This window comes from Olea europaea, chromosome 1 (genome assembly GCF_002742605.1).
Source record: "Olea europaea var. sylvestris chromosome 1, O_europaea_v1, whole genome shotgun sequence".
NCBI classification, from domain to species: Eukaryota; Viridiplantae; Streptophyta; class Magnoliopsida; order Lamiales; family Oleaceae; genus Olea; species Olea europaea.
This window is the reverse complement of record NC_036237.1, coordinates 6519694-6579194: the sequence shown is the minus strand read 5'-3', so window position 1 is coordinate 6579194 and position 59501 is coordinate 6519694. Positions and strand designations below refer to the sequence as shown.

The 59501-nt window shown below is 33.0% G+C and overlaps 4 protein-coding genes across 16 annotated transcripts; 1 reads left to right on the top strand and 3 right to left on the bottom strand.

Annotated features, from left to right (window-relative positions):
• Positions 1-13879: 13879 nt before the first annotated feature.
• On the bottom strand, positions 13880-16643 carry LOC111390058 (pentatricopeptide repeat-containing protein At2g27610-like). Its single transcript, XM_023015070.1, has 2 exons — positions 14117-16643; positions 13880-14076 (listed from the first exon to the last, which is right to left on the bottom strand). The coding sequence occupies exon 1, from the start codon at positions 16154-16156 to the stop codon at positions 14381-14383; it is 1776 nt and encodes a 591-aa protein (XP_022870838.1). The 5' UTR covers positions 16157-16643; the 3' UTR covers positions 13880-14076; positions 14117-14380.
• Positions 16644-17556: 913 nt separating this feature from the next.
• Positions 17557-43579, bottom strand: LOC111389362 (polycomb group protein EMBRYONIC FLOWER 2). Of its 13 annotated transcripts, none has more exons than XM_023014532.1 (23): positions 43437-43579; positions 42688-42824; positions 42048-42083; positions 41742-41910; positions 41325-41380; positions 40325-40439; positions 40072-40231; positions 39938-39979; positions 36649-36788; positions 35368-35430; positions 35145-35266; positions 30931-30995; positions 27888-27940; positions 27758-27811; positions 27621-27680; positions 27034-27080; positions 26841-26959; positions 25987-26155; positions 25378-25426; positions 22302-22385; positions 19290-19369; positions 18708-18797; positions 17557-17925 (listed from the first exon to the last, which is right to left on the bottom strand). In XM_023014532.1, the coding sequence occupies exons 2-23, from the start codon at positions 42720-42722 to the stop codon at positions 17811-17813; spliced, it is 1923 nt and encodes a 640-aa protein (XP_022870300.1). In that variant the 5' UTR covers positions 42723-42824; positions 43437-43579; the 3' UTR covers positions 17557-17810. The 13 variants fall into 13 exon arrangements, 12 of the variants coding, with proteins under 12 accessions (XP_022870300.1, XP_022870243.1, XP_022870199.1 ...); XM_023014475.1 differs by having other exon boundaries at positions 43396-43577; XM_023014431.1 differs by having other exon boundaries at positions 43410-43577.
• A 5232-nt stretch (positions 43580-48811) lies between these two features.
• On the bottom strand, positions 48812-53441 carry LOC111389286 (ras-related protein RABD2a). Its single transcript, XM_023014224.1, has 8 exons — positions 53224-53441; positions 52137-52209; positions 51141-51188; positions 50821-50868; positions 49942-50013; positions 49703-49858; positions 49513-49616; positions 48812-49315 (listed from the first exon to the last, which is right to left on the bottom strand). Exons 1-8 carry the CDS (start codon positions 53235-53237, stop codon positions 49219-49221), a joined length of 612 nt encoding a protein of 203 aa, XP_022869992.1. The 5' UTR covers positions 53238-53441; the 3' UTR covers positions 48812-49218.
• A 534-nt stretch (positions 53442-53975) lies between these two features.
• LOC111403678 (ALA-interacting subunit 5-like) lies at positions 53976-58585 on the top strand. Its single transcript, XM_023032269.1, has 9 exons — positions 53976-54063; positions 54179-54226; positions 54607-54665; positions 54761-54835; positions 55935-56066; positions 56170-56240; positions 56474-56774; positions 57370-57659; positions 58226-58585. The coding sequence occupies exons 1-9, from the start codon at positions 53976-53978 to the stop codon at positions 58278-58280; spliced, it is 1119 nt and encodes a 372-aa protein (XP_022888037.1). The 3' UTR covers positions 58281-58585.
• Positions 58586-59501: the final 916 nt, after the last annotated feature.

Sequence of the window (59501 nt, the reverse complement as noted above, 5' to 3'; positions counted from 1 at the left end):
CTCACGTTGTTATAGGTTCGGGTTGAATTGGGGTGTCATAGTAAATGAGTGCAAAAGATGACTCAATTTAAAAAAAAAAAAAAGTACGAAAAATCATAAGTTCAGATCAAATTGATAAGTAAATCGATGTAAGATTATTCAATAATGATAATGATGATCTAATTTGAAATAAGTCGTGTTTGGATTCGACCCTCTCGTAACATCAAGCCACGCTTTGCCTGAAGTATATCGAGCTAAAAGTAAGAAGGGTCATGTTAGATCATTAAGATGTAACGGGTTAGCAATGTCTAATTTACATCTTTAGGGTTTGAGTTGCTTGTTTAGCTCCTGAGCATCAAGCTCCACAAAATTTGGAGTCGCACTTGATTCGTAGATGGGCTACTAGAACAATCGAGTTCATTTTCCATTTGAAAACGCAGTTTAGATGAGAACTATAGAGTTCATCTTTAAAAGTTTCAAGTTTTTAAATGAGATGGTTACATGATATTCAAGACAAATCAAAGATCTGATTTCAAGTCTCACTATAGATATAAAAAATGATATGTGTTAAACATTTAAACAGAATTCAGTCGTATGAGTGCACGTCTTGAAAATAATATTTAAATAAATAAATTCAATCTACCTTAAACTTTTAAATGAGAATTTTAATAATCTCACAAACGTGCAAGTTCGGTAGTCTAAAATTGATTGGAAAAAAAGGTCTACAGTCTAATTACACATCCACTTGAATAATTGTATCATTAAACTTGCATTATTTAAGCAAGAATTTTTCCAATACACATCTGCTTGAATTATTGTATTATTAAACGTGCATTGCTTAAGAAAGAATTTTCCAACAAAGAATATTAAGATATTTTGAAACATGACATACAAATACAATTACGTAAATTGCATTGAAATCTCAAAATAAACATAGTTGCGTGTACACGAAATCCCAGCCTTTATTATGATCTTGCATGTCCGTCATTATCAACTATTAATAAGTCAAACGTGATAAAATAAAATAGAAGACTATTAATAAAATTTTATTTTATTTAGTCCCGACTTCTATTAAATTAAATTTTATTTTTCCCTCTTTTATTTTCAATCACACAATCTTTCTTAAAATAATATTACACATAAATCGATTTTTTTTTCAATTACTCATTTTTCAAAATAAAAATACTATTTCAACCTTTCTAATTTGAAAAAATGAGGACCAAACGGAAACTTACGTAGACGAACATATAAAATTTATTTTATATGTAAATACGGTGTATCTGGGAATAGTATTATAATAATTATTTAGCTATAGTGATGGCACGTGAGAAGACCGATGGAGCTCAAGCTTGACTTTTGTGTCTAAAACGACTAGTTTTCAAGGATTTGCTGTCAGCCTGTCAATAAGTTACGTAACAACTTGACTTGACCGGTCAATTTCATCCCTAACAGACGCCCCTCCAATAGAGAGATGGTGGCGCTCCTGCCCTGACCCCCTGTCCCTAAGCCAGAACAGGGAGCAGGGTTGACTCAGGATTGGCCCATATTTCTGTTGATGGGCCCAGCCAATCCATCATTTAGTCGGGTCGGGGGATTAATCCGAACCATTTTAGAAAAAGTTTAATACTAATGTCAGCTTAGTAGATATATTATCGATTATTTGACTATAATTATCAAATAAAGGTGCATGCTATCAAGTAAAATTTAGCCGACATCAAAGATATTTTGTAATTAAATTCTCATTTTATAGCTTAATAAAAGATTAGAACTATTTGAAATTGCTTTTGTGCAAAAATAATTTATTAGTTGGTAAAGAAATTTGGTAATTAATTCTTAATTCGACATATCCAAATATCCATCCATTCTACAAAAATCATTATATAAGGTTGAAAGACACTACCAAAAATTATGATTAGAACGACATATTTCTTCATCTTTGAATGCGTGATACCCTTTAATTGAAAATAATTTCACTGACGGATATTAGCAAATGATAATCCCTAGCAGATAGTTTTTATTGAAAGGTACCAATTAAGAATTTGTCGATACAACCATTGAAAATACTTGAACAACAGTACTGATAAAATGCAGATAAAGTTTCAGTAATAGAAATTTTACCATTGACGGCCAATATGAAAATAGTCAATATGGAAATGATCAAATTGTATGCATGATAAGTTTATATTGACTTACGTGGAATTGTATAAATATTATTATACACATAAAACTTTTAATTTTCTATATAGGAATTCCTTAATAATTGAATAAAAATAATTATAATATACATTGAATCCATATCTCTTTTCCTTCATCGCAACTGTTTATTTATGCAATTATTTGAATGACACAAATTGTAAGATGGCTGCTGTAGAGCTAAAAACATCATAATTGTTTTTTTTTTAATATTTGGAAAGATAATTGATCTAATAAATAATATATATTAAAAATAAAAAACCGGTTAATGGCATATAGTTTGTTTCAAGTAGTTTTTAACTTTTGAAATCTAAAAGGAACTATTTCCAAATTGTTTGATTTGATTTGATAGGTTAGTGGTTTTTTGTCCATCCTATATAAGAAGTTAATCGATTGAGAGTTGTCGTTGCTTGTTATTATTTTAAATTTTTAGATTATAGGGTGCAACAATTATATATATTACAACTAAAATGAAACTTTATTATTCCGAAAGTCATTTGAAATACAATACTATTCGATACTTGCATATTAGTCCCTTCCATGTTCTACAATAGGCCCTATATTTTGGCCTCTGTAGATACCGAAGTAGAATCGCGTGATTTGGTGGAGCCTTCTATGATATTAGTCACGAGTGTTAAAATTTGGGATTTCAAGAGGAATAATCCAAATTCTTGTAAATTGATTTATGTTTTCATCTTTGTTTGATGTGGGATTATATCTTTTAACAATGAGGTCATCATCAAAATCATGTCCCACTTTGACATGGTGATTCTTGAAATGGCTAATGACTCCTTGCTTAAGGGATACATTATCGCATTTGCCGTTACCTGGTACTCTGTTCATTCCAACCACCACTTTGGAAAAATGGCAATTTCTGCAGCCTGGGAACTAGCCACAATACTATTCAACGCCTACATATTAGTCACTTCCAATTTTTGCACATCGACCCTGTATTTTTGCCTTTCTGCAGATTTTCCCTGTATTTTTGGAGATATTCACTTCAGACTCTGAATTTGCTAGACTGTGCAATTGCTCCCTATGCTGTTCTGGCGTCTACAATTTGCCCATTGGCCTTCTAGTTGTGCCGAATCATTCCCTAAATTTTCTCCAAAAAGTTCCAAAAAAATTCAAATCGATCCCCAATTTCTTTTGAAGTTTGCAATCAGAGCCCCTTTTAAGGGTATAAAGGGTTCGAATCAAGTATATCATCTAATTGTGCAACCTCATGACTCTCCTTAAAAAATGCCAAGTCAACCACTAGGTTTCGTTTATCATTCTAATCTTAAAAGTAAAGAGTTCGAATCAAGTATATCATCTAAGTGTGCAATCTCATGACTCTCCTTAAAAAATGCCAAATCAACCACTAGGTTTAGTATATCATTCTAATCTTAAAAGTTTAACACGAATTTCAGTTTGAAATGAAAGAATTATATTGTTAAATTTTTTATTTTAATTATAAACACAAGATTGTCTTTAGTGTTAGACAATTAATCAAATGTCCCATCTAATCTAAACATATAGAATAAAGCCCACTGTCTCGGTTTAGGGACAGGGTTGAAGACAGAGACAGGGGCGTCTCTATTGAATGAGCGTCGACCAGGGGCAGACGCCCCTATCCCCAAGCCGGGACAGGGAGGAGGGTTGAAATATATAATGGGAAATCAATTGAGAGAGCCAACTGCATTATCTTGTGTCAATAATTATTATATGTAGGGACCCTAAATCATTGTCATTACTTAATACAATGTCTTCTATTATGCCTACGAGGAAAACTATAGTATTGAGATTTTGTCGGGAAATAATTAATTTTTAATGCCAGAATCTAAGAGTATTCTTAAACAATTATCTTTCCGTCCTAATTATATAGACTTGTTCCGTTTTTTACACGGATTAAGAAATATTCTTTAATATCATTGGAAAATTAATTTTTGCCAAGATTTTTCTTAACTTGCCCCTATTTAATTTTCAATATGTAGTAGTAAATTATTGTTGGAATTAGTAAAGAATTTGGATGATTTAATTTGAAGAAGAAAAATGAGAGTTGTTCCATGTTTCTAAGAAGTGAGAAATGTGTGTATTTGGATGATTTTAAGAAATTGACATATTAAGTGGGAAAATTTGAATAAAAGTATATTGGTAAAGAAACAAAACAAAATATTCTAAATTAGGAAACATACGTATATATTTGAGACAAGAGAAAAAAGAAACTCTACCTATATAATTGGGACGGAGGACCATAGGCCACCGACCTGTTGTTTCAATGTAATGTTGGTCCTCAACTTGAAAAAGGATAATTTTGATCCCTAATCTATCATTATAATTGTACAATTTATTGTTAACAATGGAAACTAAATCATTTTGTAACCCTTACATTCTAATTTTTGTGAAGCTAAGTTTCCTATTTTTAACTTAAATATATTTACTTGAGAATTATGTTAGATGAAAGTGAATTGTCCAAACGATCATTGAATTTTGCAAAAGCTTTTTAAGAGATCAGGGAACTTTAAAAATCACTTAAACTAAATGGTCACTGAATTTTGTAAAATATTTTCTAGGAGTCATTGAATCTCGTGGAAACTTTTTGTAAAATTCAGTGATCATTTAGGTATTTTTAAAGTTCAGCGACCCCATAGAAACGTTTTGCAAAGTTCAGCGACTATTTAGTTTAAGTGATTTTTAAAGTTCGCTGACCTATTGAGAACTTTTTGCAAAGTTCAATGACTATTTGGGCAATTCACTCAAGTAACTCTTTGACGTTAATTTAATTTCGAGCATGTTCGTGTATGATTTAAATTAAGAAAACTTTAAACTTACTTGAGGAAAAATAAATTCTGTTAGAAAAGTAATTACTGAAAGCTATGTTTAATAAAGTACATAATAAAAGTCGTTTGTCACTGTTAATTTACATGGAATTTTATGAATACAACACTGTGATTCCGTTGAACTCAAATCCTTAATAATTGATTTTTCAAGGAATATTAAACAGTTTCATAAATTAAATTCACTATTCTAGCTTGACTTGACTTATCACGTATTTTTTTTTGCTTCTGGAAGATAATCAATAACTCTGGGCGTGAATTGCATGGCTAAGTTCAAAGAATTTATTTCACTTGAAAATTAAAAGTATATAAATTTGATTTTGTCAAAATAAAAAGTATATAACCCATATCTGATCGTTCTTATAATTTTTATTTATTTATTTTTTAACTCTCTAAATTATAGATATTTCTCATTGATAAAATTGACCTCAACCTCAAACTCTTGATCTTGTCAATTTTGTTAAGGTTTGGAGTTTCATCTTAACAGGTCAACCTTATTAAGAGAAGTAGTCCAAAACCTTTTTAAGTTTGTCAATATTTCAGTGTTTAACCGATGTGAGATTTTTATCTTTTAACATACCCCCACAAGATGGTGGCTCGTTTGAACAGATTAATTTTGAAATTTGTATACTCAGTTATTGAGTCTTAATCGGATCCAATTGCTTGTTGGAGTTTAATGAGTTCTGATACCATGTTAAGATTTGAAATTTCATCGTAAAAGGTCAACCTTATTAAAAGGAGTAGCCCAAAAATTTTTTAAGTTAGTCAATATTTCAGTATTTAACCAATATGAAATTTTTATCCCTTAACAAATTTATTACCATATTCATTTTCGATACTGAAACATACGTGACATTTTTGAATCGATTTAATATATTATATGAATGAACTCACTTGCATATAGCGAATGAATCTTATCTTGTCACGGAAAATTGCTCAAAATTTTTTAAGTTTATGTGGATGAACTTTTAACCTACGCAGATAAACAAGAAATTTACACCTATAATACTTATTCTATAATAAAAATGCACCTATAAAACTTATTCGACAATCAAAATGTATTTAGGTAGTTATTCAGTTTTCCATGGTATTTGTGTTTATAATCCTAAAAAGTTAATTATAAGTAAATAAGTTTAAAATGTAATTTAATACTTCAAAGGATTTAGAAGATCTTATATGCATAAATGTGAGTTATTTGAAAAATTATAAGTTACTAAAATTATATAAAAATGAGGGATGGACAAATGATAGTAATTGTGAATTTTACTTAAGTCCCTGTTTGTCGACCATTAAAGTATGAAAATTAATTTTAAGATATTGATTTTTCTGAAAAAAAATGTGGGATTAAAATTTATGAAAAAAATTTAGACTTATATGCAAAATATTTTATTGTGAGATTGTGTGATTGAAAATGAATTTGAAAAAAAAAAATGATTTTTGAAATAGTGATAGAGAAATAAAGGGCAAAGCATACTAAAAATTTAAAATTACTTAAAAGTAAAAGATTTTTTTTTTTTTTTGTCCTTTTTGTTTTCATAAAATGTTACTCAAATGCTCACAACAATCAGGTCACAAGTACAAAAAAAATGTAATAGAACTTGCACTGACGTTAATGTGGCAACATGTAAGTGGATTGTTTTCTTCTTTTCTTCATCTTCCAATGATGTTGCGCCATATGTCATATGTAAGATTTTTGTCGAAAAAGTTTGTACTTATAGCCCTTGTTTGAACCCAATTTTGGGAGAAAAATGAATTTTTAAATAGTGCATTGATGAGAAATATATAATTAAAAAATAAGAAAATTTTTGAATTTACGTATAATATTATTTTATTAAAAAATGTGTGGTTAAAATAATGTTAAAATATTATTAAAAAATACATTTTTTTCGAAAGAATGTGCCTCAATCAAGTGGATAGCATGATTTAGCTCACAAACATAGTCAAGTCAAATGATGCAATTTTCCGTTGGGTGTTCGTTTTAAAATTGACTGACTCTCATAAATTGCGGCGTGGAGTTGTTGACTGGTAAATGGTTCGGACCGTAACCTATGCACCCATTGACTAAATGAATGCATGTATTGACATCCAGTCAAACTTACGACCATCGTTAGCAACTAACTTTTCAAAATTTTGAACGTGGAAAATGTTGTGATCGTCGATTGTCTACACTTTTATCATTTCATTTTTGATATTATGTGGTTCAAATAATGAATTGGGACGACCGATAGAGAGAGGATGACCCTCACTATGTCGAGCAACACCTGTCATGATATGGTGACTGTCGTTGTGCCAGCTCGATCGATGCTATATTTGCTTGCTCATAAGGTACAGACATATTTGACATGTCAGGTGACGCTCGTCATATCAGAGTACTAATTGCTATGCTAGTTTGACTCCCGCCGTGAGTGGACCAACCGCCGTTATCCGGATTACCCGAACGACATTGGAGCCGGTCGATAACCATTCCAACGGTTATCATCAAACCCACTGCTCGGGTAACCGCTGAACAAATAAAAGATCGTCTGAGGAGCAGGCAGATCTCATGAGGACACGTGGATGACAATTGTCCTGCGATTATGTGATGCAAGACTGATGAGGACACATGGATGACAATTGACCAGCGGTTACATGATGTCAGACGCCTATAAATATCCCATAGACGTGTCAGGTAAGGGGGATCTTTGATTTTAAAAAAATATTTTCCTCTGTCACTGTTGCAACTCTTTGAAATCTTTTATACAAAATCAATTACTGATTCTCAAGTCGGATGTAAAATGGGAGAGAAAGTCCCAACCTCTTTTTTGCAAGATTAGAGGAGGACGAGACAATTTTTTCTTTCAAAAAGACAAGGAGTTACATCAGAACGATCAAATTTTATTAATGGTTAGTAAAAGACGCATGAGAGTTGGCATCTTGGACGAGAATTAATCAATTTGTACAAGTCATAATTGATAATGTTTGAATTGTTAAAAAAAAAAAAAAAATTATTAGATGAAAAAAAAAGTTATTTTTCAAACTGTTCAATGACAGTTTGCCACGTGACATGTTGTCAACAATGTTATCATCATTGATTGTACACCAAGCATGATTCCTTAAACAATAGATATTTCATTCCTTCTAAAAAGATTAGAATATTTGAAGATTAATCTTTCAATAATTTGAAATCTTGATATTTTTTATTTGTACGCCGTAGAAGATGCAGCAGTGCAATTTAATGTAGCTAAAATTAAATTGTACTATAAAATGAGTTTAAAACTATATCAAACTATTCCTTTAATAAAAACGTGCTTGTTTTTATTTTTCACATATATTAAGAAAATGTAATTATTTTAGTTTAAAATATAAGATTTTCTTATATTTTCCTTAATATACCTCTACATTAAATAATTATTTAAATATGATTAATTTATATCTATTGATAACAAAGTACATTAAAAAAGGGCTTATTAGAAAATGAAAAAAAATCTATACTTTCAATAGGAAAATTGACTTATAATTTGGGACAAATTAGAAAAGAAACCAAATTTATCTTTATAGGATGAATGTAGTAAAAAATGGTAGATGGGGATTGTCATGTAGAGCTACGCATTGCCCTAACTGTAAGTTGCCCCTGAGGTGGTCGAGTTAGTGGAGTAGATGAATGCGGAGGTCTTTGGTCACGAGTTCGATTCCCCCAACCAATACTTTCTCAGTCGAGCCCGTCGCATCGGGTTTGCCTAGTGCTGTTTATCTGATTTGTGTGATTTGCAAACTATTACGTCCCGAGAGTTTATCTAGTGCGCACTTGAAAGGTAGCGACTGCGGATTCTTCCACCATAAAATATATATATATATATATATATATTTTATCCAAAAATAATAATATAATTAAAAGATCCAATTTTAAATTGAAAAAGTTATAAACGTATGCGTGAAAGCTACAATAATGGTCAGATAAAGACAAAATAGGACGTTGGAATTTTAAATTGACTATAATATTTGTATTCCAAGAAGACGAAAAAGGAAAAGGAGATGAATAATAGAGGTCCGTTTAATTGAAAATGTTGAATTGAATTAAATTGAAAACGAATTTTAGGAAATTGAATTACCTATAAATTATTTTTCTGAAAATTGTAAATTATTGTATTTGATTAGTATAATTTTTCAAGTGAAAAATGTTGAAATAAAAGTATTTTTGGTGTTCATTTGACTTTGTTTTACATGAAAATTATCAATTAAATGGATAGATTTTACTGATATTGGGAATAAATTTTTTTCCATTGCCAACCAAATAAAAAATATTTAAGAAAATCATCTATCTTTTAGTGTTCGTTTGATTTTGTTTTACATGAAAATTGCCAATTAAAAGAAAATTTTTGTTTACAATAATTTTTAGAATTTGTTTCCATTGCAAAAAATAAATAATAATAATAAAATAAACAAAAAAAATTGCTACAGTAATCCGAGAAATTCATTTTCCTCAAAAAGAAGGAAAATATCTATGTGGCATCAAAATGTGGAAAATGAATTCCATGAAAATTTTTGCCAATCAAAAGCTAAAAAAATGAAAAGATGGAATTGGTGTGCAATCAAACACTACCTAATTAATATTAGGGTGTGTTTGATTGGAGGTGGAATTCCATGGAAAGTTGGAATTGGAATTCCACCTTCCAATTTAAGCTTGTCCGATACTCATTTTTTTTCTAGAAATGAAATTCCATCTTTGGCGCCACATAAGCCAGTTTCCATGAATTCAAGAAATTGCAATTCTCACCAATGGTGAGAATTGTAATTCTTGGTTACTGTAACATTTTTTTTTCCAAATTTTATTATTATTATTATTATTATTATTATTATTATTATTTGACAATGAAAATAAATTCTAAGAATTATTGTAAAAAAATATTTTCCTTTAATTGACAATTTTAATGTAAAATAAGGTCAAACGAACACCAAAAGATAAATGATTTTTTTGATTTTTTTTTTGAGAATAGGAACAAATCTAATTCTCAATATTAGTAAATTTTATCCCTTTAATTGACAATTTTCATATAAAATAAAGCCAAACGAACACCAAAAATAATTTTATTTCAACATTTTCCTCGTGAAAAATTATACAAATCAAACACAATAATTTACAATTCCCAGAAAAATAATTTCTAGACAATTCAATTATCTAGAATTCATTTTCTAGGCAATTCAATTCCATCTTTGCAATCAAACGGACCCTTAGTGTTGTCACATTGATGAGAGGCGATATTTAGTCACAGTTTTATATTGCTTTAAAAATAAAATTTTAGTAAATTTGATAAATTGATGAAATTTAAAAAGTTGATAAACTTGTTGGTCCCATTAAATATGTAGTAAAAATTAAATATTGATTTTTATTTAAAATTTTCACATTTAGAAAGGGTGGACAATTAGTTAGAATAACAGGCGCTGTTACAAAACTGATTGCAAAAGAGGAGGAATCGATCATAGCCATATTACTTTCTGGATTGGTCTGTTTTCACTTTTTTAACTAAATCAAACAGGTTAAGTTGCAATATTATTTATGCTTAGGCATGCTCAGTGTAATATGAATTAGAATTTAGATTGGTAAAGTAAATTTAGGGTCCGTTTGATTGTTAAAGTAGAAAAGACAAGTTGATTTCATGTAAGTTGAAAAAGAAAAAAAATATATCAAGACCATCGGAATTCGATTTCCACTCAGGTGGCTAAAAACTTGCTTTAAGTGTTTGTACTTTGAAATTCAAACTTAATTTTTACTTTCGTATCAAATAGTTAAAGTAGAAAACGAATTTTTCGAATGTGACATTTTTTCATGAAATTTAATGTTATCAAACGGACCCCTAATAAAATGAAGGTCTTACAAATGTAAAAGTTCATCATATTTAAAATATCACAGTCTATTTTGATTTAGATAACTGTGTTAGAATCTATTGATAATCGAAAGGTGAGAGAAAACTCCCATTTGTTTGCACACCAACTATTAAGTTGACATAAAAATATAAAAACAGTAAATATGTTTTTTATTTTCCAACCTCTTTTTGAAAGGAATGATGCTTGTATAAAATGCCTTTATTCGTTGACGTGTTCTCCATTCTATCGTGTATGGATAGAAATGTACGCATATGTATATATATCCTCGAAGGGAAATATAAGAACTAATAGATTCCAAGAGAACCAAATAGGACATAATCGGTTAGATAAAGTACTAATGCTTGAATGTCATCTCCTTCGAAATCGCTTAACTCGTATCAAAATATTTAAGTCATGTTGAATCGATGCTTCCCTTTATGATGACGAAGGAGAATAGTCAAGGAGATCGATCCTTTAAGCCAGACTACGTAAGTACTTATTGTAACATGGATTAACTTTCATTTTCTATTACGTCTGCAATATTTTTAGAATTTTAGTTTAACCGTCAACCTCTCAAGATCCTTGTACGAACTCAATTTATTATTTTGATATAAATACGTCAAGCAGTCAGATTATAAAATTAATTCTTAACTTCCAACAAAAACCCTCGTTATAAGGATGTTTTATTTAAAGGAGAAATCTCGATAATTAAGTAAAACTGATTATTTCTTAGTCATGACGTCTTTCCCTTCTACTAGAAACAGAAATCTTGTATCACAATTTGGTGGAAATAATTGGACAATTCGACTTCTTTTATATTGTTCTTGTTTATGATTGTTTCGCTATTCTTCGTATTCCGATTTTTATATTACTAGTCATTCCTCCCAATTTACGTATTTGTAAAAATTATAAAAATAAATAGCATTTTTCAAAGACTTGGAAATTTATCCAAAGAAAGTGGCAACACCTGGAGAGGTGTACCTTGTTAATGTCTACATGAAAATGACCTCCATAATAATATAATACAAAATTGTTTCGCCACGTCAATTGACAAATACTACAAAAATTGATTTTTTTTTTTTTACGCCGACAGACCGTAATAACATCTCAAACACGCAATTATCTACAATTTTATAATATGGGAATCAAACTGTTAGACTAAGACATAAATACTATGCCGTTTAAAATTTAAATCAAAATTAAATATAAGTCGAGCTTAAAAGTCTTGTGACAAAAAAAATTTAGAAAAAATTACAGTCAAGGTATCGAACCTTTTGGTTATCAATAGACTTGATCCAAAACCTTCGTTATGCCATCAGAAGTACCAAATCTTTAAAAAACTTATATCTAAAGTCCAAAATGACCGTTACCGTCTACTTGAACACAATCAATTGACCCCAGAAATGAAAAATCTAACAATTTTCCCCAAATAAGACAAGGACAATTGGTATTACCCATTTTTCCTTCAAAAGAAAAAGAAAAAGAAAAACACTCTTCTCCACTCACACCCTATCTGCCCCAAAACTAAAAACCCACCAAAATCATCTTCTCCACTTCAGTTCAGAAGCCGAAATTATGTCTCATCGAAAAGAGGAACAAGAAAACTCTACGATCAAGCAAGTATTCCTCACAGTACTCGTCATTGACGACCCAACCCTACTTGTTGACTTGTTGTCACCTTTTACATGTGGACCCTAGGTGGCCGTGGCTTGTACTCTTCTCTCGTTCCTCAACTAGTTCTTCTAGTATTGTTACGAGTCGCTCTCGATCACCGCAATCTCCACCCAGGTTTGCAGTGATACCCCTAGGTTACATCATGGCGGCGATGATTATGCGAAGAGTGTTTTTCAAGGGGCGGTATTGGGAATTTAGTTTGAATCCGTGCTCTTTTAATATAAAGAGCACGTATTGTCGGTATTGATCACCATTTTTGCGAATTCAGGGAGCGGTTACCCTTACATAGGGACGGATCAAGACACTTCGAATTGTGGGGTCAAAAAAGAAATTTTTTTTCGAACAACGTATCATGAACAAAAAGAAAAAATCGGTTGTTTACTGTTCATGTTTGGTGTTTGCACTTTGAGAAGAAATCGGTGGATTATATAATATATCTATGGACGAAATAATGGATATGACCCATGTGATATGAATATAGATTTAGAATTTGGACTTTTTGAGGCAGAAAATTAAGTTTTCAGCAAAAATAAAAAAATAATAAAAATAAATTTCGAAAAAATTGTGAGGTCATTTGACCCCACATGACTTCATGTGGGTCCACCTCTGCCCTTACATTATTCATAGAGTTAGTGTTGTGATATTTTTTAATAAGGTTTGAGCTTTTGGGTGGTGGTGGTGGTGGTGGTAGCATGCAGTGACATTTTGGTGGTTGTAGGCATTTTGGTGGCTGTAGGCATTTTGTTTTCGTACGCAATGACGATAGGTAATGGTGGTGGTAGCTGGTGACGGTGTTTTGGTGGTTTTTGATTTTGAAGTGGGTGGAGAAGATGCGGCTTTTTATTTTTATTTTTATTTTTATTTTTTGATTTAATACTATTATTTTTAGTGTTTTTTTTTTTTATGAAAAATGTATAATTACCCTTTTGGCCTTTAAAATTTGGTCAACATTTGGCCAAATTTTTTTACTGTTGGTCAACTAATAGAGAAACTAATTGTTTTTATTAATTTGGACTCCAAATGCGAATCTTTTTAACGGTTTGGTACCTTCAATAGCACAAATGAAAGGTTTGGATCAAGTCTGCTAATAAACAAAATGTTTAGTACCTTGATTGCAATTAAATTTATTTGACTAACAAACATTTCTCATTACAAGAAAACAAAAGAATAATTATGCACATGTATGCATGTGCATAAAGACAAAATCAATGTGTTCAACTCCAATTAAAGCTCACAGGCCATTTTTATTTTTATTTTTTTGTGGAAGTTTTCGAAGTGAATTTTGTAATTAAGTTTTTGTCACCTAATTAAGTTTTCGTATTAGTTGTGAGTTTAAGAAATGTATTGATAAAAAGTATATTTGACTACCTAACAAACATTTGTTATTGATGTGAACTTGTACCAAGTTTACAATGAAACATAATTTCTACATTACAAGACTATTTCAGAAAATTAGTAATCTGAGATACAAGTAAATAAATAAAACAATCGTATGACTATACCTTGTTCATTCATAAGTTGGGAAGAGTCGATAATTCAATTGGGATCGTAGGGGGCAGTGTTTGAGGTACTGTTGATATTCTCTGTTTATGGGATGTAATTGAGCAGACCTGTTGATATTCTCTGTTTATGGGATGTAATTGAGCAGGCAATCACTCAACTTTGGAGTGATTATTCTGCAGAAATCTGTCTTCGGAGTTATTTCTTGTTGGCTTAGCTTGATTTTTCAACTTTAGTTGCAGCCACTGCTTCCCTACATTGAATATGACTACCCTCAATCAATACCTTTATGGTAATTCCCAAATATTCATGTTTTTCCTTGAGGTTCTAATGTTTCTTTTATGGATAAAGAAACACCAGATGGTTGACAGAAGTCACCAAAAATCGCCACAAGAGCATATACCGTCTTTAAAATGATGATAGCGATTGACATCCCTTATAGTGATTTCCCTTTGTGTAATTTTGGAAATAAACTTGATGGCAACATGGCAGTCCTCACAAACACGAAGGTTTTTCGTTATCAGAAGCTTAGCTCCAGCAGGTGTATTAATGAGTCCAAATGCAATAGCTAGCCTTTCACTGTGGCTGTACACCATTTTGGTCTTCTCATCATCCTCCACGTCAAAGAAAACTGGTGAAATATTTGGAACGTATCCAGCTTTTGCCATTAGTCCTCCCAATTCTTCCAATTCTGCATATATCTCATCAGACATAGGATGAGTTACATCTCCAGATACAAATGCATGCATCTTATTTTTAACCTCAATCCAGCTACAAGCAATGCTTTTCTTAAGTTTCCTCTCTGACAATAGCTTTCTTAGCTTCGTAACTCCTTCCCACTTTCCCGTTTGAGCATAGAGATTTGATAAAAGCACGTAATGGCCAGCCTCATCCGGTTCAAGCTCAATCAGTCTCTCTAATGCCAGTTCCCCCAACTCCACATTTCCATGGATCTTGCATGAATTAAGAAAGGCACCCCAAACACCAGAATCTGGTGTCACCTTCATCTCCATTATCAATCCATAAGCATCGTTCAAACGATTACAATGGCTAAGGAGATCAACCATGCAGGTATAATGCTGAATGGTAGGTTCTATACCATAATCTCTTATCATCATGTCAAAATACATCTTCCCTTCATTTAACAGTCCTCCTCGGTTACAAGCCGATAGAACCCCAACGAAGGTAATATGATCAGGCTGAGCTTCAGCCCGCATCCAATTAAACAAAGAGAAGGCTTCATATGCATGACCATGCATTGCATATCCAGTTATCATTGCATTCCAAGAAACAAGCCTCTTCTCTTTTAGTCCCTCGAATAATATCCTCGCGATCCCTACATTCCCACTCTTTGCATACATATCCACAAGGGCAGTCTTCACCCTGTCATTGGATTCAAACCCATGTCTGTAACTATAACAGTGTAGTTCTCTCCCTTGTACAGTTGCCACTGCATCAGCACAAGCCGATGTAGCCGTCACTAGTGTTGCTTCGGTAGGCCTAAACCCTGCTAACGCCATCTCACCACAGAGTCTCAAACACTCATCTGGATGCCCATTTTGGGAGTAAGCAGCAAGCATTGAATTCCACAACACAACGTCCCTATTGGCAATCTTGTCAAACACTTGTCGAGATTCATTTATACAACCACATTTTGCATACATATCAATAAGTCCAGCACCCACAAAAGAATCCATTTCCCACCCAGTTTTCTTCACATGCTTATGAATATTCCTTCCCACTTCAACATCGGATAGGCCCGAACACGCTTTCAGCACAAAAGGAAAGGTGAAATTATCCGGAACAAGCCCGTGATCAATCAGCTGGTAATACAAAGAGATCGCAACTTCATATGGTCCATTCCATGCATACCCTCGAATCAAAACATTCCAAAGAAACAAATTTGATTTCGGCATTTTTTCGAACAAATGGTGAGCATTTGATAAGGAGTTGCAAACACAGTAGACATTAACGAGTTTAGTGGCCAAATGGGTGTTGTGAAATAGCATGCCATTGACACAGAGTTGCGCATGGAGTTGCTTTCCGGGTTCTATAGCTTTTTCAGTAATACAAAATTGAAGTACAGAGGCATATTGGTGGGGATTTACGTATCTTCTTGTTTTAGAGAGCAGCATTTGAAGAGTAATCATGCAGCTCTCCTCGCAAAGTTCACATACAACTTATTGATCTCATAGAATTGATCTCTTGCCAAGATAAAAACTTTCCATCTAATACGGCATGAGAACCTTAATTATGGTTCTCCAAAAACATATAGCTCCTAGCTATTCAAAGTTTTTAGTCCCCAAATATGAGGTTTACGAAGGGTTGGTCTAAACTACATCACAAATGGGAGGCACTGAGGCTGATACCCCGTCCATTGAAGAAAAGAGATCAAAACTGCTCAACTATGTAATTCTTAACTTCAATTTTCCATGCAGCGTAATCACCAATCCATTTATTTTGGCGTATGCAAAGGGGTCCAATCACTGACTTTTGCTTGTCAATATTTTGTCGCTAAACTTTGTTTCACCATTAAAATCATTGCCTTCTACGAGATTGATTTGGACAACAGTATGATTATGCGGCATAACTGTAGACGAGACTTACACTAAATAGTAAATACCCAGGCACCCAGAGGTTACTCTATCGAATAGTCCGTGAAAGGAGAAGGCAGACTGGAATACCAACATATATCTATTTTTGAATTCAACCAAGCCTGTAGGCTATGGTACTTATAATGTAACTCTTAACTTCAATTTTCCATGCAGCGTAATCACCAATCCATTTATTTTGGCGTATGCAAAGGGGTCCAATCACTGACTTTTGCTTGTCAATATTTTGTCACTAAACTTTGTTTCACCATTAAAATCATTGCCTTCTACGAGATTGATTTGGACAACAGTATGATTATGCGGCATAACTGTAGACGAGACTTACACTAAATAGTAAATACCCAGGCACCCAGAGGTTACTCTATCGAATAGTCCGTGAAAGGAGAAGGCAGACTGGAATACCAACATATATCCATTTTTGAATTCAACCGAGCCTGTAGGCTATAGTACCCATTTTGCAATTACAGTTGATTTCTTTTTCACAACAAGAACGATATAAATTGTAAAGTTAAATAATTAAACACCAGATTTTACAGTTTAAAGATCATCTACGAAGATGTCTACAAGACGAAATTATAACAACCCCAAAATGCGTCCAAGAAAATAAATTTCCCCCAAGACAAAATTCATCAGAAAAGGTGGAGAGGGATGGGCTATAGTACCCATTTTGCAATTACAGTTGATTTCTTTTTCACAACAAGAACGATATAAATTGTAAAGTTAAATAATTAAACACCAGATTTTACAGTTTAAAGATCATCTACGAAGATGTCTACAAGACGAAATTATAACAACCCCAAAATGCGTCCAAGAAAATAAATTTCCCCCAAGACAAAATTCATCAGAAAAGGTGGAGAGGGATATACATACACAATACATAAAGCGGGAGGGGGGAGTGGCGGGGGGATCGGTTTATAAGTAAAAGTTCATATCTGTGGTGTAGTGAAATTAAGGAAAATGTGGATAGGATGGAATAGTTATTGAAAAGGGGGATAAAACACCAAATTGCTAGAATCCAGTTTCTAAGCACGTTCAGGCATTAAAACTTCCTTCACATGGCTACAAATATGCGAAAAGTCTGGAGCCTAAAGATTCATATAGCGAACAAATTGGAAAATTGGCTACAGCAGTGATCATCATCAGTCAATTGTTCCAAGAGTCCTAAATAAATCGCAACTGTCTCTTTAACTTCTCATTGATCCATATCTTGGCTCTGAAATTTCTCGAGAATTACGTTACAATTATTCATCGACCGTGCATCAAGAAGGCCGTGATTCCACAGTTTTATCATAAATAATCTCCAGCACCTGCCAAGAGCATATTAATATTATTTGATGATGCCCAGTGCAAGAACAAAGATGATCAGCTGTCTACTACATCAAATCACACTTAATTTGAACCTAGATAAACAATTACAGTTAGAAATCACATATTTTGATAGTACGGGGAGAGCTGTCAATATTCTAACCAGGCATGAACAAATAAGAAGTCATTCTTAAACGCCAAAAAGAGCTTATTGCATATCCAATTTGAGATATGAAATCCCACATATTAAGTAATATGTGAAGTTCAGCATTGGTACAAATTGATACGCATAGAGAAGTTCGTCGTCACTAGGGACGGACCCAGGAACATCATTCAGTGGGAGCGAGATAGAATTATGGACTAAAAATTATGGGCTACGTTGTAAATGTCAAAAATTAAGGGTCCAATCCGCCCCTGGTCATCACTACGAGAACGTTTTGACACCAATTAAATCAGCATGCAAACTCTTGATTATGAGCCAGAAATATTATGTTAGCCAAATTACATCACACGATAGATAACATATAATGTTCTTCTCCTTCCATTATCCAATACTTGTCAACAGCAACAAAAGATAACTTTGCGTGACAGATAGTACATTTAGGCTAGTCAATTAACAAAATAAAATAGAGTGCATATACAAAGGATGCCAGAAGAATCTTTCTGGCCCCATATCTCTAGAAATATTTTAAAAACATAAAATTGAATTGTATTATACAAACTTGGGATGGGCAGAGTGGATCACAAATTATTACAGAAACAAGATTAGATGATAAAAGATTACCAGAGTAATGCTGGTGTCTGAACAAGATCCTGTCCATGCAATTTAGAAAAGGCCTCACACGCCCAGGGAATATGACCATCAGCCAGCACCCTGCCATCGTGATGGACATCATACTTAACAAAAGGAAAAAAAAGTTCTAAAATTCGACCTTGATGTAGCCCATACATCAGTTAAAACTATCTTATAAAAAGCTAAACTTAAGGTGCCAAAATTGTTCTTAATTTCACAGAGAGAAGAGACCTACAGAAAGAACCCTTTGTTCTAGCTCCAATAAGCCTCGCTGACAATCAACTTTACCCAGAATGGCCAATTAAACTTTCAAGATTTATTAGATAATATTGTTCAATGCCTTTACTAGAGATCCGACCCTATTAAATACTAGAAAATATTTCTTTCTTGGGGGATCAATGACAAATGCCATCCCCACCATCAGGCAACAATATATTGCAGAAACTATGAATTGTGAAACCATTATATTGATACTACACAAAACAAATTTTTGCAGAGATCTGATCCTTTTAATATATGTATATATATATACACACACACAAAACAAAAGGAAACAATCCACAGGTCGCTCACCTTTGCTTTCTAACAAAAGAATTCCAAAGATGCATCATTTGCTTCTCATCTTTCATAACATCCACAAAATCATCCAGCATCTGCACCATATCAGAGAATCAAATGTAAAGATAGCATGATTAAATCATTAACCACAAAATAAAAAGCCTGTTACAATGGAAATACAGTACACCAAAAAACTGATGTATTCATAGAACTGATACTACTACACTAATAACATTCAAATGGCAGACAACTTAGTTTACACACATTTGCAACATATGTCCTCGTCTTGAAGAATTATGCTCATATAGTTTTGGTTATTTAGAAAAGAAAAGTGCAAAGATAACAAGAGCACATATATTTTGAGACTGTAGAAAACTTATTTTTATTGATCAACAAGACATCTATTTCTACAGTATAATGAAAACTAAAATGCAGAAAAATTTGCTATGGATTGCGCATATCAAAACAAGAAGATAAAATGATCGTAATCTAAAGAATAGCAACAAATGAAACTGATTTTCTGTTAGCAGCTTTGAGAAATATCCAGTCAACACTCCTCAAACTCTGGAGCTGCATACTCCAAGCTTTTCGCTCAAGAATTCATATCCAACCGTAGCAAGTGCCTTTGTTAGGATGTCAGCAGTTTGATTTTCTGTTTTGCAGTAGATTAGCTGTACTTCTCCTTCCTTTTGTACCTCTCTTAGAAGATAAAACTTTATCTTGAAGTGTTTTGTTTTGCCTGGAACACAGGATTATTAGCAATTGAAATCGCAGCTTGGTTGTCCACAAATATGTGTGCGCTTTCTTCTTGTTTCATATGCAAATCTGTTATGGGTTTCCTGAGCCGAAAGGCTTGACTGACAGCAGCAACAGCAGCTACATATTCTGCTTCTGCTGTGGATTGAGCTATGACTTCTTGTTTCTTTGAATACCATGAAAAAATTCCAGAACCAAAACTAAAACAGTAACCTGAAGTGCTTCTCATATCATTAGTACATCCAGCTCAATCACAGTCAGAATAGCCATGAAGATTGAAATTTTAACTTCTTGGAATCTTATTCCACAGTCAACTGTGCCCTTGACATATCTAGGGATTCTTTTTGCTGCCTAAAAGTGAATTTCACTTGCACAATGCGTGTATCTTGACAGCAAACTTAATGCATGCATAATGTCTGGCCTTGTAGCTGTTTAGGCAGCCTATTAAGCTTCTGTATAGCCCTTCATCAACTTTTCAGCTCCATCTTCTTTGCTAAGCTTCTCTTTTTATTCATTGGAGTTGCAGTTGACTTGCATTCCTCCATTTTGAATTGTCTAAGAATCTCCTTTGCATATTTTTTCTTACTTACAAATATTTCTCTTTGATTCTGCTGCACACAGCACATACATACCAAGGAAGAATGTCATTCTTTCAAGATCAGTCATTTCATTTCCGAACCTTTCATTCCTTCTTTAAACCTGTCAATGAGCTCCTCATTACTTCCCGTGACAAGTATATAATCAACATACAAGGACACCACAAGTATTTCGTCATCAACCATCTTGATATATAAAGTAAATTCACTTAGACTCTTTTCAGAGCCTAAGTTTATCAGGTGTGCATAAATTCTGCTTTACCAAGACTTGGTGACTATTTTAAACCATACTGGGCTTTGTTCAGTTGATATACCATCTCATCTTGTCCTTGAAAAGAAAATCCTTCAGAGCATCGGTAAATATCTTTATATCCGCCCTGTACCCATTAGATAGCTGATCTTGCTTTTTCTATGCAATTAACTGTCATGCAATAAGATCCATATCTCCTTATTAGCCTAAACAAAAACAATGGCCGATTGATCCCTTTCTCAGTCTTTTTTCCCCTCAAATTTCTTATCAATCAGTTCCTGGTTCTCAATTATTTAATTCTTGACCTTATTTCCAATGTTACTTCTACCAACTGATTCCTGTCCTTGCTCCCAAAGTACTATCAAACTGTTCTTGACCTTGTTCTCAAGGTTTTTTTTCTTATTGACCGATTATTGACCTCATCTCTAAGATTTTCATTTACTGACGAATTTTTACCTGTTTCTTGAGAGATTTTTTACCCACAAGTTCTAGACCTTACTGTATAGCTTCAAGTTGACTTCCAATCATAAAATAGAAACTTCACATAGGCATTTATCTTACAGCTATCTTATTGCTTCATCAAGTTTCATTCATCGGCTACTCTGTTTATACATATACAATTTTGATTCCCCTGCACCTATGAGGAGAAGTTAAAGATGTGAAAATATTTCAAGATTTACAGATACTGCAATATTTTTCAGATCTCCTGTAATTATTTTCACAATAGTTTGATAGGATAATTACCGTAAAATCTTTCATGTCATAGTTCTTTGCAACCCATATATGCAAAAGATATACACTCCTATTTATTTAAGCCTTTCTGTTTCAACATAACTCCTGCTATAATTGCCTTGTATGCTTCACTGCAGTTCCAACCCAAATGCTTTAAGCACATTATAACTAGAGTTCAATATTTAAGTAACTTCAATTAAGGTTTGTACGATTTATCAACAATGCTCGACAATTTGAACCAAAGCCTTATGTTGGGTTCCAGAAAGTTGAAAATTATACAGATGCATTGATACATTTGACAATTGGTTTGAAATTGTTATGTTCGCAAGTGCAGAGAACCGTGAAAGTTACGGTCTGATAGCAATGGATAAATCTTATTCTATTCTAAATTGCATTCGCTTTTAAGCAAAAATGAGATCATGTCAAAAATAAATAAATAAATAAATAAATAAATAATAAAAAATATTGACCCATGAAATAGAGTTAAAATTTTCAAGTACCTAGGTTAAACAATTACAAGATGTAAGTCAGAAGCAACTTTGGTTGCATCTGCTTCTGGAAGATAAGTCTGATTACCTTATGCATTCCACAAACAGCAGGCAAATGCAAATGCTTAGAGCAAGCCACGTGCACTCTAAAAGGATATTTTTAAAATGGAATATAAGATTGATAATGATCAAGAGATAAGCATACCCTCCGATCTTCAAGATCTGCAACATCATCGTCGACTTCATCCTCACTGTCACAATCTGATAAGACTTGCTCCATGGTCATGGGCTTCATTTGTTACAGAACTTCACAATCAGATTTATAAGCATATTTTTTACCAATATTCTATACAAAAATATCTGATCTCACAACTGCACAGTCACATAGCAAAGCATGCCCTATCTGTCTCACAATAAGAAATTGCTGAAAAGATGGGGAAATGTTGCAATTCAAACTCAACAAACACAGCAGCAGAATAACTTGAAAGTCGTATTTCCACAAGAGTTATTTAAAATTGAGGCGCTAAGAATCTTCCAAAGTGACCTAAAGGATTTATTTCCCATAGTAAATATTAAAAGATCCCTGTGCCATCAAAATCAAAAAGAATAGAGGAGATCACCTACTAGCATAAAGTGAATAATTTGAGCTATGGCATCTACCCAACTGTATTTCATGTGTCAATTCAAGTACAGGTTCAAATCGGAAGAGAAACACAACATAGAAAACACTCAGGATCACAAATAAGCTCTCACTCGGCTGAAAGTAAACACGAGGAGTGTTTGACCCTTTTGAAATGGGAACACCTTCGACAAATGGTTGACTTTCTAAGAAGTGAGCCAGCCACAACTAATTTAACGAGATAGTAAAAAGACACATCACATGTCATATCATATTTCAGTCACACTATATAGCATTCCTTCGAATGCAACATAATTATTTTTCCATTATCAAGGGTTTGTTTGAGACCTAATTTTTGGAGAATATATTTTGTAATAGTGATTTTTTTTATTTATTATTATTATTATTATTTTTTTGAGAATGTGTGGTTAAAAAGTAGGAAAAACTTTTGAATTTTACGTGTAAAATTATTTTATTGGGCGAATGTGTAATTGAAAATGAATTTGGGAAAAAATAAGTTCTTGAAAAATGGGGCTCAAACAAGGGCTAAGTTTATGTAAGAACATCTATGAACTAAGTTCGTTCCAATGCTCTAAAAATCGAACCAGATCAACCAATTCAACCGAAAATCGATCCGATCCATTTGGCATTAGAAATGGTTCATCTAGAACCCGATGCCAAACCGAGTCAAGCTGCTCGTTTAACCGCAAAATGCGACCCAAACATGGGTTCCCCAGGTTCGTCGATCTGAATTTTTTATGCAAAAATCTGGTCTTTTTAAATCTAAATTGGCACCTTTAGCGAAAATTACTGCTTTCATTTATGGAAAAAAAGGGTTCTGAATGATGATAAAAAATTAATATAAGTAGAATTTACCTTAAAAATGGAATGGAGATATAGGGGTTGTTTGAGCCCCATTTTTCTAGAAAAATGCATTTTGAAATAGTGTTATGATGGAGAATGTGTGGTTAAAAAATAAGAAAAGTTTTGAGTTTGCGTATAATATTATTTTTTTGAAAAAAGTGTGGCTGAAATGGTGTTAAATCACTATTGAAGAATGTATTTTGATAAAAAAATAGGGCTCAAACAAGGGCATAGCCTTGAACTTGAAAGATGATGGAATTTTTTTCCATTTCCATTTGCACTAAGGGAAGTTTGAAAATGAGGTGTGTCTTTTCACTTTCTAATAAATTATTGTATTAAATTATTAATTAGCATATTTATTTATTGTACAGTTAAATTAGTATTATTAGCTACAATATTAGGCTTTAATTTATATTTATATTTTCAAAAATTTTTATTGTATAACAATTATTGGTTGAAAAAAAGGTTTGACCATGTTGAATTTATTACCTTTGACCTTTAAACCTTTACATTTTCCTGGTCGAGTAGGCCAGCTTTCAGAACATTGTCATTTCATGAATAGCATGTTCATGTATCAATCCACCAAAGTCTTAACCTATTTTTTAACTACATTCCTGAAAGTCATAAATCTAGGGTCTTGACATGTCTAAGATAGCGATCTCACTTTAAAAACTTAATAAAAGGAAGGTCTGTACCAAAACACACATGGTCTATTGTGATTGCCAAGTATCTAGCCATGCACGGCGAGAAGGACTGCTTAAGATCTATGATACAAGGATACTCCTAATAGGGTAGCGTGTGTCGTGTCTAATATTGACAGTCCTCAAACATTCATGACATAGAACGATAAGTCACATGCCAGGTCTATTTTTTAACCTTTTTAAAGTTCTAACGCTTGAAAAATACTTTAGGATTCTTCACACGTGTTCGACATCACATGTTGGGTCCTATTCTAAAAGGCATGAAAATAAAGATATAAAATATAAATTTTAAATAATTTAAGTAGAAGTGTTCACGACCATGGTTTTGAAAAACCACATGTCGAGTTTATGTCGACGTAACTTAGTCATGATCATACTGGAGTTGCAAACGACAACTTTTATTGGGTTTCGCAACTTCGGAAAACTCGTAAATGGTTCGCAAAAACTTCTAGAAGGTTTTTCGACTCCTACGACCTTAGATAAGGGTTGCAACTTAGGCAACATCTGAGAAAAGTCGGGACTGCAGCTATTGATTCAGCGACATCTGGCGACCTACATACTGTTTGGTCTTCCTATTATTGACTACGGTTTGCAAATTGTGGCTCTAATATCATGTAGAAAATATATTTTTAGTTCATAAATTAAAAACTGAGTATGAGTGAGAATATAGTGTCCAGAGCAAACTATGCTAAGAAAGAAAACTATTTAGGAAGGAAACTATAATTAGCCTATTTAAAGCAATTACAAAGGAAATTTTCAAGTTCAACACAATGTGTGTCAGCTTGTAATATCTTGGGGTCACTGACAGTACCTGCAAGATTATGCTATAAAGAGATACAATGAGATTTTGAGCTTGGTCAATGATAAATCATGATGACTTGCAAAACATAAAATGGGAATCAATCTTTCCTTCATCCAACAACTTATCATTTTCCAGGCCTAATATTGTTGAATAACAAGACTTAAACATGAGATTACTTCTAAGTATCGAATTCGTCCAAAAAACTTTTTTACAGAAACAATAGTCAAAGCGAGTACATTCAGGTAAGGAAATTGAAATAATCTCATGAAAAACATAAATAAGAACGACCCCTTACCTGAGCTCTGTGTGAATGAAAGAACTGCCGTTTCTGCAAGAGCACACGACTGGGAAGAAAGGTTCAAAAAGGATGTCTATGTCAAACATTAACTAATATAGATAGCCTTACATCTAAAGATCGCAACAAAAAATTACATAATAGAGATTACCAAAGACTTGAAATCCGAAATACATTTTCTTCCCTAGGGTAAGAACAAACTCAAACTGATATTGTGGGTAACAAGTATAATTTCTAACCAGCTCCATCTTATCAATTCCTTATTGTCTCAATATAAGTTAAATTTATCATCTTCTCAATCAGCAATGTAAGGTCCAACCACAAATCATATAGCCTCATTTCGATGCAAGACTGACACCTAAGTGATGCTCGAATTAGTATTAACAAAGTAATATTAATATACTTGTTCCTCATATTGAAGAGTCTAGTTTGAGTTAGAATAATTTTTGGGAAGATCAATATCAGAATTTTTTTATGAGTGGATATTGTTTATAAACTTTACAAAAAGAAGGTATTAGACTCAAGTCAAATGGAATAAATAAAATTGCTGCTTAACAATTATTAAGTTTAGTAAAAGTATTCTGCTAACAATTCAGGTAGTGAACTTACCTTCTGGGGTCGGATCGTTCAACCGACAACTTCCTGGTCTTTGCAAACTGTAACAATGCAGAAGGTGGGAGGTTGTTTCCAGGTAATGACTGAAAACAATCATGTTCTGCATACGAATGGGCTGTGGCAGATGAAAACCTCGGGCTGGAGGCACCATGTTCTGCACTTTCTGCAATGCATTTGTCAAAATTAGATGCACATCCCGTTGTCATATAACATACTCCTTCCACCCCCAAAAAATACCTAAACTGCTCCCTTTGACTGGTTAAATTGAATTTCTATTGAAGTGCTTGCTTGAATTTACATAGTTTCATAATATTACGCTTCAAGAATATTAAACTGCATGAATATTACCATCATTTGACATCTTATAACATCAAAGATATTAATAAAATTAATATTATATTCTTTCAGAAACACTGACTACTGGAGAATATGGAAATAACTTGACAAGAAATGATTAACAAGTATAAAAACTATATTGCAAACAATGACCATCAGTAAGAAAAAAAGCATGTAAGAAAATATTATCATTCTTGTCATCTCTAAGCAAGTATAACAGAAATAAATTCAGTTTTCAATAGACATAATCTCACACGACATTCCTTCAAGTATAGAACAGAGATAAATACTTCGGAATTGAGACATTGGAATCGGCCAAATGCTAGCGTTCATATCATTGACCAGCTGGTTAGAGAGGAAAATCTTATTCGGGATTTATATTCTATTCAAAAAGTACAACACTTCGGGAATATAAAATATATTGTCTATCAGGAAAAAGGGACTTCCAAAAATGTAAAAAAGAAATACAATTACATTGAACGAATCAAGAAAGCTTGTACAAGAATAAATACCATCAATCTTGTCATGAAGATTAATAGATCCAGGCAATGTTGAACCTGAGACAACTGGATGCACGTGTTTTGAGATTTGAGCACGTCTCTTCAATTTTCTTCGCCTTAGTACCTTAGAACTTCCACATTTCACAAAATCAACAGTTAAATACTAACCACACAAAAGCAAAAGGAATTTTATTATGCTACCTACCAAAAGAAAAATGTTTGTTGCTTAGGATCAACACCATCTGCAACGACCTGCATCACTCATATTAGAAAAGGAAGTTCAGTTAGTACAACTTCAACCTCTCTTTCAACCTGCCCTCCAGTCCCAACATATATTGCCTTGCTTGTAGCAGGCAGTCAAGCAAACATGCTCAATTTCTACAAGACATCAAAGTCACTTTCCACATAGGGCAAGTACCTGACACCTACAACAGCTTTAAACTTTGTACACCATAGTACATAAAAAAAAAAAAAAAAAAAAAAAAAAAAAAAAAAAATTTAAGAAAAATTTAAAAAAAAAAAAAAAAAAGAGAGGATATTATCTTATCAAAAGATATTTCAATTAAGAAGAGTACTGAGTAGAATTTTTATAATTTGATTTATAACCTCCTTATAATCCTTATAATCAAAAATGTAGGAAAATTTGACATCAAATAAATTACACTTTGTTCTTATGTTTCTACTTTGTACCCCTACATCCCCGAAATACTACTACTTTAAATTAACAAATACAAATCAATGAAAATAATAATAAATCACTCTCTGTGTAACTGTTCAAAATAAAGGAGTTACCTCAGATCTCCATATGTCTGCTTTCACAGATACATTTACAGCCTGAAATTCTTCAGTTACCTACACACATGAAAGGGATAAGATTTATGATCCAAATAACAGAAAATAAAAAGTCAAAATTGCTGCATTTTACCAACCCAAAATTCATAGTTGAAGAGATCGTGAGAGGCAGATAAGTGACATGTCAAACCCTGTAAAAGTTGTTAGTAGCGAGAATAAATCCGTAGACAGCTTATCTTCACTAAAGAACCAGACTACAAAACATACCTTAAAGCTTGCACACTTCACCAAGCAGAAAGGACATGCAAAGTCCTCTGTCACTGCATGTACAGAAATTCAGATCCATCAGCACTAATAGAAAGGCAAAGCTCAAGAATTACTACTTCAGTGGAACCGTTAAGAGCAGAATCAAAATATGCTCAGATCCAATAATCATATTTGAAAAAAAAAATGCAGACACAATGCTTAATCTGGAGATAAAGACTGGATGTAACTCACGAGAAACAAAAAGTGACAAAAATGGATCAATGCGGTATCCACCAAAATAGGGGCAAAGAAAGAGATACTTTTTCTAAACAGGCCCTTTAAATTTCATGGTGTAATAAGGACCCACTTTAATTTCTTGTTTAAAAAAGGGTCAAAAGTGAATTTATTAAAAAGGAGTTGGGATCCGCTAACCAATTTTTATTGTGCAATTTGCTACCCATCCAATTGACACGTCATGTTAGAATAATATGTCCAACTTTTCTCTAATTACTCCTTATGCTAAAAAAAATTGACATTTTAATGTAAAATGATGTGTTAATAATTAATTGGTGGACAACAAAAATTGGACAGTGGATCTCAACTCATTAGAAAGGACCTTGCAGACTGCTTCATCTTCTAACTCAAGACCCTAGGAGCGCCTTGGGACCCCAGGAGGTACTGGGAAGATCCTGAACAATAGCTACTCAACTCCCAGAACTGCTCAGTACCCCAAGAGATGCAAATGATCGTATCCCATCTCTCTGATGTTATTTGCCAAAAAATCACTACATTGTTACTTTACATTTGTTATCACATCATCTTTCTCAAAGAAAATTCTTGCCTAACGATTCAATCCTTCATGGCAAGATGGGGATCTAAATCTATATTTGCAGGTATGGATGACTAAGAAGAGGGAAGGACGGGCAAAAAGAAGTGGCTAGGGTATGTTTGTTAAAGAGGTCTATTCACATAATTGTTTCTTAAATAAAGCCTTTGTTCACTTTCTCTCTCCAACTGGTTCCTCTCCAGGCAATCTTCTCAAATAACTATGACCCTAAAAATGACTATGAACTCACCCCTAAAAACGAAACCTGAAAAGCTGTAGTGCCACTTATCACAGAGTTAAAGTCGAACAGAAATGTACTATTATCAAAAGACTTGCTTCTTTTTCTTTTTCTCTAAATTGCCATCAAAAGATGAGTAGGATGACCTAACCATATACAGAGAACAAAAAAGTCCCAACAATTATTCACCATTGAGATGAATAATTGACAGAATCCATACAGCTTTCCGTTTCCAAAACAACGGATATTACAGTAACTCCCCATCAACGTCCCAACAGGCTTCTGTTGCCCTTCTCCTTGAAGATAAAATATATAACAACGGGTTGTTTCAAAACTGTCCACCTTTTCTCTTCCTTCTCTACAAACTCAACTCAATACTATGCTCGTCATTTTCAAGGGACATTTCTGATGTATATCAATGAAGAAAAATTTTGATAAAAGAAAATATTGAACTGAAGGCTTACTTACCCCTAAAGTGAGAATAGAGGCAAGTACAAATTTCTTTTTCTTTTTTTTTTTAAGCGAGATAGAGGTGTCAAACTGGACTTGGACAGCCTGGAAATAGCCCGAGAAATGGTCCGGGCCCTGAGTGGGACGGTTACATGCTGCCAGTACGGCCGAACCAGTTCTTGTCCATGGGCCTGACAGTTAACCAAGGGCCCAAGAAAATATAATATTAAAAAAACTGTAGGTTTGAACCTGCCTTGAATGGACAGGAACTAGCAAGTGCTGTCTTTTATTAAGCCCCTATTAGATTTTACTAAAAATCAGATTTTTAGTAAACTTGAAGTCGAAAAAAATGTGTGGTTGAAGACTTGATAAAAGTTGTGAATTCCGTGAAATGTGTGATTAAAATTAATTATTGATTTTGACTTAAACTTTTATGAACTTTTTAGCTAAACCAACTAGGGGCTAAATGAAAACTGGCGTCAGCCTTGGTATTTGAAAAGACAGGTGCATTTCAAGGTAGTTCTAACATTAAGGAAGAACTTTTGCTCTTACAAATCGAAAAATCAATTGGACACTTATATTTTGTTTAAAAAAAAAAATCATAACTCTGTTCCATTTTTGTCTTTAAAATAATGCAGTTCAATTCAAACCGCACGGACCAGCCTGCTACAGTAACAGGACAGCGGTCTGTTCCAGGCTCCAATGAAATTTTATCGGGTGGGCCAATCCCAGACCATGAACCAACATGGATCAGTTCTGTAGATCCATCTGGCCAAGCCGATGCATCTTCCTGGCAGGATGGGCTACCCGGCATACCCAGTTTGAAGCCTCTAAGTAAGCAAGCTAACATAACCTTAATGTGTTCAAGGGTGTGAATGAATGCGTGAAAGAGATAAAACAAAAATCCTCTATTAGGATCACAGGATGAAGCACATGGTGAGCTAGAGAGTAACAGTTTCAATTTCACATAACATGATTACAGAATATTCCATATCAACTAACTACTACTAGATCTGGAAGATCCCAATTCTTGAATACCAAACACCTCAGTCAACTTGTTGGCCGAATAGAATGTGTTTTGTCAAACACACAGTTCAAAACTTATTTTTATTGTCATTCAAAAATACAGACTCCAGCACATTTATCAACCTTACTGTTCAATCATTGAAGTTCTCCCACTTTCTTTTCTGTTTAAAATAAATAAAGAAAATAATAATACATAGTGTTGCAGCAGTGTATGTAGCAGCAGCAATGAAAGGCCAAAAAGGGATGGAAGAGTTGAAAAACAAAAGAATATATTATCCATTAGAATCTTTAAATCAGCGCAACATTCCATCTTCAAAGAATAAGAAATTAGAACTCAAAACTGTTCAATAACTCAACAGAAGTTAACAGAATTGATTTGGGAATTATATGCTTCCTTCAAAAGCAAAGTTTTAGAATGCAGATAGGATAACAAAAGAAAAGCAGCTTTGCACCTGAAGATGCAAGAACTAATAACAAGTCTAAGACTCCACTCAATTACCACTAGATATGGAAATTCAATCTACCTTCAGTCCTCTGCAACTTATTATTGTAGTATTTGTAGTTGAAAACGACATTCCCAGTCCTCAACCTAGATAGCACGACCAACAGAAAATAGTAAGTTCATCAAATGATGTAGAAGTCTTAAACACTTCAGACTTGGTCCATAATTAGTAAGGTATAAGTGAAGGAGCAATCGGTAAAAGAAACTAGATAAGATGAATGCTACTCCTAATTTCAAATCAAAGGTCATATTTGCTTTTCAAAATGTCACTACTTCAAGTCAACTTCCTAAAATTTTCCTGTTTACAATTAGCAACATGATAACGTGATTATCAAATGGGAGGGTACTCTCACAGGGCCCTTTCACATATTGGTTGAGAAAATTAGCCCCACAAATTGAACTATATTACCCACATCAATGTAATAAGCATGTTTTTCTGGAGTAAAATTCGTGCCAAGTTAAACTAAGGGATTGTCTTGGGGCAGGCATTTGTGGTGTTCAGACAAGGAAGAACATTAAGCAGCAGCAGCTCATAGCATAAATTTCATAAGAGGCACTCCAAGATGATATTTTTTAATGGATGAAGAAGCGACGGAGATCAAGATATAGATAAAGATAGACTTAGAATTATAATATGATAGTCAAGCCTCCGGCTTCTGGACTGGACCAGACAGTCTTGTCTGAGTTCAATAACAGTGCTTCTATTCATTGCCCTCCAAATTACTCAAAAATGAAAAAGGGTCTTGGATTCCATCTTTTTTTCTACATTTTATATACATCTCCAGCTCAACCAAAGTTCCTAAACAGTACAAGGAATGGTCCAGAACAATCTATCTATGCCCGTGTACTATTTTGTACACTGGCTGATTCACCCAGAAGCAGCAGTTGATTGGATGTTCCCTATCTTTTCACACAAAGAAACAGCAACTCATGAAGATGTATTCCTTCTCAGATTATACCCAGCCCACATACCATACATGATGTTGCTTCTGAGCCAAAAACAGGAACCTCTCCTGTGGGCATTTGTCTTCCGAATCTGCTTCCCAGGGAATTCTATTTTGTCTAGTCCGTAGTGAGTTCCAAGCTCCCTAATAAATCAGTAACTGGGTTACTTAACACATTCGTGTAGTCCTTGGTGAAACTGGTTAAAGGGAATATGAGATAAACTAGTTTTGGCATTGCCATGATGTTAGAAAATCTCATTACCTGTGCAAGGAGAAAAGATGCGAAAGATGTTGAATCATTTGCAGACATCTACTGATTTCCAAATGCAAACTAATATAGAATAGCTGCTCCCTTAATATTAATATGTCCAAGCACTGAAAGGAGGACAACAAATACTGAAATTCGGATTTGTTTGGTATAGCGGAAAACCAATGCAAAAGGCTGGCCTTTCAAGCGTCTCTTTCCTACTTCTTTGGTTGAGTCATACTAAAGTGAGAATCTTTTAATCAGGTGAAATTAGGATTCACAGATTTTTCCTATAATCCCATTCCTTAAGGAGTTCTCTAACGAGGATAGAGTATGAAAGAGGAAAAAACAGATTCCCAATCACTAACCCCCTCCTCCATCCCCATCCCAGCCAAAATTTCATCATTTGGAACTTCCCTAACACACTAAGCCACCCAGTCCCCAACCCAAACATAACGACCATGGACTTTCCGCCATCTTGCCCTTTCGTGCAGGAGCTACTCCGTGCATTTTTAGCTTACGTATAGTCTACTGGGGTTGGACCCTAACGTAGTGTCCCCAGTGATTCAATCATGAATTCAATCCAAGTTGGGCCCAACCCCAGTGGATGATACCAGAGCAAACGGACAAGATGATGGAAATTCCGTGGTCATTATACTTCATCTACACCCCCTTCAGCCATTAAAATCAATCCCACACCATCTCTCACTCCCAGTCAGCATCATCATTGCTGCGGACACCATTTCATATACCACAACTTAACCACCAGCAATTGCTGCACCACACCGAATTTTCTTCCTTTTTCATATGGGCCTAAACTTAATATTGATCATTTAACAAATGAAACAGCCATGTGATAAGTTTAACGAACTTATTTACATAAATTATTTATTTTCTTATGCATATTTTTATAGAATTTATCGTAACTTTTATTTGAGGTCAAGTATTTAAATATTATATAAGTTAATAAAATATATATCAATATTATACTTATTTTGTAGCTCGTATTAAATAACATAAATTGGGCTCAAGAAGAAATAATTTTGAACTATTTATATCCGAATTATCTTGATAGAAAGGAAAGTAATCTATATCCTATATTTTATTAATAATAATAAAATAATTATAAAAAAAATGGAAACTATCATTTCATTGCAGGTACGGTTACTTGGAATTTGAAAAGTAATATTATAATTTAAAAAATTAAACGTAATTAAATTCATTAATTTTGATAATATTTAATTAATTTAATCCATAAATTCTTAATTTACATCAAATACGTTTGGAATTAAATAATTAAACCGAAAAGTCATTTGATCAGCTTGGAATTACGGATATATGCGTGTGAATTATATTACATGTATATAGTTAAGTTAGAATTTTCTTTTCTACATTGATACATGCACACGCTACTGGAAATAAATCCCTTTAATATTAGTCTCAATCATATTTTCAGATTAATTTGGTATTAAGTTAAGGTAATAATATATAGTGCAAGGTGCTAAATTCTTATTTCTTGATGTTTATATAAATTTTAGCATGAAATACTATCAAGCCTCTGGGTCGATTTCTATGTTAAATCCTTTGAGATAGACCGTTAGATTAAATATGTAAATTCTACGGGATATAGGAATTCTTAAAAAATTTATTGAGCTATTGAATATTACGACCAGTTTGCTCTAAATCTAAAAATGTGGTATTTTATGTCATTTTATACTTATATCATATAAATAAGAATATGCACGTATTTTTATTGAATATTTTTAAAATATTCACTTCTACAATAATTTTACATATTAAAACGAGTTGCATGAACGTGTGACAGATTGACCAAGTGATGCTTATGGAGTCGTCAAGTAAAATTTCTAGAAATGATAATTTGCAAAAATTTTATTTGAAGAACATATTTATGTTAAATTTTATGCACGTTATTTAATTTTTTTTTAGTGTTTGAACATTTAACGTTCTGTGTTATATTTAAATTGATGATTTCAGATCGTAGTATTTCAAGATTTTTATTTAATATGAAAATTCTCACTTAAATTGTTAGTTTATCATTATCGATTTACCGATCAAATTTAAAAAAAAAGAAGATGAATTTCCGCTTAAATTAGATAAAGAAGATTCTTGGTAACACTTGAAGTCTATTTAAAAAAAAAATGGAAAAAAGAAGGAAAGAAATAGATTTCGGGGCGTTACAAATGCCATGGTGGAAAAGATCATTTTTTTTCTTCCTAGTGGAGGCAATACAACCACAAGCTCAGACTCGTCCAAGGGATGAGCCAAGTTCAAATATTTGCTCGACTCGGCCCTAAGTTCGTGGGCCTTACAAGCCCTTTTTTTAATAAAATAAATTTTTAAACAAAAAAGAGCAACTTTTTTAAAAATTAATAAAATAAATTAAAAAATGAGGCAAAAAAGGAGTCAATCTAAGAGTTGGCTTGGCTCGTGAAACAATTTTGTGCTTAACCTCATGGCTCATTTCAAAACGAGCCTGAGCCGCCTATAGGCTAAGCAAGGATGAGCTGAGCCTACGAACTCGAGAGCCGCTTGGCCTATTTGGCACCCCTATTTATTACTTATTGAGTTGTATGTTTATGGAAGGCATTTGATGTTTTAAGAAATTTTAAGTTTATATTGGTAAATTGGCGGATTTCTTTTGGTTGATGTCATATGTTGCAAACTCAAGGATATTTAATTTGGGTATTTCATGGTCCTTATGCGGTGGTCGTGTAATGGAAAGGTAATTTGTATTGGTAATTTGACGGATTTCTTTTGGGTGATGTCATACGTTGCAAACTCAAGGATATTTAATTTGGGTATTTCATGGTCCTTATGCGGTGGTCGTGTAATGGAAAGGTGATTTGTAGTGGTTATAAATTTCACATTTGATGATAACAACATTTCCAAAACAAAAGGAACGAAAATGGCCATTTCTCCACATTTTATTAGGAATGGCCTTTTCATTGAAACTTAGAATCCAAACATAGCATAAGATCAAAGTTCAAATACAGAAGTGTGGAGAGAAAAGGACCAAGAATTCACCTGATAATGTGAGGCAGCAAAGTAGCAGGAATGTCGCTATGTGTAAATGAATCGTAAGGAGTTTTCCATTTGGCTCCAAGTTCTTCTGCTGCAATGCTGACTTGCAGTTGCTGTAACAAAGGCTTCAGCATAGATAATAACAATCAGTATAAGGCAATTTGTGATCAGAGCAACCTCCAAAAGTAATTACAGAATTCCAGAGTCAAGTGCCAGAGCGAACTACCACAGCTCTGTGGTCATTGGGACTCTGAAATGAAACACATCTGTCTTCTCCCATACAGCTTGTCTGGGAAAAAGGAACAAATGTTTCTTAGAAAAATATCAGAGAGAATTATGACAAAATAAATTTATCATAACCTAAAAGTTCCCTCATATAAAACTTCCCTACCCATGACTAAATTGAATCAAGCCATCAAGGTGCATCATACCACAAATCCACAAAGCAATCAAAAGAGGGTATGTAGAAGCAGAATATGACATTAAATTCTAGATGTTTTTGCTTACTAATTCATCATACAAGATACAGAGTTAATCTGTCCTGATTAAAGAGTTATAGTTCAGTTTTATGCAAGTCTATATTCTGGTGTTAATTATGTTTGAAAACTTCAGAGTCAAGAAAGCCTGTTCGTTTTCCTAGATTAAAATATTATGAATTTAGTTGATGTTTGGAATTCTAAGAGTCATTTCAATGTCTACTGGTCATTGTTTAGTATAGAAGAGTCTGTGTACTGGAAAGAAAAGCAGAAGTTCATTTCAAGTAAAATATCAAAATTATATTACATCTCTTGCTTCTAATTTCAAGGTTTTCTTCCCAAATTTTACCTTAAAGAAATCTGGGTCCTACGTTGATTAGACTACCAAATTTTGCCTACAATTCTGTTACGTACATAGAGTATAAAAAGGCCCTCCAGGATGTAAGGCTAGGGGGGTTACAAATTCGTATCCAAACAGAACAAGCGTGTGCACTGAAAACTATAATACTACCATTGTCGGAACACTGTGTGAGGGTTGAGTAAAAAATCTATTAACAAAAGGTAAGCATATCTTTTCTACGCATGACAAAGACAGCGACCAAGATGTAAAGCATTCCAATGGCTAAGTTTTCATATAATCAAATATGTCCAGTGTCCACACAGCCAGAATGGAAACGGGATAAAAGGAGAACAGCAGTAGAAAAGAAAAGTAACATCAATGATATCAACTTGTAGGTCTATGATTAATTTTTGTCCTTCCTGGTAAGACCGTAAGGTTGTGAGTGGTTTCGTTTACAAACTACAAGTACTTTTTGGATTAATTACCAGAGTATAAAAATCTTTGAAATTGCCAACAAAACATTGTGAAGTATAAAACAAAGTTAATAGCTATATCACACAACTATCTTCCAGGTTACTCACCCACCAGAACATACACTCATACAGAATGTGTATCTGAATACGGTTCTGAAGCATTGTCAAAAAAGTAGGTAGCAGCATGTCCAATGAACAGTAGTTTCAAATTAGCATACCTTCATGAAACAGGATTGTAAGTCAACAGTTGAAAGCATCTCAGCTCTATCCCCAGTACTCAAGTTTTGAGACTTCTCCCATGACAAGTGGAGTAACTCCAATGGAATCTTACCCAGCAAACAGTGGCCACCAACATTTGCTACCACGATATAGGGAACAAAGTTAGAAGGTTCAATTCACTTTTCAATTGCAAAAATAACAGAGAAGGTCCAAAGTTCAGACAGATGGGCATGCACATAAATTTTATTTAAAGTGGAAAGGATGGAGGATATCCATGTATCCAAGACATTACAAGTTGGGAAGGAAGAGTTCTGGACAGGGAACCCTGGATACAAGGAAATACAGAAGAATTCTTACAAAACAATTTGCATCACAATTTTATGCAATAGATCCATTCAAGACCTAAATGTTGGAATAGAAGACGACACCAAATGCTATCCCATCATTAACTTTCTCTTGGATGACTCAAAACTCAAAAATAGATAAATTGGTGGATAAATTTTATTCAATACAATCAAACACATGCATACAAGATGGTTCCTATCCTAGAAAGGAAAAGTAGATCTATTATTATGTCAATCCTATCTAAATTAGACTACATTATCTATGTCTCTACATTCTCTCCCTTAAGTTCGTGTGTAAATATCATATATGTCCAACTTGGATAGTGATGTATAGAATTGTCCACCAGCAAGAGTATAGGTCATTATCTCAGCTCAGCCCAATGATCCACAATTTTAATATATGGGAGCTCTAAACTCGTAGATTCAAGGTTATTCTTGCCATAATTCCCATCAAGTTTAACGTGCTTGATACGATTATTCTTGGTTAGATCAAGCTGTATTGAGTTATTTGCTATCTCAAGTGTAGTTGTGTTATCACATAAAAGCACCATGGATTTCTTCAGACCAAAGTCAAGCTCTCTAAGAAGAATGTTCAGGTAGTAACATGAAGGGTGTGGTATTTGGCATCAACACTAGATGGTGATACCACATCTTGTTTCTTACCTAAGAAGCGCTGATACTTGTAAACTTGTTACGTATACATATTCGATATGTATCAAAGCTCTGATACCCTCCGATACATATCAGATACTTGTTTTTTAATTATTTTATATATTTTTATATTTTTTAAATTTTCGATACATATCCGATACTTATTTTTTAATTATTTTATATTTTTGTATGATTTTCGATAAGTATCTGATACTTTATGGTTCACATGCACCTTCAATCAAAACACTGCTTTGAAACTTCTTGTGTAACCTTCTTCTTCATCTAGTGCTGAAAGAAATTGAAGTACATACTCTTTTGTGTACTCTACAATAAGGAATAAAATAACTCCACAACGAGCCGAAAAATTGATTTTCATTCATAACAATTTACGTCTTCTATAAAGAAAATTAGATCTCTATTCGAAAGGAGAATCCAAAATGTGGGACATTGCCGAAAACTCATTTGATACTCTTGGAGGTGTTGGACTACTTGAGGTTCCTAATCTATCTTTAGATGAGCTAAAGTTGGAGGGAGTGTTTGATAGAAATTAAAATTAGATTTTTTAATAGATTACAATAGAAGTTTTTAAAATGTGTAATTGAAAAGTTATGGGACCCATGAAAGATGTTAATATTGATTGTTTGACTTTAACTTAAATTAAAATTAGATTTAATCCAAACCAAACAAGTTCTTAATGATAATGAAGAAATTGACATTAATAATGTTTAAGAAAATGAAATTTTGAAAATTAATGATTGATATAAAGTGCTTTAATATTTTATTTTATTTTCATTATTATGCTTCTATATTAATATTTCTTTTATATTAATGAAATTATATTGAATTTTATAACAGTTATAATTTTTTCAAAAAAGTCATATTAGCGTATCCATATTGTATCGTATCCGAATTGTGTATCTATATCCGTACTTCTTAGTTTCTTACTTTTCTAATTCACCAAATTGCCTCCAAAGAACAATACATACTTTGTTTACATACTCTCAAAAGTAGATGCACATTGCGAAATGAAGATTTTTAAGTACCCCAAGATATAGTTTTATTGCATTCATGGGCTGGTTGAATTTTATAACAGTTATAATTTTTTAAAAAAAGTCATATTAGCGTATCCATATTGTATCGTATCCGAATTGTGTATCTATATCCGTACTTCTTAGTTTCTTACTTTTCTAATTCACCAAATTGCCTCCAAAGAACAATACATACTCTCAAAAGTAGATGCACATTGCGAAATGAAGATTTTTAAGTACCCCAAGATATAGTTTTATTGCATTCATGGGCTGATCACTCGATTATGCATAAAATTGACAAACTACACTTGCTGCATAAGACAAGTCATGTCTTATACATGTTAGATAGATTAACTTCCCTACTAATCTTTGATATCTCTCGTTGTTCGTCGGAATTTTGATAGATATATAAGCCATGGTTTACCTTAATGGAAGTGTCTACACGCACTAATACCAACTTGGGGGAGTATTGAGAATCTTCATATGTGTGAAATATTTCAAGTTGTAATTATGTGCCGTGATTTATTTCCTTGTATAGTGTAAAGAGTTCTACAGCTAGAGATTGTCTAGAAATGGGTCATTCAATTATAAGATTTATTAGGATGGTCAATCCCTTTCCATTTTTCTACTTTCCTTGTTTAGTCTGGATTCTTTCCTATATGTACAGAATTCTTTTGTGAAAGCAATGAAACTTCAATCATTCCAAAAACCTATTGAGTGTCCATGCAACATAGGTTCCTAGTTTTAAGCATATGTGATGCTGGCGAAATATGACCATATGATCTTTTTTATATTTTTTTTGGGCATATGCATCTAATGGTAATATTTCTCCAACTTAAAGGATATCTCAACTCCAACATACATTTCAAATGCATCCATATTGTGTGAGTTTGATAGCACTGACTTATAATAGAATGATTCATCTACTAAGCTATTCGAACACTTCGTAGTGATCAACAAAAGCAATCGTTGAGCAATCCCTGTCGTGACAGCAGAGTTAACCTTTTTTATTGCTTTTTAGAATGAGACATGTTTTCTAACCCCTTTGCTCATTCGCTGAAATAACAAACATGTACTGCAGATAGTTGACTAGCCCGCACAACTTCAGCTCATCATTTACCAAAGCACAGAGCTGGAAATGTTGGTCTCAAACCATAATAATACATATGGGGACCAGCTTCTCTTGCAAATTAGGTCATATTTTTTATAGCATATAAAGCAAAACCATAGAACTAAAGAAGTTTTCCAACTGATGCACAACTCACCTGGAATTGATGACAAATCCATTTGGTCCTTTAACAATTCCGCTGTAAAAAAAAATATTGAAGTACTTGAAAAATTGTAATGGAAGTACACGTGGATGTTTTTGAATGTTGATAAATACAATAATGTGTCATACCAAAGCTCACAAACAAGATAAAAAAAGACCCAGACTTGACTTCAGCCGATAGCTTAATTATCTCGGGCAGAATAAATTTTGCTTGATCTTGATACATCTCTTCAACTCCTTTACAGGTTGCTAAGAAACATGCTCGGCTGAAATGATAAACTGCAGAGTTCTGCATCCAAGTGGAACCAGAGGAAGCACATAGTAGCCAAGTAAAGGAAGAACGAATAAACATCCAATGACATGAAGTGAACTCACATACTACCTCAAGAACTGCATGACTGTTAACTGGTCTTGCTAACAATATACACAGAGGAAAAAGACTTTGAACTTGGGATCCATCATTTACAGATGATGGCAGAGAGATTGACATTTGAATCCTGGGAATAGAAACGGAAGCAGTCAGAATAGTTACATTGTTATGGTAGTAGAACAAACAAGTCTTCGGACAAAGCAAAATGAGGAATTTTCCCATCAGTATCTCTGAGGTAGTACATAGTATAAACACATCTCAATAAAAGCAAAACAAGGCACTTATGTGTCTCATATGACAACATATTTTTTCCTATAACAGCATTCCCAAGTCAGAAGACCCATATATATGCCGCAAGGCAGAGACACAAAGAAAGTAAAATAAAATCAAAGGTTAATCATCGAAGATAATTCAAATGGGGGAGGGAGGGAGAGAGATCTTCTCGTGTCATCTACTATGGTCCTCAGGATACATGGGACTCTGTTCTAGCTCTGCAAATTTTTGTGCAGCTACATTTTATTGTTTTTGAACAAAACACTAAATCTTACCATGTCCATGAAGAAACACACATTATCACATCTGCTTGAGTACAAGTGGCCATAGTTGTTAAAAGCACATCTAGATGCAACAAACATAGAGGCGTACAGGTGGTGCATGCTTTTACTTCAAGGAAGTGTAAAAAGGCACTTGCTTTACTGAACCGTGAAGGCTCATTTTATTTTCACACGGCGAGTTGTGCTTCACAACATACATGTTTGTTAGTTGTTTATAATCAATTTTAAATTATAAATAGATGGAAACTGGTGGTGAATAAGTGGGTAGTGCTTGTGTAGTCCATGAAATTTGTGGATAAAAATAGATTTAACTGATTATAAACATTTTATAAGCCCAAATACCGGCATAGAATTCGATAATATTCTTATGAGTTATGTCTAATGGCTAATACAATAGCAACTTAGAAGCAAAAATACTTGCTGACTAAAAATAATGACTAGTTTTCAGAGAGTTTTACCGTTTTTTGTGCTTTGCTTGTATCTTGTACTGCAAACATCTTTGCAGAAAGGATGGCTACAGAAGAAATGCTTTCAGTTAGAAAGCCATATACAGCATAACCAGTATCTATAACTGAAATACTCAACCTTCAAAAGATGGTAAAATTACAGTACATACATGCTATTGTTCATATCAAAAGTAGACAAGCTCACAGTATAGAGCAGTAAAATAACAACTAGATTATATTTGCATTATTAAACAAACAACAGCCAGAACTTAATAAAGATGCTTACCAGATGTATAGCTGTGGCATATGCATATATTGTCAATGTAAAATAGATGGTCTAGAAATAACAAGACCATTTACCACAAGAAGCAGAACAGAAAAAAGAATGAGAAAAAATTAAAATCAGCAGAAGAGAATGAAGAATAATACATTTCTAACGGTCCGACGCTGAAGTATATTGTACAATTCTACTGGTTTGCAGTAAATTGAGAGGCTCTCCTCAGCTGCAATTTGTTCTTCTGCAGATAAATGCTCACGAGGATCTTCGCGACACATATGATATGCACTTCTAGAGTAACTGCAATTGCAAGCAGAATTCCTGTTTCACGGATTAGAATACACTGATCACTCTATTCATCCCAAATATTCTCATTTCATGGGCAAGCATGCATACATCTTCTCACTTCAAATGAGGAAACAAGATACCTAATTCATGAGTATAGAGAATAAATTTACCTCCCATTTGGCAAACTTGTGAACTGACAGAAATTTCTTGATGAATTCAATTGTTCACAGATTGCAAAATACATTGAAAATTCATACGAAAAAGTCAGTTAGCACATTTTCTTATCTCATCAAAGCACATATATTTCTTTAAATGGTACAAGCGGTGGATCTGATACATAATAGCATTGAAACTACAATAATAACTTGGGTTTCAGCCCACTGTACAGCTACCTCACCCAAAGCTTGAATAATTAAACAAAGATAGACAGGAATGCACTTGATAGGATTAAATTCACTGAATGATGCTGGAATTTTGCAATTAAGGGTATCCATTAATCTATAATCACTATCTATCGTTCACTTCAGGCTCCAAAAATGCTTTGAAGTCTCAACTCACGACAAACGAAATGCAGCTGCTCTCAGGCTACCATTTTCATTCTGCTTCCACTTCCTTTCAATCGATGGTCTCAGCCTAAGACTACAGATAGTCGGATATAATAAGATAAAATAAAAGAGAGAACGAGAATAGTGCATCCAAAGAGAAAAGATACAGACCACTCTACATGTTTGTGGGCATCATCTGGTCCGCTAGTGCAAGCTCTACAGCCAATATTACGAAAAAAGTGACATAATTTGAAAGAGAACTTACGCAGGTTTATGATCCACTAGAGGTATGCCTGGCATTCTTGTTATACAGAATCCATATAATAATCAAAGCTCCGTGAACCTTGTATATTTGCGGATTCAAACCTGGAAGAAGCACCGTACCAAATCCCACCTATTACACTGGAGAAGATAAAATTTTAAAAAAATCTCATTTACAGAAATGGGAAGAGTGAAACTAATAATAAAAACTTGATAACGCAACTTTTGTTAAGGAATTAATTGCATTTAATACACCTTTGAAATAAAAATGTTATCTTCACATTTAAAAAATAAAATAATTTAAGTACTCTTCCTTTTACAGAAGAGACTCAAAGATTAAGACTTGAGTGCATTTAATTTCTGAATTTTCTCATCAACAAAGAACATCTAAATATGCGGATTAAACTATATACAACACACATATATGATATCAATATACGTACTATGATTGACGAGAGACGCATGGATAAGTGGATACAAAAGCTAGGGGATGATAATAAAACAACAGAATCGAAGCAAAAGAAAAATTAAAAAGGCTAAAAAAAATATATACCGAGAATGATCATCGAAACCCTAATTTTCACTTGCCTAAATTAAAATTCAGAAACTTTGTTTTAGTTTCAGTAGTAGTGTATAAATTCTCCCATAAGACTTCAAATTTCAATAAGAGCGTCTCACATCTACATTTATTTATAAGACTATTAAAATTTACACAGAGAGAGGAACCGTTTATCAGTCGAAGCAGATGGTCACCAGCAGCGGCTGACGATGGTGGCGTTTGACGGCAGCCGGTATTACAAAAAAACGAAGACACGTGTAATTTTCTTGGAATCGTCAGTAAGTACGTGCCACACTGATAAGAAGCCCGCAATTTTAAATTAGGAGAAAGCTGGGTGTTTATGTACATCAGGGTATCACTGATTCACTCGCATGAGTGTGCGAGGCTACTCTCAAATGGGTCCCATGCTCTGTCAACCTCCTTATCTTTATGTATATAAAATCATGTACATCAAGCACGATTCTTTTAAATTAAATTCTTATTAGATAGGAAAATAATGAAATAACGGTAAAAAAAATTGATTTTAATTGGGTTTTAAGCTGTAGCAAATATGTTCTAATATCGCCTGAACGTTCGTGATTAGATAATTCCTTTATGCCCTTGTTTGAGCCACATTATTAGAATGAAAATGTATTTTTATAGTGTATTGATGGAAAATGTGTGATTAAAAAATAAGGAAAAATTTTAAATTTGCGTATAATATTATTTTATTGAAAAATGTGTGTTGAAATGAAGTCGAATCACTTTTGAATAATGTATTTTTTGAAAAATTGTGGCTCAAATAGGGCCTATATTAACTCCTACTTGATGGAATCAAAATAGTAAATTTTGATAAAAATTAATGAAATGTGTAATTGAAAAATTATGGATTCCATAAAAATATATGGTTAAAATTGATCGTTGACTTTGACTTAAATTAAAATCATGGCAAAACAGAGACTAATAAATTATATAATTTGATCTTTAATATCGTATTATAATATCACATAAATTGATGTTATATAACATTATTTTTCAAATATAGGTTAATTTTTTATGTATTTGTCTCACATAATCTAAATTATTAATGCCCAAATTGTACGTGATTTTCAATTTAATTGACAAGAAATATTAAACGGTTGATAATTTTGCTTTTCAATTTAAATCATCTAAAAATTATGTCGATTATCATCCACATCATCTATTCTAATTGTATAGATTCATTTTCTTTATTAATTTAGCACCTATTTGTCTACTATTATTTAAAAAAACGAAAAAAAAGGTTTCTCAAATTCATTTTCAACCTTACATTCTCACAATAAAATATTTTACACGTGAACTCAAATTTATTTTTTTTTAACCACATTTTCCAAAAAATCAATATTTCAAAACTTATTTTCCTACTTTAATTATAGACAAGCGGGGGCTGAATAGATTGGGGATGAAGTTGAAACGGCCTCATCTTATTGGAGAACAGGGACGAACGAGAACATGGTCCAAACGCAATCTCATCCCGACTATATTTATATTTAAAAAATTAAAATTATTAAGTGAATATTGAGACGTAAAAAAAAATATTTTAATCTTGTCCGTCCTACCTCCCAAAAACCTCAATGGGATACGTGTTGACCTATGGTTGACTTAATATTCAATATTTTGATCGTAACAAACAAGATTAATTTTATTTACTACAATTATATTTGAGTGGTTACAGCTATTATAACAAATTGATCAATTAAGGATGAAAAAATTGCTACTGCTATTGAAAGTTTTGCAAAAGGTGTTCAATGGAAGTCAAGCATAATCAAGCATTCAAGTCAAATAATTCAAGACTAAAGCTTGAAAGATGCCTGCAAAGAAAGATCACAATGAAAAGCGTACGAGATGATATCAAAGAAAATCGAGACAAGAAATTCAAAGGCTAAACATTGAAGAAATTTCGAAACAAGATCAAAAAATATGCATTCTAGATCATATATAAAGGTATAACACTTTGATTTTTAGTAATGAACGACAATAGCTCAAAAATCATTTTGTGCACGAAAAATTATTTTCACTACTACTTGCATAAAATGTTTTCCTTTTGACAAGAAATGTAAGGTTGATTTTTCAAAAAGTCATACTTGAACTTAAACCATGATTCTTTAATAAAAAATCTAAAAAAAAAAAAGAGTCAACGATCCGATCAATGGTCAACTGAACGTCCGGTGCACCAACGGTCAAATTTTTTACCGTTGTGACTTCTGACCAATAACGGTTAGTTTGGTTGTCCGGTAAGTAGCAGACGTCCAATAGGGTCGTCCGATTGGTCAAAAAATTTTCCGTTTTGATTTCTATAAATACCACTTCACTTTCATTCATCAAGATAACAATGAAGAGAGTTTTCTTATTAGATATATTTGTAAAAAATCTTCTCTGAGCTCGACTTTTACTTTCATTTCATTTATTTTTTTCATAACAAAAACTTTGATTGTTGAAATCAAAACTCTTGAATGAATTTATTTCATCAAAGTTTTTCATCTTTTCTCGTTCTTAACTTATTTATGTCAATTTTGAAAGAGATATATATTATTGAAGAAGTTATTTGTACTTACATTGCTTATACTTTTCTATTTTTTCATATTGAAAACTTTCATTGTTGAATCAAACTTCTTGAATCATTTCTCTCATCAAATTTGTCTTATTTCCTCGTGCTTAATTTATTTATATTTATCTTAAAAGAGAGATATATTTTTGAAGAAGTTCTTTGTGCTTAGATTACACAAACTTCTCTACTTCTTCATATTATAAAATCATCAAGGTTTCTTATTTCTCTCTCTGTGCATAACTTATTATATTTATTCATTAAAAGAGATATATTCTTTGAGAAGATATTTTTGAACTTACATAGTATTTATTTCATCTTATTCTTCTCATATAAAAACTTTGATTGATTGAATTAAACTTGTAAAATCATTATATTTATCTCATTTCTATCTTAGTACTTGATTTGTTACAATTATTCGTTAAAAGAAAGATATTTCTTGAAAAATATTATTTGAATTTACATTGCATTTATTTTTTCATAATCTTCTCATTAAAACACTTTGATTGATTGAATCTAACTTTTAATTATCATATTCATCAAGGTTTTTCATCCAACACTTGAACTATCAGTTGCTACTATTTATTGAAATGATGAATCTATTTCTTTTTTGATACTTAATCGTGTTCCTATAATTTATTAAGAGAGAAGTTATCACTTGTAATATTTCTTTCTTTTGCTTTTTATTGTGGGTCAAGTTAAGGTCCTAAAAAACTCAACGTTCTGTAAGAATTGGTGCTCCTTATTGTAAGTCACCGTATAGGTCATATTGAAGTTCCATAAAACTCAATAGTGTGGGTTGTATTGAGGTCCTGTAAAGCTCAACGTTGTAAAGGATAGATACTTCTTGTTTGTAAGTCGTCGGATGCATTATAAAAAGTTTGATTGCACCATAAGTCAATCAACATAGTGGAAAAGACCTTACTCGTGACGAAAAGTTTGGTAACAGGGGATGTAGATCGTTGTTTGGATCGAACCTTCATAATATATCGTTTGCATTCTCTCTTCCTTTTACTTATCTCTTTTATACTAGCACTTATTATTTGAATTTATCTATTCGATCTTTACTTGCTTTCTTATTTGAGCGGATTTATTTAATTGTTCCATTTGCTATCATATTGGTTTAAATCTAGAATTAATTTTTGAAAAAATTTTAAAAACCAACTCACCCTCCTCTTGGTTAGTCATTCATGAGCTTTCGACAAGGAATGGAGAGGGTCTTCCCTTTTCGATCCGTTGCCATCTTAAAGTCCAGCCCTAAATTTCAAAATATATAGATAGTAGAGTTTTGATCTAATCAGAGTATGTTTGATAAATGTTTTTAGACGATTTAAATTATAATTAGATAAAAATTAGTAATAGATAAATAGATATTACTTGTCGATCTATCGTGTGATTAGATCCTACGCCACCACAAGTTAGAAGCAAAAGAGAAAGTTTGTATGGATCATTATGAAGAAATATTCAAGAGAAGAACAAACACATTCGATCATTAGTTGACCATTTTGCGCTCTAAGGTTGAACCTTTGCATTTGGGATCTCTGGTATCTCGAATTGAATCCAACGTGGCATCCAGGTCACAAATAAATACAAGTACCAGCAGAAAAGTTTAGCATTTTACTACAAGATGATGCTTGTTAATGTTAATTTTCATTTATAAGTTAATTTAGAAATTTAATCATATGTTCAGCATATACAGTTCTAAAAAATGTGACATAATTTTCTTTTATATTCAAGTATTTCACCCATATGCTTAATTTTCTTTACACGATGGCAAAATACTAATTCAGATCTCATTTCTTGCAAATGTCATTGCGCTTTAGTGCATGTAATGAAAAGATGTTTTGGTGTATGCATAATTGTGATAGGCACACGACTGTTAAAAACTGTTAAACGATGATAGAATTAAATAAATTTTGTAACGCGTTATTCAAAAATACTATTTTTCACAAAATTTTAAGTTTTTCGATTGTAGAGTTTGCTTGTATTCTGTCATCGAAATCTTACTATACAACATGCTTTGACACGTGGACAAATAAAGAACACCAAATAATCAACAATGAAAAGTATAAACACAAGAAGATAGAAGACAAAGAAAATGTCAAGTTGGGTGAAATTTAGAACTTGTGTGTCCAGAAGTTATGAGCTTTATTTGAGGAATTTTGATTTTGAATATTTGCTTAATTTTGGTGATCAAGAATATCGCCTTCCCTAAAGTAATTATTGCTACTGTGTTGCCATCCATCCTTCACCTCTTCTTCAAAGACGATAATTCTTTTTGTATTCTGTCTTTTCTTGTAAGTTGGTCTTCTCTCGCTTCTTCAAAGTTGATCACTTGTTTACGCAGTTATTCAGTTTTTAAACTATAATAATATTAGGCTCCTATTTGTGTAAATTAAAATCAAATTTTTAGTAAATTTTGATAATAATCGATGAAATCTGTAGTGGAAAATTTGTGTAGGTCCTGTAAATTTTGTGTTTAATATTAATTGTATAATATATGCATTTGATAATATTTTCACTCAGCCCAAAGATAAAATTGGATTTTTCAGTAAATTTTAATAAAAGTTAATAAAATATGTGATTAAAAAATTATATATTTCCTAAAATGTGATTAAATTAATTGATTTTGACTTAAATTTTAATCAATTTTTTGAACTAAACCAAATAGGAGTTTAATATACCAATACATTACTAAAATAGCTCTGTAGCTAAATTTAATTTTAAACAATTTTTTTTTTTCAAATATTTACCAACACACATCATCAAAACATTTTCAAAAGACTCTCTATTTTTAAAGGACATATTTTATTATTTGAAGAGCGAAAATTAAAATTTTAAAATACTCCAACAAACTCTTTATTTTTAACACTTAATTTTACCTATATTTATTTTAACTAGTTTTTCTCTAGATTATTTTATTTTTTTCTATGTTGAAAATTGAAACACTTTGAATATATTTAATTATAAAAAATGGGTTGATTATTTAAAATAACGAACATCTCATGTTTAAAGAATCTCTTCGATATGCTTTATGGATAAAATTACTACCAGAACTTAACACTTTGGCAAACTATTTTATTACAATTTCAACTCACACAAATCACCATCTTACATAATCCTTCCCTTTGCAACACCAGTTGCCTAAACATCAGGAAGCAACTCGACTCTGAAGACCAAGTCCGACGTACCAGAGGACCAGGTATAGAACAGTAACAAAACAACAAACAAATGTTACTAATAAGTAACAGTTTTTAATTTGTACAGGCCACTTCGAATCCAATGAACTTGAAAGAATGCAACTTACATAAGATGCACATCGAGCATGGATTACTTGATCAATAGGTGATAACAAACTTCGTCTTTTGGAAGTATTGGGGAGAATTTTATCTTCACATGTCAACGGCAGGCAACTACGAAGAGCAGCAGCCACTCTTCTGGGCAACAGGTTGTCCACGAATCTGCACAGTGGATGGCCTTGCATTGCTAGATACAGGCTGACTTGCCATTCTGCAATTTCCGGAAGGGAAGTTATGTATTACAAATATCATACAAACGAGGTAACAAGATACCCATAAGATAAGAGTACGAAGTCTAAAAGGACAATAAACAAGCAGGATCAATATAAGTTTTTATGGTCTGTCTGTGCAACTTATGGTGCCAAGAGCTAAACAAAACAAGACGGCAGAATATGTTAAAAATGGTACCTATTCTTAATGTCAGCAACCATTGCCATGAATGCCTGTTCAACATTGGTAGCATTTTTGGCACTGGTCTCCATGAATGGAATGCCAATTTCATCTGCAAAAGCCTTTTTACGACAGGAAATACACGTTATGTCAGTCAAAACTAGTCTGCTCAAATACAATAATAAGCTGGCTAAACAGTGATTTGTACCTTAGCTGTTTCATAGGGCACGGCTCGGTTCTCAGCGAGATCACACTTATTTCCGACCAGAAGCTTGTTCACATTTTCACTAGCATAGCGATCAATTTCGTTCAACCATTGCTTCACATTATTGAAGCTTTCTTGGTCGGTTACATCATACACTATCTGCCAGAAGAGTCGACAACACAGGTCATGAAAACGGGGACACAAAGGTCAACGGTAAGATATAAGCGTTGAAAGAAACTTACAATGATGCCGTGTGCACCACGGTAGTAGCTACTAGTTATCGTTCTGAAACGTTCTTGTCCTGCAGTATCCCACTGCAAGCAACAGAAGAACAAAGGTGAAAATCAGCCTGCTCCATCAACAGGAAAGGAAATAAAGAATCACAATCTTGCAATACAGTGTTGGAGATACAGCATCAAAATATTCACATAACTCATCAGTTGAACAGAAAAATTATACGGAACAAGTTAGATGGACAATGTAATGGACATGCATGCAGTTGACAGGCAAGTATAAAACCCTTCTTAAGGAAGAACATTTCAGATCTTATGACCGGCCCAAAATAGTCAAATTTTCAGTTAAAAATCAAAGCCTTAGTGCAGATACAATTTACTAAAAGTTGTAATTGTAGTCATTATTTTTTATGGCAGCTATTAATAATGCTGCTTTACTTTATCAGGCGCCTCAGACTTTTCCTTTGCATCCCAGAATAAAAAAGCATAATATATTGTTAATTGAATTAGATTGAAGAACGTGAAAGGATTTATCCTCAAAAGTTGAGACAAAGAAAACGAGAGTTATCCCTTATGTACAGCTTCTCACATCTACGTAATAATAAACCAATGTATGTAACTACATAATATTTCGGTTAAGTTCAATTAATCGGGTAATAAACCATCCAAGAACCTTAACATAAGATAAGAACTTATGAATATAATATTTAAAAGTAAATTAGTAGCTCTACCAATATGTGCCGAGGACAACAAAAAATGCCACGACCCTTAATCGTAACTCAAAGGACTAAATCAAGAGATAGTTTTAACAATATTAAACTACAGTTAACAATATTAAACTACAGTCATAGTTCAGACCAAAATTTAGATTCAAGACGAGAAACTTACAATTTGCAATTTGATTGTCTTCCCATCTTGCTCCACAGTGCGTATTTTCTGCAACAATAGAAACATAATTTAGCCCCCGTTTGGCCCCCCATTAAATTCGATTTCATTTTTCTCTCTTCTAGTTTCAACCACATAATCTTCTATAAAATAATATTACATGTAAATAAAAAAAAAAAATTCCTTCTTTTTCAACCACTTATTTTTCGAAAAAGCACTACTCCACCCATTTTCATTTCAAAAAATGGGGGCCAAACGGGAGTTTAGATGTGGAAAATTATGCCAAATACAAGTAACCAAACTCACAAAGATTAAGTTCTTACAAAGTCAACACCAATTGTGCTGATGTAACTGTCCAAGTATGAATCATCCTGCATGCAGATTAAATATGATCAGCAACTAACCTAAATTCATAAAAACTACAAACGATGCCAAGATATGAAAGCAGAAATCCAAATATAATTTCCATTGCCTATTGCAGCTTTGTATTAAAATGATGAAATCCACCACCTTCTCTTATTACCTCAGAGGCTAACACGGATATTGCATGTTATTCACAAGCTTAAAAAATAGTATTCTACAGATTACTAAAGGGAGCAAAAAGAAGTTAATTAACTGCCAAGTTATTATTAGTACTGCTCTTGCTGAAACTGAGAGCACAGGCTCAGCCTTGGCAGAGTGAAAAGGAGCCCTAAAACCAACCCTAGTTAGAAAGCCTAAAGGAAATTCATATTTCAAACTTTTCCAAAATCTTATAGTCACACTAGTTCCTTTTTTCAAGAAGGGTGTATTCAGTATGACAATATTTACCATTGTTAATATAGCTTTTATTCAGTTTGTCATATTAGCTTAGTTCAATAAGAAATAAGAAAGAAAACAAATAGAAAATGGATTAGTTGAACCAAGGGTATTCTTATCCCTTGTTTGAGCCCCATTTTTTCGTCAAAATACATTTTTCAACAATGATTTGACCATACTTCAATCACACATTTTTTAATAAAATAATATTCCACGCAAATTCAAGATTTTTCTTTATTTTTTAACCACACATTTTTCCATTAATATATATATATTTTTTGGATAGGTAAATTTTCCATTAATATATTATTCAAAAATGCATTTTTTGACAAGAATGGAGCTCAAACATGGGCTTAATATTTACTTTATCATTATGAGAGATGGCGAATCTTCTCATACAAAATTGAAATGTTAATTTAAAATTCAAAAGGTGATGATAAAGGAAGAATACGAAAAAAACTCAAGAAGAATGTAAAGTCTTGCTGATGTTACATTTGAGGAAGTAACTTCAAATGACTTACAGCAAATCTCAGGAGAAGACATGACTTGCCTACACCAGAATCTCCAATTAATAGAAGTTTGAATAAGTAGTCACTGCAGAACTCAAGTCAAGTGTCGTGGTTAATATGACATTATGGAGTATTCCAAGATACACATACAGTTATAGTCAACGAGAAAATAGCATAAGTTGGATGAAATAGATCGGCAGAACACAAATATAAAACTTTTCCAAGCTTTTCAACACGATGTACAAAAATAAGTAAACTGACACAATTTTCAATCAAGTATGCAACCCAAACAGAGGGAATCGAGGATGTATTCATGCCTCTTCTATGTAAATGCTTAGGAGTTAGGACATATCCATGTGGGTTAGCTTGGCCCAACTTGGCATGCTTTAAAATTATTATTTATCAATACAATAAATAAATTTTTACAGGTTACCTTCAAAAGAACTCCTTTTTCTGATGAAAATTGGCCACTTAAACAAAAATTGTTAAGAGTGCTAGTTGTTTTGAAAATAATAGAAGCTCATCGAGGGAGTTAAAAATAAATGGCTAATTAAAATTTCTTTTCTAGTTAAGAATAACAACATCCTATTAGTTCCTGAACATAATGACCCGTAGAACTCATTTGTGTAACCAGTAATTACAAAATACTCTCTAACATGACCTTTTTACCATAAATAAACGGAACCCATTCATGTCTTCTGTCCACGTAGGAACTTTGCATCAATAGTAAAGATGCAATTTTCTTATCTAATCGATAAGTAGATCCCAACTCTTCACTAAAGTTCACACTTTTCCATATTGTAAGGACCTGGTTCAATGTGTTTACTCCAAACCGAATAAAAACGGAAAATAAAATTGTTTGTGTAAAAAACCCAAAGCACCAATCGATAAAATCTAGTAACAAGCAGAAAACCCCAACTTTACGGCAAACAACAAGTCGTGGATCTAAAATATACATCAATACATAACAATAAGCACAATTGACACTTGCCAATCAAATTTGAAGCAGATCTAAAAATAAATAAAACCAACTTCCGAGTTTTCAGGCCCTAAATGTTAATGTTTTTGACGTTCAATTGTAAAGAACAGAGAGAATTACTATTCGGGATTCATGATTGGATAGGATGAAATGAAGGAAGATGATCCAACAGTACTGAAGGCGGAATATTATCCTTCCGACGGCTGGAGATTAGCCAAAATAGAATCGTCTCCGGAGGAGTTAACACGGGTTGACGAGGCTGAATAAAAGTAAATGGATACCAAAAAGAAATTGTAGCGCTGGAAATTACTTATAGAGAACACCGACAGGATACTAACGGTGAGGAGTTCGAGGAGGAGAGGAATGATACACGAAATTATATGGAGTACCCAATTCTTTGGTTTATTATAAATGTTGCCCCTTAAGATTCATATTAGTATAAATTAACCCCTAGAGGATAAAAAAAATAACATTAATAATTTTTTATATAATTGTGGTCTCCCTCTCCATTATTCATGTGCTTTTGTTTGCAATATTTTTTGTTTCATTATTTGTAGTTTTAGGGATCGAGTATTGTAGCAACATTCTCACAACTTGTGATCGACTCCAATTTTTTTGCCCTTGTAATAGAATAATTCGGTGACTTATTGATTTTAATTGATTTTTGGCGTCGTAATTTGAGCGATTTAATTTTGTGTAGGAGAAGTTGAGAGTCTGAGAAAGATATTTTATTTTAAAATATTTTTGTACTTCTCATGTGATTGTTGATGATCTTATTAGATCACATCGATTTCACATTTTCTATGGTTCGATTTTTTTTTTTTTTTTTTTTTTTTTTTCTTTTTTTAATAAAAAATAATTAAGAAATACTCATGGTAACCATTCGAGCCGACGAAATTAGTAATATTATCCGTGAACGTATTGAACAATATAATAGAGAAGTAAAGATTGTAAATACTGGTACCGTACTTCAAGCCAGAAATCTTCTCCTTTGAACCTCATTTATATATATCTCTAGAAAAACTTTGATATATTTACATATAATTAATTGCTTATATATCCGCGATGAGCTCAGGAGATGAAGCTTCTCAAACAATTTCCAAGAAATCCAAGAAGCCTCAATGTAGATTGCTTTTCTGTGTTTCTTTCAATATAACATTATTTTTTATCATTCTCTTTTATTTCTTAACTTATGTTTATGCAGCTATTAATCATTTAACTTATAATTGATTTGATGCGTTGGATAATTTATTATTGAAAAAAAAAAATTATAATTCTTAGATGATTATAAGCATGTTTCAGAAGTGGTTATAAATGATTTTGTTTATGAACCGAAGAAATGAACGTTGAATAGATGGATAGTATTTGCAAAGAATGCGCCGATAAAAATTATTTTTTTGTGAAAATCCTTACACTTACTAATATCATTGACCACGTTATTCTTGATATTGATTGGATCAAGAAAAGATACCCTCATTGTTACAATTTTGTAATGTTTTCCAGATTCCAGATTTACTCAGCAGGAACTTCCTGCTTGCAAACCAATATTAACTCCCGGATTGGTACGGTTTTCCAATACTATACATATTCATGTCGATCCACTTGATCTTGAAGTTCAAAATTTTTTATTTAACTTTTGATTTTGCAACTAATTCAGGTCATAACAACTTTAATCTCCATTGGCATCATATTTGTTCCTATCGGCCTCGGTTCCTTGTCTGCATCAGAGCATGTAATATTGTAGCACATCTTTCTTGTGACTAAATTTAAACAATGCTCACTGAACTTTAAACTTATTACTACTTACTCACTCATCTTTCACGCGTTACTGAATACCACGTTATTGAATACTCACTCATCTTTCCATATAGTTACCCATTCACCACTCGTCTCTTCGAATAATTGGGCAAGTTTTGCGGCAACTTTCCGACAACTTCTGACCATCAAGACCGTTGGATTTTGATACCGTTGGAAAACCCACGATATCCTTTTCAATTACCATCCAAAATCTCCTGATAACTCCAAGGGATTCAACCTGAAAATTGTCGCAAAAGTCGCACAAAAAATCTGAAAATTTGGGCAGATTTTCAAATTTTTTTGGGTGATTTTGCAACAATTTTCCGACAATTTCTGACAACCAAAACTGCTGGATTTTAATACCGTTGGGAAGCCCACAATTTCCTCTTCAATTACCATCCAATATTTCCTCATAACTCCAAAGAATTCGATCGGAATAAACTCACAAAGTCAGCATCTCGAACTCTGTCCAGATTTTCGCATTTTCGGGATACTGACTTTGTAGGTTTATTCCGACCGAATCTTTTGGAGTTATGGAAATTTTTTGGGTGGTAATTGAAAACGACATTGTGAGCTTTCCAACGGTATCAAGATCCAGCAGTTTTGGTGGTCAAAAAATTGTCGCAAAAGTCGCACAAAAATTCTGAAATTTTGGGCAGATTTTCAGATTTCTTGGACGACTTTTGAGGCAATTTTTAGGTCGAATCCCTTGGAGTTATGGGGAGAGTTTGGATGATAATTGAAGAGGACATCGTGGGCTTTCCAATGATATCAAAATCCGGTGGTCTTGATGGCCGGAAGTTGTCGAAAAATTGCTGCAAAAGTCCCCCAATTATTTCAAGAGACGAGTGGTGGAGTGGTAACTATATGAAAAGATGAGCGAGTATTCAGTAATGCGTGAAAGATGAGGGAGTAAGTAGTAACAAGTTTAAAGTTCAGTGAGCATTGGTTAAATTTACTCTCTTTCTTGTTGCGGTCTCTTCTCAGCCTCAGTGGTTAGTATTAGAAAAGTTTCTCTTTTTTCTTACATTTAGGTGGTGGAAATTGTCGACCGATATGATGATGCTTGTATTCCTTCAAATGGAGACGACGAGGCAGCAAAGCGTGAGAGGCTTTCATTCATCCAGAACGCGAAAACAAATAAAACCTGTATCAGGAATTTAGTTGTCAGTTTAATCCCTTGTAACTTTTTGTATTAATACATTGAGCACTTGACTCTTCTCCTTTATTACTTTGATTTTATCATACAACTTTTGAGCATCTCTCCAGGTTCCAAAGAAGATGAAGCATCCCATTCATGTATATTATCAGCTTGACAACTTCTATCAAAACCATCGAAGGTATGTTACAATATGTGAAAGTCATTTTATTTTCCCTTTTCATGTAGCCAAACATTGCATATTCATTTACTTATGAACATGGATGTTTTGATCTTGGAGTTGATAGAAGAAAAATGAAATCGCGAAGCAAAAAATGAGAAGAAAATCATGTGTAAATTAGCAAATTTTTCTTTGATTATGCAAGTACCAGTATATCAGTACCTTTCTTGACTTGAAACTGTACCATGGTACAGATATGTAAAAAGTAGAAGTGATAGGCAATACCGGAGCCCCGGGTCCGAGGGAGATACAAAGACTTGTGCTCCTGAGTCTGAAGTCGATGATCACAGACCTATTGTTCCATGCGGCTTAATTGCTTGGAGTTTATTCAACGATACATATGGGATTTCGACCAAAGACAATCCCATACCAATTAACAAGAAAGATATTGCATGGCAAAGTGACAAGAACTCTAAATTTGGGTCTAATGTCTATCCTAAAAATTTCCAAAAGCAAGATCCTGTCGGGGGTGGAAAACTTAATGAAAGCCTGCCAGTAAGTCGACTATCCCTTTTTCTCTATATCAATTTTATTGCAGCTCAAAATCACATTTCATATTGTTCAAATTACTTACATTTGATTTTCAATTTTGGCACTCATTTTCAATGAACTTTCATAAGCTTTATCTAAATTAAAACGTTGTACATGACACCGTTAACATGACCAATTTGATTCGAGGCCCGGCACTAATAGAAGTTGCTTACTTTCCTACTGACAAAGGGAAAAGGCAGTTTTTTTTTCCTTTAACAGTGAGCATCTAAATTAAAAAGCTGTACTTAACACGTCAATCTGTTTCAAGTTCCAGCGCTAATAGAAGTTGCTCAGTTTCTTTATAGCAAAGGAAAAGGGCAGGGTTTCCTTCTTCATAGTGTGCAGGTCTACTCTGATCAATTCATGTAACTTGAAAGTTTCAAAAATTCAGAATAAATTGTTCCCATCTTTCCCCCTGGGTCTGAGATACTTGAACTGATTTAGAGCATCAATGCACAGCATTAATAGTCGTAACACGTCAGTACAGTATAAAATATATATTTCTTTATCTTCTCCTGATTCGTATTAATAGTTTTGTCCATGTGATTTCATGTAATAGTTGAGTGAACAAGAGGATCTTCTTGTTTGGATGAGAACTGCAGCATTGCCCAATTTCAGAAAGTTATATGGGAGGATAGAGACTGACTTGGAAGCCGATGAGAAGATAACAGTAGTAATACAAAACAATTATAATACATATTCTTTCGACAGCAAAAAACAGCTAGTACTTTCCACAACTACTTGGATTGGTGGGAAAAATGACTTTCTTGGCAAGGCCTATATCTCTGTTGGTGGAACTTGCTTGTTCCTTGCAATAGCTTTCATATTAACTTATGTCATCAAGCCTAGGTAAATAATTTCTCCATATTTTCTTCTACAATATTATTATTATTATTATATTTTTATTTTTATTTTATTTTTTGCAAAAAGCAAGAGCCCCTTCGAAGAAATCACCTTGTCTCATAAATACGCATGTTTTTGGAGTTATGAAAAGCAATGTTTTTTGATCATCTCTGAAAGAAGTTAACCAAGATTTGTGCCATCTTTATTTATTATTATACGAAGAAATATAAACAATTACAAACTTAGGAGGGGATAAATAAAATGATTTCGAGCTTTTGCAATTGCAAATTAGAACAATGGAACAATATGGTAAATTATGAATTAGCCTACACTTTATCCCGTGTACTCTCATCATACTTCTTGTCATCATGCGTTGAGTTAGGTACTTAGTTGGCTCCTAATGACCATGTACCAAGTTTTATTTACATGGATTTTCGTTTAAATTGTGATCACTTTTCAGTAGAATTTTATTATTATTATTATTATTATTATTATTATTATTATTATTATTATTATTATTATTATTATCATCATCATCATTTTAATTTATTTTATTTTTTTGCTTTGTGCAGGCCTTTGGGGGACCCAGCCTACTTGTCTTGGAATCTAAATTCTGCAACGCGCTAATTATAGAACTTGCTACACAGATCCCTGCCAAATTACTCACAGTGCGGGCCCCGACATTTTTTTTCATGTGGGACCGACCCCTACAATGAGGGGTCGGTAAATCCCCCGTAGGAAACCTATTTTTTAATCTGTCTAATTCTAGTGGTCATTTTACTAATATATTGAGGGAAATTTCGCACGTTGAATTAGAGAAAAATCGATAAAATTAAGAGAGTATTGTGACAATATTTGATAGTTGTATTGTTCAATTTTACAAGACTAAGTGTATAAAACATGCCATGAATTATCAACCGTGCAAAACAATATACGCATCTAGTGACTACTCATATTTGACTTCTCCCCATGGAAACCCACACTTCTAATTTTTGATTTATATTTGGCTCAACCCCCTTGTAAGCTAACAAAAACTCGATTTAAGTTGTCTTGTTTTGATCCTATTTGATAGAAATTAAAATTTAAATTTAACCTAAATCAAAGTTAATAATCAATTTTAACATGTTTTATGGAACGTACAACTTTTCTACTACGTATTTCATCAACTTTTATTAAAATATGCTGAAAATAATATACTAAAAATATGATTTTAATCCCTATTATTTAATGGATGAAAATGAGAAAATTTATAACCCCGAGCCAGGCAATAACATTATTTTGAATCCATTCAATTTGAATTGATATTTTCTCCATCACAATTATTGCCAGAGTCTCAATCTAATCTAATTTCTTAAATGTCTCGACCTAAGTTCATAGAGATACACATGCAAAGTCAAAAGTGAGTGCTTGGCGTTGGAGGTGAGGGGGTTTAACTCCCTGCCAACTCGCCAACAAACCTCACCTTCCTATGCTCAATATATTTATAAATTACATAGTGGGTAATCTAATCATTTAAAAAGCTTGAACCCACATATGCATGTCTGATCTTTATAAATCTACGTCTCAACTTCCATTTCTGCAGCTATGGCAATGAATAAGCTGCTTATAATTTCTGCACTTGTGCTTATAGTGTGTTCATTAACATGCGGAGCAACTCTGTACCTGGTGGGTGATACCTCCGGCTGGGATATTAGTACTAATCTTGAAACATGGGTGAAGGACAAGAGGTTCCTTGTTGGTGATGATTTACGTAAGTACTTTTTTAATCATCAAATTATAAGTTTGTTGGAATCATCTGGTCTGAACTTTTAAATAAGCTGCTTGTATGTCATGGTTATTTACTTATTT

Coding starts and splice junctions, on each gene's coding strand:
- LOC111390058 (XM_023015070.1), bottom strand. CDS start 16,156: ATGATTACTCTTCAAATGCTGCTCTCTAAAACAAGAAGATACGTAAAT.
- LOC111389362 (XM_023014317.1), bottom strand. CDS start 42,121: ATGTATTTTGCAATCTGTGAACAATTGAATTCATCAAGAAATTTCTGT. Junction 30,996..35,144: donor TTGCTGCCTCACATTATCAG/GTGAATTCTTGG, acceptor CGTGCTATCTAG/GTTGAGGACTGGGAATGTCG. Junction 17,926..18,707: donor CAGACACCAGCATTACTCTG/GTAATCTTTTAT, acceptor TGCTCTTGGCAG/GTGCTGGAGATTATTTATGA.
- LOC111389286 (XM_023014224.1), bottom strand. Junction 51,189..52,136: donor GTCTTCTCCTGAGATTTGCT/GTAAGTCATTTG, acceptor ATCTGCATGCAG/GATGATTCATACTTGGACAG. Junction 50,014..50,820: donor AGACAATCAAATTGCAAATT/GTAAGTTTCTCG, acceptor TGTTGCTTGCAG/TGGGATACTGCAGGACAAGA.
- LOC111403678 (XM_023032269.1), top strand. CDS start 53,976: ATGGTAACCATTCGAGCCGACGAAATTAGTAATATTATCCGTGAACGT. Junction 54,227..54,606: donor GAAATCCAAGAAGCCTCAAT/GTAGATTGCTTT, acceptor AATGTTTTCCAG/ATTCCAGATTTACTCAGCAG. Junction 54,836..55,934: donor CCTTGTCTGCATCAGAGCAT/GTAATATTGTAG, acceptor TCTTACATTTAG/GTGGTGGAAATTGTCGACCG.